General features: G+C 44.9%; 3 protein-coding genes across 3 annotated transcripts; all 3 read right to left on the reverse strand.

The window, feature by feature from the left end:
- Nucleotides 1-5,232: 5,232 nt before the first annotated feature.
- Nucleotides 5,233-18,445, reverse strand: LOC135828632 (protein sidekick-2-like). Its single transcript, XM_065341051.1, has 11 exons — nt 18,203-18,445; nt 17,588-17,878; nt 16,336-16,632; nt 14,931-15,212; nt 14,186-14,491; nt 13,504-13,803; nt 12,177-12,470; nt 10,819-11,154; nt 10,018-10,223; nt 9,497-9,659; nt 5,233-7,675 (listed from the first exon to the last, which is right to left on the reverse strand). The coding sequence occupies exons 2-11, from the start codon at nt 17,847-17,849 to the stop codon at nt 6,561-6,563; spliced, it is 3,561 nt and encodes a 1,186-aa protein (XP_065197123.1). The 5' UTR covers nt 17,850-17,878; nt 18,203-18,445; the 3' UTR covers nt 5,233-6,560.
- Nucleotides 18,446-32,846: 14,401 nt separating this feature from the next.
- LOC135828633 (receptor-type tyrosine-protein phosphatase delta-like) lies at nt 32,847-59,255 on the reverse strand. Its single transcript, XM_065341052.1, has 11 exons — nt 58,969-59,255; nt 58,270-58,560; nt 56,791-57,087; nt 54,537-54,827; nt 52,831-53,127; nt 51,648-51,935; nt 40,283-40,576; nt 38,198-38,533; nt 36,333-36,541; nt 35,284-35,455; nt 32,847-34,503 (listed from the first exon to the last, which is right to left on the reverse strand). The coding sequence occupies exons 1-11, from the start codon at nt 59,012-59,014 to the stop codon at nt 33,872-33,874; spliced, it is 3,153 nt and encodes a 1,050-aa protein (XP_065197124.1). The 5' UTR covers nt 59,015-59,255; the 3' UTR covers nt 32,847-33,871.
- A 1,829-nt stretch (nt 59,256-61,084) lies between these two features.
- On the reverse strand, nt 61,085-66,596 carry LOC135828082 (uncharacterized). Its single transcript, XM_065340515.1, has 6 exons — nt 66,321-66,596; nt 65,622-65,706; nt 64,361-64,612; nt 63,358-63,642; nt 62,401-62,712; nt 61,085-61,386 (listed from the first exon to the last, which is right to left on the reverse strand). Exons 1-6 carry the CDS (start codon nt 66,594-66,596, stop codon nt 61,085-61,087), a joined length of 1,512 nt encoding a protein of 503 aa, XP_065196587.1.
- Between the last annotated feature and the right edge of the window lie 5,493 nt (nt 66,597-72,089).

Consider the following 72,089-nt stretch of genomic DNA (forward strand, 5'->3'; position numbering starts at 1 on the left):
ACAATGTAGGGCAACATTCTAAATTGCATTTCATTAATCGTTCGAGTACAGATAACAGGAGGATGTATGTACCTAGTGTGCTGACAGTGCTCAACATCATGGCGGAGGCAGAGCGTACTAACGTTATAGAACAACAAGGACAATCAAGTACACATAACAATACTAATATTAGCGCATTTATATATTATCCACGGCACTCTGCCTTACGGACTTACAAGTGAGTTCACCAAGTCTCCCGGATTTGCTTGTCCCTCCCCGCGACTGACTCCCCCAACGTCCTCTCTGCTGCTTGCACACCTCCCCATGACGTGACACACGTTCTCTGTGTACTTGTCTGCAGCACCGGTAAACTATCACGACTATCACGACTGTCTTTCAGAAATAAGATGCTAGTACATGTGCATTCAACTGACAAGATAGAGCCTGAGAAAGAAGTACCCCATCTGCACTTTCACCACTTGAGTAAGTTTGGCAACATACGTAGATCTACGCACTGCAAGCACCGAACGACTGTTGCTATTTTGAGCGTGAGGTCCGCCGTAGTGGCAAATGAAATCCGATCCCGTGAGTGAAGTATCCTCCAAGCTGCATGGCCCAAGCACTACAAGTACTGGGCTGCGCAGTGATCACGCTTTTGTGTTCACGAGGTTTTGCCATGGGCTCGGATTTCATTTGGTGCCCCTATTAATCGTAAACTACGCTGCACGCTGGTTCCATCCAGGTGGTTTTCAAGTGGAGCAAACAGGTGGTTTAGATTCTCACGCCCAGGTCAGATCCAGGCTGCAGTAGGCTGGTTCAGGCTAGAGTAGGCTGGAGTAGTCTCTAGCAGGCCAGCTTGAGCAGGCTGGGGCAGTTGTTTCCCACGTGCACGGACTGTGTTGAACAACCGCGAGCGCTTCCGCCCGCCGTGTGGTGGGATGGCGATTTCCGGACACGATTGACACAATAATAATTATATGCTGGACCTAACAAGCATCTGATTCCCTCGAAATAATGCACCTGGCGCTGGCAGGTCGAATTCCATCCCGAGGTCAGATTTGATCTAGCGAAGACATTCTTCTGTGCTGGTTTGCTACTAGGCCTCGACCAAAATAAATATGCTTGCGCATATTTCCGCATATTTTGGGTGACAGTTCATATATGGCATATTGAGCAACAAACAGAATATTGGAATGAAGCCAGCATATAATTCAAAAATTCTGAAGAAAATGAGGACAAAACATTCATATTATGGACAAAATATGTTCAGAAATGCCTTTTATGGATGAATTTGGATTGGTTGAGGCGTTTGCTACATTTCCCCATGGATGAACACTATCGCTACGGTTGCTGGGGACACACACAAGCCATACTATTCCGCACGTGCTTTGATTTGAACCATAAGCATGATAGCCGTGAAGCCAATGAATATTCCAAGGTTGTAATTTTACTGAAATGACCTACACTTTCTGCTCATGTCGAGCATATTTTGGCATGTTTTGGCATATCTTTTTGCATATCTCGCTAAGCCTTTGGCATATTACGGACGTTTCCCCTGATATGCGACGAGCATAATATGCTCTTTTTTAGCATATTTGGTCGAGGCCTATTTGCTACCTTTACGATGTTTAATAGTAGACTAGCACAAAGTAATTGTCCTCGCAGAAACAGCAGCTTGGTTGAAACAGCACAAGGGAATACATGTACATGTACATGTACATGTACATGTAATGCACGGTCTTCATAAAGGCCCCCGCACCATGTTCTGAAGATTGTTGTTTCTGTTCGCACTGCTATTTGCAGCCTCTGCCTGGTTGTCCTGGAACGGATCAGGGTTCGTTTGACGCTCTGTCCACTGTCAGCCCACGGAACAAACGCTGATCTTCATTTTTGTATCTCCTCAACAGGAGAGGAAGACAAGTCATGCTATCCCGCCTCTGATTGTCATACAGAACGTGCCTGACAACACTATCCAAGAATTTATTTTGTTTACAATATTCTCATCTTGCTCTCCCATGGTACGTGCTGCATGTGCGCCTTGATCCCGAGAGCCTGGATGGGGGCCATGGACTTCACCTCACCTGCACAGCTCATCTAGCACACATACACCATCACCTTCTTTCCACTACAATGTACATGCACGTACGATGGTTTCCAAGTTATTTCTTTTTGTCCCACACTAAAATTTATTAGACTCGGATGGAGAGCCAAGGATGAATTTATAAGAAGAAAAGAGAACCAAAGATGTGCTGTTGGTGGTCCTCTTTTCTTCTTACTTCAAGTATAAACTATAATATAATAAGTACTGGCGGAGCAGTGTTCATGACTTTGGTTCCTTCTTTTTAATTTTTACTTCGAAGTAAAATTAAAAAGATTGCCACCCTTGGCTCTTCATCTCGGTCTTGTCTACAAGGTACGTCCTGTTCTTTTGTCACATGTGCATGTACATGTATCTGCCGAATATTTACATACATAATGGACAGAGCTAGAGAACAGCAGCGGAAGCATGCATAGCACGGCTGTGCATGTTGTACGCGTATCTGTGTTATTATTATTATTATTATTATTATTATTACATGTAAACAGTTTCCTCTGAGACAAAAATGCGATAATACTCATAAAAAGGACACACTTCAGGCTCATTACAAACATCTTGAAAGTTTTCGTCTTCACAAGTATACTTTCAAGCCTTCTCGTCAGGTGAAATACAGGCAAGGGAAAAGGAACAGGAACAGTGGATTAAATACAATAAGAAGGTGGTAAAACAGCGCAAAAAAGAAGATAGCTAAAGTAAACAGCGAAAATTGCAATACTGACAAAAAGGTGCAAGTGCGAAAAAACTCAATAAGCATGACATGTAGTGCGACAACAAGAGACAACCACTGGACATACATGTAACTAACGAGGTTTTGACGACCTACCTAACAGCCTAAATGTGAATTTAATTTGCTTCTGCTTGCAAAGGTTGGGTTTCTTTGTGTGGATGTATACGGCTTCCAAAACATTCAGCTCGAAAAACAATTATCTGAATACACAGCACGACAATCAGGATGCTCAAACAAATGACTAGCAATGGACGACTCATACGTATCAGAACTAACATCAGAACAATCAGCAAGTGCGGTGGACACATCCGATATCACATGGCTAGTCGAGTGGACCCTAGCCGTTGCCTCTGTCTGTGCTTTAGTCGCTGCCATCGCCGTCGTTGCCGATCTTGTCATTCTTCTGGTTGATGCGGTTCCTGTCACTGCCACGCCAGTAGGTGTCTTGTCCGGTTGTTTTTCTGGTGGTCTAGTTAATTGTGAGGTGACGTTGCTTGGTGTTGATGCCGCTGCGTTAGACCATCTTGTACCAGGATGATTCTTTGCTGGACGTCCCCTCCGTGGTCGAGTGGATCGTGCGTGTTGTGGAATATTTCACCTGACGAGAAGGCTTGAAAGTATACTTGTGAAGACAAAACTTTCTAGATGTTTGTAATGAGCCTGAAGTGTGTCCTTTTTATGAGTATTATTACATGTATCTCGTTTTGCTACGTTAAATTTAAAGGTACATGACTGTATACCATATAGTGCAATTCAGCTTGTGCACTCACCTGCCTGGCAAGACCCGTTTGATCTTCGCCACATTGTCCTCGAAGCAAAAATGCCCTAGTCTACTAGTTGCAAACTTTCCGAGATGTTGATGTGCAAAGCGAAGTTCAGCCTGGTCATTTTAGTGTGTACTGCTGGGTTTGTGACTACGCAACATCTGCACTGAGTTTACACACAGGCTAAGCAATAGTGAGAAAAATAACTTTCTCTCTTGCACTGACGTCCCCGAACACTCATGAGACCGGCAATGTCAATAACTGCTATTAGTTTGGTATACTTATGGATATTGGAGGTGAGGATAATTCCAGCTAAGAGGGCCGCGATGTTCTTTTCAAGATTGTGACGCTGTCAGCGCTGCAATCGGTTACAAACTGATGGGATTGCATGTCACTGAAATTGCGAGCGTGTACGCAGTGTCAGCGCTGCAATCGGTTGCAAACTGATGGGATTGCATGTCACTGCAATAGCGAGCGTGTAGCGGGCACCAGGCAGTGGAGTGGCTTACATGTGGTGCATACCTTTGCACGGTCTACATGACCGGAATATGTGAGAAGGTAATGGAGAGACAGTTACCGAATAAAATCGACACGACAGATCAAAAGACAAGGTGATACGTGTATCGGTAATTGAAGTATGCACTGCACATGTACGTGCTGGATATTGATGACTGCTGAAGGTATTCGTGGAGACCTATGCTATGGTATAGCTCAGTGAAGTCCCAGCTTACAGTTGACAAGTTGGCACACTAAGTCAGTTCCTATTTTTGTCTGTATTTGCTTTTTTTTTGTTTGTTTTTAGAATCTTCCTAACTCAGTTCCTAGTACATCAGGGTACTGGTAGGTGTGTGCACACGAGTGCATGTCCAGGGCGTCACTTTGGGTCAGATTGCACGCAGCGCAGCGGAACTGCAGATACAGCGTCAATAGAGAGGTTGGAAAGTGTGGGCTCAGTGTGTTCCTCTTGCGACTAGCTTTCCAGGAAGCCCAAAATCGTAATAATCGGCAAAACATGGGGACGAAAGTAGTTATGACTCGGAGAATTGTGGAATTTGCACACATTGTTCAGTACATAAAGGGTTTTACAACCCTTATCCGACTGGCCAGTCAAAAATCGACGACTATCCGTCGATGACTTTACCAAGCTGTAACTACCTTATTCGTGATCGCATCTGCACCATTTTGGTCTCAAAAGAAGCTAGAAAGACCCACCATTCATTTGCAAAAAACCGGAGCGTATTAGAATGTTCCAAAGAGAAGTTATGAGTCTCGAGCAAAATCCTTTTTGTGTTATCTACAGGGCAGCCAGTCACATGATGCAGCCCTACAGCGACATCCCTAGCCATGGTAATGGTGAATTGCCCATGGGCTGCTGCTGCTGCTGGAATACTAGCATCATCGCTGCGCCCATGGCTATGGCGCCCAGTCTGAACACACCTTTCATCGCAACCCGACAGGTATGGTTATTCTAAGTTGTCATCATAGCCTTCTGCTTTTGTCGTTGTCGCAAATCGTGCTTCCAGCACGGAAACAGGCTGGCTCAATTGCGCAGAGCACTAGTGAGTACTTTTGTTGCTAAATTGGATAAAAAGCTATAGAGAGAGAACTTCATCTGCCCACGCCACCATGCCATGGTAAATGTCTGCCTGACATGCACTACATCGTATCCAGATGAAGCTGCCATGCTTAGGCAAACTCGCGCAACAGCAGCAGCAAGACGAAGGCAGTTGAGCTATCCTATTACTTGTATGTAATTCACTCATTCATCTATTGATGTGCACATCCATACAGGGAAATGGGGAACAATAGCAAAATATGAATACAGTTGGACAGCAGTGGATTTGCAAAATATCACGTTAGTTATTATGAGCGTACTCATCTGTACTGGTGATGCCGAATGCAGCCCTTCCATAGCAGGAGAACGCTACGGAGGAGAGAAGAAACGTGAAGAGGGAGAGGCGTTGAGACCAAACACCCAACACACAGAAAGCAGCTAGGGATATAAAGAGATGGATAGAGACATGAAAAACCAGAAGAAGAAACCAGGCAATGATCCATTCTTGTGCGACTGTTAATAAAGCCTGTTATTATGTTAAACATTACTGGGCTGATCAAGAAGCATAACCAAGATGATTGTTTTGGATTTCACTTTGAAGTAAACAACGCGAATAGGAAACAATGCAATGAGCGGGCATTCGCGAGGAAACAGAGGAGAAAAAGTATAGCAAGAGCCAGCAAGCTTTGTGCACTTGCATTCCATATTGATTAGAACATTATAGCAATTGGAAAAATGAACAGGGATGAATACCATGGGTAACTATGCATGCAGGCAAAGGAAACGCAGAGCACAAGGAAGGGAAGGGTGTCGTGAAGATGACATCCCACATCAAATTGGAAGTGGTGAGTAAAGTTTCGATAGCAATGTAACCCCTCGTTTGTGCTCAAGAATGCATGAGAAATAAGGAAGAAACGCGATTGAGTGAATTTTGGATCGTCGATACGATGGGGAGCAAATAGGCCAAATCAGAACGCTCCTTTTTTATGATAAGAAAAATGCACAATATTGGTGCCAACGAGCAAAGTCCAAATGGTCACCAGTTATCTCTGTGAATATTAACCTGCGCTCTTGCAAATGCGGTGTTCCTATCTTTATTATTACATTGTCAGTAAAAACTAGTTGGCCAACCAAGGAACATTTCCAGGTCCATTTTGACCGAAGCAGTGCAAAACAGTGTTATTGAAGTGAAAAAGAACAAAAACAGAAAACAATTACAAGTGTGCCGGTCAATGCAGTAGCTTGCTAACGCTTGCTAGCGCTTGTGGCTCGATGTGGATGTTGAGATTTGTAATGGAACTACTGCAAACAGACTGCCAGAACAAGAGAGAGAGAGAGAGAGAGACAGAGAGAGACAGAGAGAGAGAGAGAGAGAGACAGAGAGAGAGAGAGACAGAGAGAGAGAGAGAGAGAGAGAGAGATGCTTTCTTCCTGAACTTAGGCACCCAGGTCGCGACCAAGACCATCGCAAGGTGTTTTCTCATACACATCATCGTCTTCAGCGGTGTCATGAACTCCTTGTGTGAAAGTGAAGCTTTGACGGTGACGTGACGGGATCCTTGCAATGTTGACATAATGTGATGCGCTCATGTTCATCACCTGTGGGTTATCGTACGGGTCATCTTCAATTCCGTTGTCTTGAATCACATCATCTTGACCAGTCTCACAAGCTCCTTCTGTCGCCGTGGCTGCCTGGGTTCGCCGCGACTGGTGTCCCGGAACATTGATATAGAGTGGCGCACGTTTCTTCGTCACATCTGCCGTTTGGTTTCTTTTGCTCTCGGCTATCTCCTCGGAAGCTTCATCTTTCGCAACTTCACCACGTCCTTCTGTTGCTGTGGCATCCTGTGCGTTGTTAAATGTGATCTCTGACACGTCGATATATGATGGAGATCGTTCCCCTGTCACATCTGTGGCTCCATCTGCTTCAGTTCCGGCTTGCGTGTCATACACTCCATCACCTTCAGAAGCTTCCCAGATGTCTGTGACAATAACCGGGTTGAGCAGGCTAGAGGGGGGTCCAAACACATCGATATAGGCAGGCTCAATCCTTTTCTTCACCTCGCCCATATCCTGCACGTGGTTGGTAGGACCTTCCATCAAGACTAGGTAGGCAGGCTCGCTCTTTTCCACCACCTCCGCCACACCGCTGGGTTGGGTTGAAGGACCATCAAACGCGTCTAAGTAAAGTGGAATACTCTTTGCCATGGGCTCAGCCCTATCCCGGGGTAAGGTTGAGGGATTTTCAGTCACCTCTATATAAGCTGGCACACTCTTCTTAGAACCCTCGACTCTCACTTCACCATATCGTTTGTCCTCGGTTTGTAATGTCTCTTCCTCCTCTGCTGGTGCGCTTTTGTCAATGATCGCCGTTGCGCTCTGTTTCTTCATGAAGATGAATGAAGTTCCCGGTGAAGCCCAGCCACCGCCCTCAGTTTCGGACTTGGCTTTGTTGCGGTATTTTCGTGCAAAAATGATGATGAAAGAGAGCAGTATAAGAGATGCTAGGATTCCCAAAACCAAGCCTGTGGTGTGGCTAGTTCCTTGTTCACCTGAAACAGCGCAAGGAGCAGAGGAAAAGAGCAGATATTGTTAGAGTAAGATTGTAAATGTTGGAAGTGACTGCTCCATACGCAAGGTAAGCATGCAGTGGAGTCCCTGCCCTCCCCCTCTCCTGCACAAATGGAAATTTCTCATCTTTCATATGTCCAGTACAATGGCATGGTCCCCATACACCACGGATAATTTCTAAAATAATATAATAATATTATATTGCTCGGGTGTCGAGCAATATTTTTAAACATTGCTCGGCTGTCGCATTCAAGATGGCACGGGTGGGTGTCCAAAATGGGTTGATCCATTTTAGTAGCTGCCGCTTTCAGGTCCCACCGTATATTAGTGTATGTTTTGAAAGATAAGTCACATTATCTGCTGCCTGCCTTGAACTGCATTCTGATGATTTTAGAAAGGAAAAAGCTATATGGATACGCAGGGGCAATGTCGGAAGGTATCTAGTTTGGTACGGTCAGTCACTTGAGGTTCAGTTTCCTCGTGGGGGGAGGGATGGCTGAGCGGAAAATTTTGGAAATTTAGAGTCCAGATCAGCGTATTTTATTGATTCACGGGGTAAATTTTTAAAGTCAATTTCGCCGCCGATTTTTCGTGGACTGCACTGCAGCCAAGTACACATCGTCATAACTCTCTCGCATCTTCTTCTAAAACTCATAGGCTTTGTTCGGTGAGTTCCGCTTCAAATTTTCATTTTCGATGATGGCCCATCATCAGGATGAAAGCCAAACGTCAAAAGCATGGCCATCATAATGCAGTTGACAGCATGGCCATCATAATGCAGTTGACAGCATGCTGAAGACAATGGAATCGAGTATAGCCCCCGTCTCCTGATGATTGATTTTCAGCATGAAACTCGTGAGTAGAGACATTTAGTCACATTTTGTTCCACTGGATTTTCATTTGTACTACATGTAAGCTCTGCACGCCGTGTATTTAACACTGTTACTGGTAGTCAAGCCCAAGGTTTTCCTGTGAATCAAACGTTATAAGATGCATCCTATTACACATAGTTCAGTGCCTCGAGAAAAGAAAGAAACAAAGCAGATAAGCCGCTACAGTAGCAAGTAGCGACGTAGTCTTTTAGTAGTATCTATGTATTTTTCACATCTCTATTTCAATTTCTCTAATAACGATTGTAAATTTAACTTGGATAGTTGCTTCACAACTAGTTTCCATGTGATTTCTTCTAATTAAATAAAGATTCAAACTTTTGAAGGACGCTTCACGCAGCTTCATTACACTTGAAATTGTTTGCAGGCAACCTGCCTACACTCAAGAGAGCACTGCATGTCACACAAATCCATTAGAGGTATCGTTTCAACTTTTCGGTCTTCATGACCATAATGACCACCATCAGGAATGAAGTGGACACGGAAAAACAGCAGTATAAAAGAAGGAAGCAAAGCGCGGAACCTAGTGACAGCGCGCGTAGAGAAGTGCAAAGCACGTCGTGGCGAGTGCATTGCTACATGTACATGACAGCACAAGCACAAACGATTAAATAAAGATTGTGCCAAGTATTGTAGTATCAAGAATATTTCAACAAAATGCACTTTAATTCTTTGTTGCCATCTTTCATAGGTCCGTCAAATAGTAGTAATAGGTTTTTCATTTGACCCGACGAGGCCACACGACTTTCGTGGAGTGTGGCTGGTGAACTGTTCGTGCTGTTGTCTGCAAGCGTCGTGTGGTCTCGTCGGGTCAAATCGAAAACCTATTACTAAAATCCACTTTGACAATATGGTAGATTGTACTCTTTTAACAAACACTGGCGCTTTCCTACACAAGGACACTGTACTCACTTTGAGGCTGGAGGTACATAGTGGTCATGTTGCTGAAGTCAAGGGTGTTCGGACTCGTCAAGACGTTGCCACTGAAATCCACCCTTGCAACCACGTCAAATGCGTAGTGCTTTCCAGCAGGGAGGTTTCCAATGCGCCCTGTTAACTCTTCGCCTCCTACGTCCTAAAGGAGCATGCGATTAAAGAAAAAAAGGAAAGTGAAACAAGCGTTAGTCCATGTACTCATCGAATGTTGGATCACAAAGTTTGATCATTTTGACCATCATTTCAAAATTCAATCACCCGCCAAAAGTTTTGCTCCATTGTGTTTCAGCCTTTTCCTGACCAGGGTTGGCATAAACTCCGTGGTAAAATATAGTAAAGGTTGAAGCCCGCCTACATGCCAACACACACAAACACACACATACACACACACACACACACGCACACGCACACACACATAATTATTTTCAGTACACAACACAGCACACTCAATCTCGTTCACATCTAAAGACGCAAACAATAATTATGTTAGTCCTTACCTGACTGATATTCAGCAGGGTAGCATTCAACTCAACACTGCGGTGACGACGATGCTGCTGCTGTTGCTCTTCCACATAATCTCCCTCATAGAATGCAAACATTCTATAGCTGCTTGGATTGCCTCCTGTTAAGCTGTGTTTCCAAGTCAGCTCGGCTGTGCTGTGATCAAGGAATCTGGTTTCGATCTGCCTTGGCTGGCCAGGATCTACAAGAAGAGAACAGAGCCATATTGGACTGTGTTGTGGATATGTGAAGAAGAGGTTGGTGCGATTTCGGTGATACTCGGGGAAATGTGTGTTTCTCCCTAAGCGGGAGCTCGCGCTTTTCTTACCGACTTGAATTCTCACCGTTGTGGATATGATTAGCGAAAACAGCCATAATGAGTCCAAAGCACTCCTGTTTACTAGTATGTATAGAGTAGAGCATGTTCTCTCCACCTTTCACTTGGCACTCATAAAAGCTTCCCAAAAGGATTGTCCGCAGCGCATGCGTCCGATTTCGTGGATAGTCACACATAACTCACACGTTTAGCTAAGAAATTAAAAGAAAGGACCAAAGCGTTGCATGTTATCTGTAGTTTGTGTCCAACACTAACAGGTATAAGTAAGATGTTGTGTAGTGAGAAGGTGCTACAGCTAGCACAATACACTGACTGATGTGATACTGACATTCAACCACCTGATGATAAGCTATGAGTGTGGTTTTGAGAGAGTTAATGTAGCAGCGACTGTGCTGTGCTGATGAGTCCACTAAAGACGAAAGGCAGTTCTGTACGCAGATTGAGTGTAACAGCCACTTACACAGTGCAGCTCCTTGTGAGAAGACTGGCTCACTTGCTGGACCCAAACCGATTCTGGTGCTTGCAACTAGAACAAACGCACAGGGTGTCCGTTCTACTATTGCATGAATCAATGCATTGCTCTCCTTCCCAGAGACGGTTGCTGTTTTGTAACCTGTCAGATCGCTCATGGAAGTATTCAGCTGCGCCTCCTCTGTTGAGTTAAGTTCACTGTAGAAAATCGTATAGTCAGTAATGATTCCCCTGCTCTCTGTCAGCGGCGTCCAGGAGACAATGGCAGTCACACTGGTAGTGTTTGTCTCGAACTCAACGCTGACGTTTGTAACAGCATCGGGAGCTGCAAAATTAGACAAAACAATATGAACCGCACATAAAACAATAATATTATGTTATTATCAATGTGGTGTCAGACGTTGTGTATTCCTTCACATGAACCTTCCATAATAATTATATATTTTTGTCTCAAGGACATTGAAAATGATTTCAAACACCCTTCTGTCTTGTCGCCCTGGCTTGGGTAAATTGTTGGAAATGGACCATTGCCACACCCATATGGTTTTGTGTAGAAATACGGAGTCAATGTCTGTCCCTACATAGAAGCACGTATTATCCAAAGGTGTGGGAGTTCTTAAAAAAGCGTATTTCGCACGTCAACGGTCCCCCAGGTACCGGTGTGTAGCATACATGACTTGCGAATAGGCGGTACTGTTCAGGGCTGACCATATTCGTTTCTAAATTTTATTAACAAATATTGCGGCGCAATCCAGTGCAGTGCTGTCTCAAGACTATTGGTAGGGGTGAAACACATTCAATGGGATCATGGAGTATCACTGTGCGTAAAATGCATCAAGTCCGTGCTTGGTATTTGACGGCCAAAGTCGCAACTTCTAAGTGCTTGGTATGCAGCTGTAATGGCATACATGCAGTGTGGGTCCTAATTCGTCCTAGTTCGCATTATGGTAAAAAGCGCCTGCCTCCTCAACACTGTACTCTTTTGGAACTACAGTGCGGCTCAATGAAAACGGATCGTGCGAATTGATGACCTTTTGGGTGTTCAGTGCAGCGACAGAAGTGTGAACACTGGTCTGTGTACTGGTGCAGGGCGCAAATTAGACTCTAACAAATCGGATTTTGTTAAACTGTATTGTTTAATAGTCTAGTCAGACAGTTTTCGTTGAGACAAGAAAATTTTATGAAATCAACCCAGTAAAAAGGCCAGTTTTGCATTCAATACACACAGTTAGAGACAGAGCTGAAATAAAGTCCTGAATTGAGGGTGAAAGAGAGAGAGAGAGAGTTTGTGAGAGAGTACCATTGCAATTTTCTTAGTTTGAAATGTAGAATAGTTTTGCTGCTTACTGAATTCATCTGTTCGTTGTTGCACTGGATTGCTGAACGGCCCAGGTGCAGCCTGGTTAACAGCCCGCACAGACATACCGTACACTGTGTTGATGTTAAGGTTGGGTATGATGCGCGTTGTGGCACTAGGAGCCACGTTGTAAACTCGTGTGTAGTCTTCTGGGCCAGAAATCCTGACATCATAGCGTACTAAGACACCGTTGAGTTCGTGGTCTTGAAGCACTTTCCAGGTCAGTCGTAGAGCAGTGCTATTCACATACGTGGAGCTGATCCCTGTAGGTCCAATGCTTGGGGCTGCAGGTGACATGGGAATATGAAAAGTATGAAGTAAGGAATTCTGGTGGCCACACCCATTCTCGTAGCGCTGCACATCCGAAAAAGCTCCGTTTTTCTGTTGATATGAATTCGAATAGATGTGAACATTGGGAATAGGGAAGTGGGCAGCCAGAAAAGCACCAACCTCACCAAGACTCAAACTTGGTCCCAGGCTTAAGTCCTGGTGGGGTTTGGATTTTTCAGTTTTCAGGCGGTTCACTTCCCTGACTGTTCACATGGAATTTGAAGTTCTCCCAGTCCTTTACATTTCTTACACTGTTGCAGTTAGACAAATCCTTCAATTAAGATTTTCTTCTCAGGTATACTATTCAAAGCTATTATAGATGAGAGAGATCCTGCCAATTCCCAGAACAATGTGAGCCGAGCCATTCCCCACTCCGTTATCCCCATGTAGGACCAGCTGCCTGCCTCTATCATTCCCCACCCATTTCACCCAAAGAACATCCAAAAGTTCAAGACAGCAGCTTATCACCATCTCCTCAGAACGAACTGGCACTGGGCCACTCATAGCATACGCGAGTAAGAGGGTACAGTGTCCTACCCTGCTTGGGCATAATCTCTCCTCACAGACAGTCTCCTCTTGAATTTAAAAGTCTAACAGCGTACTCAACTCATTCTTTTGCTCACTGAGTAATACAATCTTTTCATTTTCTTTCTTCTGTTTTCTTTTTCAACTTAATCCTCCCTACCCGATTTCCCTTTGGTGCGTCCATGGAGCTATGAAGCCGAGACCTCTGGTCGGCTGAGCTTAATGGGCCCGGCCACCACACTCCATTATTCACCCCAGTGTCTGGAGATATGTGGCATTTGTGGAGAAAAAAAGATAGACTTCGCACGGTATCACAGTAGATAAGGGTCGGCCTTGCACAATATGTGTTTCGTGTGGGATGCAGAAAAGAACTGCTAAAGGAATAGCATTACAGGCAAGTCATCTGCCGGCCTCTATGTCAGCTTACAAGAACCCAAGGTCCATATCCATGTATGTTCTTACCGGCTTGCTTCGTCCTGAATGACGCAGCATTAGACCAGCGACCTTGACCAACCGTAGTTTCAGCAGCAATGACAACCTCATAGTTCGTGTATGGCTTCAACCGTCTAATGTCTCCACTGAGAGCAGGGGCAACGACAGCGAGGCTCAATGATCCACGGATAGGAGAGATAGCTGTGATATTCCCTTGGTAGGTTAGGATTTTTCCATTCTGGTCCAGTAGGGGGATGGCGTTCCATTGTAGTTTAGCAGATGTGTCCGTGATGTCCGTGACAGTGAGTCCTGCAGGAGCCTGACTTGGCACTAGAAAGGAAACAAACAAGCCTAATAAGAACAAGTCAGAAAGCATGTACGGTGCCAGGAGCAATTTGACACCTTCGGTGAAAGGTCTGTTTGGCTTTTCTAGGTTAATGCTTGGCTATATTGAAGAGAAACTGATCCTTTATTGTATGACCCTGTAGACCTGCTGTGCATCTAGCACTGGACCATACGAGACAGCCATGTTGATTCCAATTACACCCCTACTCCTACCCTACCCGTATCTACATGTGTCGGTCATATGATATCGGCCATGTTGGTTCCACTTTACACCTGCCATGATCACGTTCTACACATCTTTCGCCACACAGCAGAGATGTACTCACGCACTTTAACCAGCACACAGACCACTATGCAACGTGCTTACCTGCCTGTAGAGTTTTATGATCTTTGATGGTCGCAGTGCCAGCTTCTCCTCTACCATTCAGCACCCAGCCGCTCACTGTGTAGAGAACAAACTCTTCGAGGTTGTAAATCTCAATTGTGTCAGTATCTGTGCAGTTTGGCACATTCGCTGGCAACTGAGAAGGCAGTATCACCTGATTGTCCCCAGTTGCCTTGGCAGCAGCCTTGACACAGTATCGCATAACATTCCAGTCTGGCGAATTGGACACGATGTCCGCCTTCATACTGGTTGGCGTTGAGGTCAGTGTGATTGTCGGCGCATCAGGTACTAGACCGCATTGCGAGACATACACATACACATACATGTACACATACATATACAAACTCGGATCATCCATTCGTGCTATGATCCAAGCTTGCAGCCTATATCAATCATATCTTCTGAAAATTGTAGTCAAGTTGCTGTCTGATGATCGGTTAAAACCGTGAAACTCAGAGTTACAGCAGAAACGCCTTTTGGTTCCTCTCAAGTGTGTGTACCTACACATAAATGTACACCAAAGGGATTTCTTTCCAGCGGTTTCACCTATTTTTAAGAGGTACGTTTCACTGCAAGAATTCCTTTTACACCTCCTTCCCGTTACCCCTAACCAAAATACCTCAAAACTGTTATCTTGGCTTGCACATGTGTTACGATCTAGTATGTTGCGACATCGGCGGTCATGGTTTTGCATAATTCTGCCGGGAAAATCAGTTGATATACTCACCAGCTTCAATTGTTTTATCACCTGCTCCACGTTTCGGTGGTCTTTCTTCACATTGATATCCAATAGCTGACACGCTGATCGTATAGTATTTGTTAGGTTGAAGGCCATCCAATCTGAGCGAGAGCTGATCACTTCCAACGCGTTGTTCTTGGCTGTTGTACTGGACTAGATATTGTGTGATTGGACCGTTGCGACCAAATAAGGGTACTTCATCCCATACTACAGTGAGTGATGTTCTGTTGACATCCGTGATGTTCACAGATGCGGGTGGCTCCGATGGGGCTGGTTGAGGCAAGAAATATTTACATAAAGCATGATACAAACAAGGCATACAAGGGCTAGTAAGTTGCTATGAATATTAACAGCTGTAATTGGCTGTCAAAACTTAGCTTCTCAGTTATGTTCAGTTTGTCACTTTAGGGAGTACAGCTTTCCATTACATGTTGTCGTTGTTGTGCTGTTATTTATAGTCGTTCAACCAAACAGGCAATGGTGCTTTCTCACAAGGAGCCGACTTAGAAGAGGAGAGGGGCAGAAAGAGAATGGGGAGGGGAGAAAAAAACAGGCATGGAAGGGAGATAGAATGGAGAGGATAATGTAGTATAGATTAAGTAGCAGGAGGAAGATCCAGATCTTTGGCACAGTACAAAAAGCGGTTTAGGCAACTGGGAGAATAATCAGGTCTTGCGAGCGCAATGCATCACGCAATCGCTTCTTCTCTCCAATGGATCGAAATTCGGCCGAGAGACTGTTCCAAAATACGCTTCCCACAAACTGGATGGACATGCCACTGGAAAATTGCTGACTCCTTTACGTTTCACAAACGCCTTAGGATTGCGAACCGGAACCCACCTTTTTCCATCTCTTCACCCCTATCTGCATTGTACAAAGAGCCCCAAAGCATCACTTGAGGGCTCAAAATGAAAATACTTCGAATTATAGCAATGAGGTGGAGGAATGGTGGTGAAAGCAATCCCTACGAGATGACATTAAATACACGCCGTGCCCTTGCAACGCTCCCTAAACTGAAATGTTCTGGTAAAGAGCCATTCCATTCTCTTATTCGCCGAGGGAGGGGGGGGGGGGAATGATCTGTATAACAGACTCCCTCGATTTAGGCTAAGGCCGGTATAAAATCCAGAAGTACAAATAAAAAATACAGTGCCTTGCATATTACAATCCATCAAGCTTTCTTATCCCTTCCCTCAAACACACACACACACACATGCGCGCATGCAGGCACGCACACACGCACGAACACTAGTGAGGCATGCTTTTTTAATGTTTACTTTGCTTGCGCGAATTTTCTCTTCCCGCACTTTACCCTGTCTCCATGTTGCACTTAACGCCCGGCCAGTGTGAAAACACTGGTTCATATTCATAAGGTATTTAACGTTCAACTCACCTGCAGGTTTAGTTGTGAGGTTGAACGGTGTTGAATGTGAGCTGTTATCCATAGCAGTGTTGAAAGCAAACCCGATTAGAGTGTACGTGGAGTCCTCATCCAGGTTGTCGAGTACGATGGATGTGACGTTGCTGCAGGTTATTGTAGGTGCTGTTGGCAAGTGAGTACCGGATACTGTCGTACGGTTCCACATGCAGCAGTATTGGTCAATTGTAAAATGGCCACTGAGTGTCTCAAATATTACAATTATTGTTGTTGCAGTTGATAGGTGATATCTGATGCTTGGAGGTGGTGGCACTGTGAAGAAAAGAATTGCGGACATGGTCATCTTCTCCAGTGCTTTGGAGGGTTGTGTATGATTCAACTTTGTAAACAGCCCCCTCCCCCCTCCTTTTCCATCCCAGCCCCAACCGAGCACCGCTCTGAATACTTTGAAGTACATGCAGGGGTATACCTATTTTTTACTACTTATACTCAAAGTATGCACCGTCGAATCAGTGGATTTCAAGATGTATGACATTATATCTCCCTCTCCCTCTCTCTCGCTCAATCTCGCTCTGTCTCTCTGTCTCTGCCTCTGTCTCTCCCTCTCTCTCCCTCTATCTCCCTCTATCTCCCTCCCTCTCCCCCCCCCCCCTCTCTCTCTCTCTCTCTCTCTCTCTCTCTCTCTCTCTCTCTCTCTCTCTCTCTCTCTCTCTCTCTCTCTCTCTCTCTCTCTCTCTCTCTCTCTCTCTCTCTCTCTCTCTCTCTCTCTCTCTCTCTCTCTCTCTCTCTCTCTCTCTCTCTCTCTCTCTCTCTCTCTCTCTCTCTCTCTCTCTCTCTCTCTCTCTCTCTCTCTCTCTCTCTCTCTCTCTCTCTCTCTTCATACTCTGCATCTGACTGGCATACGTGAGAGTGGCAATTCCGCCACACTTGCATGCAGGGATGCCGATATGTTCTTCTTCAAGTTCACACCAATTTGACTCCTGATGAGTGGCACAAGAAAACGTTTGAATCCTCTCGGAACTATTGCCTTGTGACTGCGGATGAATACATTCATACTAATGTCTTTTCATTTTCTCATTGCAATGCCTGCACCTATTAGATATCAGAGAATTTAGCAAGATTTTATACATAATTACCGGAGTATAGCCCCAGTCTGCTGATGATTGCGTTTCCATGAAACTCGTGAGTAGAGACATTTTAAAATCACTGTTTGTTCCGCCGGATTCTCATTTGTACACATAGTTATAACGTTACTACTCAACCTTACCATCCTGGATTGTGGAGACTTGCAAGTTACTTTCGTAGCTGCTGAGGCCTCCCGTTGACTCGGCCGTCACTGATACGGTATATGTTGTGCCAAATGTTAACCCGCCGACAGAGATGTGGGTGTTATTTGTCTTGGTTGAAGTAACGATACAGCCCTTCGGAAGAAAGAGATCGATGTGATACGCAACCAGTCCGCCCTTCAGCTTGTATGGGTCCACAGCAGTCCAGCTGAGGTTTATTGATATTGCTGTTGGGGTCAACATGGTGACGTTGCCTGGTGCAGCGATTGGAGCTGCGCATGGGAGGTGAACACAATCAAATTGCATATCAGTTTAGCGAGTATTGGCTTATGACTTACTTTCTTCTGTTTGGACCACCGCAACCAGGACCAAGGGATGCTATTTCCAGTGAAATGATCCTGAACACGGCGACCACCTGGTATCAGAGGCAACATTTTGAAGGTCCCTTGAGCGGTCGTCTTAGACAGGTTACACTGTACACGTGTTTACCCTGTTGGTTGACAGCATGTAACAAGGTGGAGGACCACCGTGTTCGGAAACAGCTACCCAACAGCATGTTTCAACAAAACAAGGTTTATCTAACACCAAGAATTTACCTGTAGCATTGGTCCTGATCGTCACTGCAGCCGTGGACTGTGAGCGTATGTTGCTTGTTTTGACGTATGCGAACACTGAGTAGACAGTGTACGGGCTGAGGCCAGGTATAGTCACGATTGAACTATTGCCACAGTGTACTCCTATATTGCTGGAGTTCACGCAGAATTCCGTTGTTATTGGCTCATAGGCAGTAAAAATCGCAGTAATTGATGTTGATGAGCTAGAATATTCCACTTTCGGTGTCAGGGCTGCAGACAGAAGTGGTCAAGCCAAAAGCGAAATCGGACACACCCAGACACAACAAGTCAACACTGTTCGCAGACTCTTTCAAATTAGTATTAGACTCTGAATTGGAGACTTGTTGTTGTTGTTGTTGTTGTTGTTGTTGTTGTTGTTGTTGTTGTTGTTGTTGTTGTTGTTGTTGTTACTTTATTTTACTTTACCAGAATTACAGGCAGTAGAATGCCTTCTCACTAGACTCGGGTATGATCATGTGCCAATGGTGGATGATGCAAAGTCATATTGATATTATTTTGGCAGAACTTACGCAGACATGGTGGTATGCTAGGTGCTGTCCAGCTACCACCGGCTTGGCATGTGATTGGAGTTGTTCCAGAAGGATTGACGGCATATCCGGTAGAACAGCTTATTCTCTTGGTGCTGCCCTCGGTTGTAGCACCAGCCGCTGGATATTTGCCTCCAGTTGGATTTGTGGGCACTCTACAGTCTCCTAGCAATGCAGATGATAATTTTTGCAATGGAAAAATCAGAAAGATTGTGAGCAGCCTTTGTCGTTTGACTTGTTCATGAATTAGTCCAATCCCCACACAACATGCTGTCTTGGGTAGCCCTTTCTCAAAGGTGCCATACTGTTTCGCAACCTTGCCAAAACAAGTGCAAGTTGCTGCAATCGCACCCATATTTCCAGAAAAAGCTCAAAAGTTGCTGGCATCGCTACATGCAATGATGCCCAAAATCACCAAAACAGAGCCAGAATAGCAGAAGTGCATCGACAGCCAACTTTCTACTCATTCGTGCTGTAAACCATAACTTTACACGGTGCAAATAGCCGGTTACATGTATCCTCCAGTATTTCATTGCCCGCAAAAAGGAATGCACATAACAAAACTACCGTTGAACTGTACTAGCCAGTAATGTTTTTCTGAAACGAAATGAGCCTGAAGGCAGGCGAGAAATGGACAACTAAGCATTTGTCCGACATGTAGTTGGCGACTTGACCACATTTGAACCATACCATGAGGCTAAGGTTGCGGAAAGGTTGCGAAGTAGTTCGCGGAAATGAAGAAAGTTGCGAAAGTTGCGATTTCTTCCCAAACAACCAGAAGTTGCGAAAAATATGGCGAGCATCTTTGGGAAAGGCCTAGTCTCGGGCCGATCACTTTCACCGCACTACCAACACGTCTGCGAGTTATGGTATATTTATATTGGCACTAACGTCCTCGGAAACAGAAATGGTATAACACTACAAAGAGAGAACAAAGGTCAAGTACTTCAACAGCGTTATTTTGAAAAACATTATCTGACAATATACTTTCAATCCTTCTCTTCAGGTGATATACAGGCAAGGGCAGGGACACAAGACCGATGGGTTAAGTACAGCAAGAAAAGAAGGCGGGAGGAAAGAGGCCTGGAAAGCATACTCGTGAAATTTTCAAAATGTTGTTGAAGTCCAGAACCTGAAGTGTGCCATGGTGCCCTGGGGCTTTGTGAACTCGGACAGCAGAGCTGCACAGATGGTAACATCGAACGAAAGGAGATTGATGGTAACATCGAACAAAAGAAGATTGACAAAGAGTGAGAGAAACATGTTGTAGCTGCATAGCCAAATGGAAAGCTATATTTTTTGACATCTTAACCCTTTATTGGCTGGCCTATACATTGATCGAACACCGATGTTCGATGGGGTAGGTATTTTGAAATTATCGTAATTTGGTCAAATCTCGGTCTTTCGGAGAGATCGAAATATGTAGGTCGAAGAGAAAAAAGGCGCTAGTACGTCCTCGGTGCGCACTCCAACAGCCTTCCAACTTGGAAGGTTCTAAGTTATAATATTATGATAACATACTGCTGTTGGAGTGCGCATGAAAGACGTTCTAGAGCTCATAGTCAGTTAGTTGTAGAACGTCGGTACCGTTGGTCAGTGTCGTACAGTGTTATCGCATGAGCTGATTGTTTAGTGACTGATGGTGTTTGTGGACATTATAGCATAACTTGTACTTCCTTGGTCCTTTTCTACACTATAAACTCTCATTTAAATCAAGAATATCTTACGTAGGCATGGAGGCACACCAGGCACTGTCCAAGTACCACTGGCTTGGCATGTGATAGTTTGTGTTGTTGCAGAAGGATTGACGGCATAGTCAAGAGAACAAGTTATTGTCTTGGTACTGCCGACGGTTGTAGAACCAGCCATTGGATATGTACCTCCAGTTGCATTCGGGGGTGTCTTACAGTCTCCTAACAATACAGTTAAAAAAGCAATGGAATATTCTACTTGCAAGTAAATTGTTTTGAATGACAAAGTCCATTGAGTGTTATGTTTTGCATTCTCACTTGGATTCTATACTGTTCAGTAGCAATGAATGATTTCAAGCATTTTGACATACTGCACATATGATTATGGTATTGCTGGGGCTGCATGAGTCAGCTTTGGATGAGAAGGGTACATGTATGTGTGGAAAAAATTAAGGAAAAGGCGACCTGCCTGCTGAGGACCCTTGCTATTCCTCTGTTTTACCGAGGTCATCATTACTGTTACTCGAGCTGATAGAAACATAATATTTGCAATACAAGAACTGGAAACCAATGATTGTATTTTTAAAAGATGTTTTCAATTCGAAATTCATGCATGGTGACCTAGGTCAAACGAAAGAATAGCGAGGCCCCTGAGCTGGCAGCACTCTCTCTCTCTCTCTTTGCAAATGTGTAGTGGGCACCAAAACACGAATTTTAACCCTTTGTGCACGGACTGTACAACTTTGATGCCCTGGGATCGAAACCATTAGCCAAATGGAAAGCTTTAACTTTTTGACATCTTAAAAGGTGCTAGTATGTCCTCGGTGCGCACTCCAACAGCCTTCCAACTTGGAATGTTCTAAGTTATATGATAACATACTGCTGTTGGGGTGCGCATGCAAGACGTGCCAGAGCTCATAGTCAGTTAGTCGTAGAACGTCAGTACCGTTGGTCAGTGTCGTCCAGTGTTATCGCATGGGCTGATTGTTTAGTGACTGGTGGTGTTAGTGGACATTATAGCATAACTTGTACTTCCTTGGTCCTTTTCTCTACTATCAACTCTTTTTTAAATCAAGAATATCTTACGTAGGCATGGAGGCACACCAGGCACTGTCCAAGTACCACCGGCTTGGCATGTGATAGTTTGTGTTGTTGCAGAAGGGTTGACGGCATAGTCAGGAGAACAAGTTATTGTCTTCATACTGCCGACAGTTGTAGGACCAGTTATTGGATATGTTCCTCCAGTTGGATTGATGGGTGTCTTACAGTCTCCTAACAAAACAGTTCAAAAAGCAATGGAATATTTTAATTGTTTTGATTGACAAAGTACATGGAGTGTTACGTTTTTCATTCTCACTAGGATTCTATACTGTTCACTAGCAATGAATGATTTCAAGCATTTTGACATACTGCACACAAAAAATTAAGGAAAAGGAGACCTGGCAGCTGAGGACCCTTGCTATTCCTCTTTTTTACCCAGGTCATCATTACTGTTACTCGAGCTGATAGAAACATATTTGCAATAAAAGTACTGGAAAACATTAATTGTATTTAATTATCGAAAGGATTGGGAGAACTTCAAATTCAAAGGATCATTTGGGGAAGTGAAGTGCCTGAAAAGCGAAAAAATCGCCAGACCCACCAGGATGTCATGTCAGGATGTCGCTTGTCATGAGCAATGCTCTAACCAGTGGTTAGAGCATTGCTCATGACAAGCGGGGTCCCGGGTTCGAGTCCTGGTGGGTCTGGCGATTTTTTTCTCTTTTCAGGCAGTTCACTTCCCCAAATGATCCTTTGTATTTAATTATGATGTTTTTACCAGTTAGAAATACATGCGTGGTGACCTAGGTAAAATGAAAGCATAGCGAGGCCCCTGAGCTGGCAGCACTACAATGAAGATGGTACTGAGTAAATTGGACGGTACCTGTCACCAAAACCTTCTCTGTGTTATCTTGTAGTCTTTCGACTACTTATTGATAAAATTGATTTGAACGCTATAGCACGCTGGGAAACACCATTGGCCAGGGCAGCTCATCAGAGGGATTTTGATATTTACCACCGGCCAAAGGTGTACTTCGAAGTATGTGAGTAATGAGCAACTTGCTTTACTTACTGCGTTCATATCTTTTTGTCTCCACGAACAGTAAGTGTTCCTGGCATTCTGCGAATTTGGCCAATCTGCAGAATGCGCTGCGCTCCAGATTGAATAAAAACCGTTCCCGTAATTTTACCTAGTATTGACCTGAACCGGCTTGGCGATCGAACTGCATAAGGAATTCGATTCTTCAGTATTATGACTCGAGACTGCACACTGTGCTCCAGATGTTCTGCAAAGTCAACTAAAGGCTGGAGGAGAGAGGAGTGATCTGCATCATAGACGGTGCAGTGCATAGATATCGTGCTATTTCGTATGATTGAGTTGCATGTTGACTGTAAATAAATGACTATGATGTACTCACTAGTTGAGGGAATGAGAAAGGGAAAAAGTCTGAAGAGAACAATATCTGTCACCACCAGGACTCGAATCAGGGACCTTCGCTTGAGGCCAGCGATGTTGTAGCCATTGAGCTCGCCATGTGTTAACACGAAATCCAGCGATTTCGAAACACTTAGAAACTGAAGACACTGCGACACTGACTAATCTAGCTGGCTGATTCCGCTACATGAGGCTTCTGTCACGCTGTAAAACGAGCGCCGACCGCTGCATGAGGCTTCTGTCACTCTGTAAAACGAGCGCCGAGCATCATCCCTTATAGGTGAACTTGTTTTAATTGGGCGCATCGTATTTGGTGTCCGCTTCAATGTTTGGGCTGCAGGATCGGTATTATAGAGACCTATTAGTACATTGAGAATCACTACAGCAAAGAATAACTTACGCAGACATGGTGGCGTGTTAAGTGTTGTCCAGTTACCATCGGCTTGGCATGTGATATTTGGAGTTGATCCAGGAGGATTCACAACAAATCCAGCAGCACAGCTTATTGTCGCAGTACTGCTGTTGGTTGTAGGATCAGTCTGATATGTCCCTCCATTCGGATTTGTCGGTGCCTCGCAGTCTCCTAACAATCCAGTAGAGCAGTTCAATTGATTTAGCACTACAGATTGTTGTAACACCACCAATGTGCAATTTCTATAATTATGGTATAAGAGACGGTACGTATGCAAACGGTCTAGGTTCTAACCCCATGATTCGTGAATGGTGCTTTAATTAACTGCGCACAAGCACTAGTGCTGGCTGGGTTTACCATTATAATAAAATGATCTTCTCTGAAAGCAACTGCAAACATGGGCAAACTCAGGGACGTTTTCAGGACTGAGGAGGCCTCTAGCAATTCATCCAAGTATATAGACGACAGGACAGGGTCAGGTGGTAACACCGTTTTCTAAAAAAGACAGTGCAATGCTGAACCGCCTTCGATATACATACACTACAGTGCAATACAGTACACATGTACATGTATCTGCATTGGCCATTAGCCGATACAATGAACAAATTTGAGCAGTAGAATTCAAACGTAATAATTATAATAATGTAATAACACCTATAGTGAATAAGACCACACAACCCCGACTATAGCCCCAGTCTCCTGATGATTGCTTCTCAGCATGAAACTCGTGAGTAGAGACATTTAATCACTTTTTTGTTCCACCGGATTTTCGTGTGTAATAATGTAATACATGTTGGCTTCCTGGCTGTTGTCCAATTTCCATTGGATACACATGTAAAATGTGGACGTAAACAGAGTAGATTTTGTGCGTAGCCAACAGAGCAGTTTTCTGCTACCTGTGCTGACCAATGGATCAGTCAATACCTGTGGTGCTATCTGAAGTTATTTGAGGTTATGTCTACAGCATAGGGTAGGTATTTGAGGTTATATTAAGGTTGTGGAGTTATGGATACCTGAATGCTAGTAATAAATTTCTTTAGTTTAGTCGGGATTTCGCAACCGACACGTTAGGTGTTCTTGCAGGGTGTCGAAACTGAGCATCTACCATACCACCACGTTAATCCATGAGAGGAAGTGCCCTACACAGGAACCGGTTTGGAGCTCTGCCTAGTCGAGAATGATCAGATACGGACAGAAAAAGTGACCATGGCGAGAATTTCCTGATTGCCTGGAGTGCTCAACACCACGAGGATGGAGCAAAGGTGCGACCTATGCCTAGTAGAAAAGATGAAGATCATCCGCGTTGACGCAGTCACGCTCCTAAACAAAAAAATCAGAATAAGTATCAATATGTCTTCACCAGAATAAGTTATAGCTCTCGCGCTATACTGGTGTGACTTAGTTACATGCCTGCCGTCACCAGTACCAGCCTCCCGCCTGGAGATAAGTTTGTAGCCAGATGATGTACAGATGATCAGTTGTCTGAGGATTGCATTAGCTTTGCTATGTGCATGAAACGCAGCGTTACAACAATGCCTAGCAGGTTTTATTGTCTTATTCGTTGGGAATAGACTGCACACATAGCCAGTGCCTTGAGAAGAGACTTGTTTAGTTTTGGGAACGATGTGTACGACAACTGGGGAGTTGTGAAACAATGCATTATCTGTCATGTGTCGCTTTGGGTAGTTCGAAGCTACAATGCCATGCAGCCACTGGTGGATTGAGTCTTGGACAGGCCCTCCCAGCAGGAATCGAGGCTACAAATTTAATCAAACATCCAACTCTCAATATACCATACCTTCGCTTAGTGATGCCACACAGCTGAGGACCAGTATGATTCGGATGCAATGTAAGCGCATGGCAGACGTGTTCCAAACAATCTTGCCTCTTTCACCTTCCATGACAATCTACGTCGATAGGCGTACATAGTAGATCACAGAACAGCAAGAGGAACTCATGGCCATGTCCGGAACAGAAGAGAGAAATGATTGATTACCATTCGTATACTACACCATAGCTCAGTGGTTAGAGCATCGCTAGCTACAAGCGAGGATCCCTGGTTCGAGTTCTGGTGGTGACAGTCAATTTTTTCTTCAGACTTTTCCCGTTTGCGTGTTTCCCTCCAGCCAGTGAATATTCATATACTTCGAAGTAATAAAATATTATGGCTCAGGACAGCGAACTGTTCCGACCATGTTAAGTCTTGTCAGCGGAGTTCACAGTGCGTGGCCGAACAGATCGAAAAGTATTATGAAGCAGACGGTCTAGAATGTCCGGACGGTACCAGCACCTACCATGATCTCACCTGATTCATTCAAAAGTACGTTGTTTCTTCCCTCTATCTGGGAATCCACAACAAGAATATCTCAGCCAGCATAACCTACAAGAAAATATGAATGATCTTCCTCATCGACGGTTCTCGATAATGCGTGTATATTTTACTGCTGGAGAAGTGGGATAATTGTCGCCTTTTAAGCGAAAAACGCTGCACCTTTCTCGTGTACATCCGCAAGGATACAGACTCTTTTTGATTGGCAATGAGCCCACTAATAGCGTTCTTTCACCAAAGTTGGGCTTACCGTTTGTCAATCGTGATGTTACCGCTGCTAGCGTGTTTGTCCCGCGTCCTTACACTCTAGCGTTGAACACCTCACGACCTAGCCAAACACTTCTCGCTGCCTGTTGTACAAGTAGTAATGTTGCTAGTAGCTTTATCTACGGCCATGAACCGTAGAAAGACGCATGCTATGAAGCAACAATTCTGAATTGGCAAACGTCGTCTTTTCCTCGAAACCAACGACCTTCACATACGAAGTCTGTGTACTTCCAATGACAGCCGTATAGATGGCTCTCAAAGGTACGGTGTTCTACCGAGAGACTGGCAAGACACTTCACCTACGCGTACACGAACATCTTTTTCACGGCTTCCCGCCTGGTTCACGCTTCATTCTGGTAGCTCGCACTTTTAAAACACGTTCGTCCATCGCGATCCTGTTTCAAGGATTTGGACTGTACAATAAGCACACGCAGGGGCAACACTAGCTTTTGTTCCCACACAGACATGCATACCGGATCAAAAGGGCAGAGTTGTGCAGCTGACAGGAATTGTAAAAGTCCTGATTGAAGACGGTCTGTGGGTCGATGTGGTTGAGTCTCTGCGAACATAGTATTATACGTGTGAAGGTGAGCATGGATGCATGTGCGTTCGTGCTTGGATTTGTGCACGCACATGCGTGTACGTAAAAATACATGTACGATTTTGTGAGTAGATAATGGGAATGGTAAGGGAGGATGCATGTGGTGATCCTGCACCCTTCTGCTGGCATTGATTAGTATGTGGTCATGTACACTGGTCTGTTTATGTGCGTTCCTCTTGAAATCCGCCCGAGTACTGTACCTGTAGAGTCTACATGTACATGTATTGTGTTGTCCGTGTGTCCGTGTGTCCGTGTGTCCGTGTGTCCGTGTGTCCGTGTGTCCGTGTGTCCGTGTGGTGATGTAAGGGGAATACATGTAGCTCGGATATCATTAGTAACCACGATTATCAGACGCGGATGAACAGCTGCTGCCGTCCTTAGTAGCAAGGAGTACACATCCTTTATTGCTGAAACCACAAATAATTGCGATACAGATTGTAAACCATTCGAGGTAAAAGAGAAAGCCATTAATAAAAAATTAATAAAAAAGAAGAAAGGTTATTGTACCATGTAGCAAGGAGTAGCAGTTCTGACCGCACGAATAATGACATTGTTGAGTGTGATGCGGACTAGGAAACGAATATACATTGTACAGTGCTGGCAACTGAAATCCGACCCTCTGAGCGGTGCGCTCACATCGCAAAGACCCGGCATGGGATTGTAACACTACGAAATAAAGGCGGCTAGAAAGTGAGCGCACCGCCCAGGGGTCGGATTTTAGTTGCCGCCGGTTTGCATTGTACATACTTGAAGTACACTCAGCACTGTGGCTACGAACTTTAGTTAGAAACTTACGCAAGAGATACACAAAAGGAAGCAACATAGAGCTGTTTCGTTGTTACTCATTACTACGCTCTGCCCTTTCCGGGTATTTGAGCACTATTGCAGGTTAAAACGCACTGCCTCTGTAATTGTAAAAAGAGAAGAAACACATGAGAACGAGTTATGCAGCAACTATCCACGACTGTAACAAGATGATAAACGGTCAGAAAGTGCGATAATATGGCACAAAACTGACAGGCTACTGGGACATTCAGCTCTTTTTACATTTATTACTGGCTCAGTATCCGAGTTTAAATTTGCCTCTGTAATTAGAAACCTATAATGCAGTAAAACGCTATTATACCAACACACCCCATACACACGCTCATGCACACACACACACACACACACACACACACACACACACGCACACACACACACACACACACACACACACACACACACACACACACACTACTATACTACTATCAATCAGCTACCCCTTGGGGACACACACACACACACACACACACTTACACAAACATACATTAGAGACACGGTTCTGCCAATTTCACTGCTTTTCGAGCAGAATCGTCCACCTTTTCGAGCACTATCCGCCAATGCCTACCAGGGACCGTCCCTTGAGGCCATCCATGCTCTGAGGCTCTGACCACTGAGAGTATGGTTTGAAGCTTCGTCACACGAAGGCGATGGTCATAAAGCACAGTTTAGGCTCAGTGCGTCGAACGTGAATTATTTTATTCTTATGTCGTGCATCTACATTATATTGTCAAGGACCAGATGCTATATCCTGCAAGGCAGGGCAAGAGTATAATTCTCGATACACAGCATGACTACAGTATTGTGAAGTCGAAATCGGAACAATAGGATACTGATGCCAATCTACCTGTAGCATAGTTGAATCCGATTTCTCTTCAACCTAGGGCAGAACATCAGATTATTAGAGACATAATTATTATTTATGTGCTCCGGTACATCTGCAGTCATGATCAATGACATCCGATCGTGTGAGTCAAGATCAGTGATGTTTGCGCCCGGAACCAGATCACACCTCAGGGTTCGCAAGTCTATGGTTACAAAGCTCTTGCGCGTGTACTTGCAATAGATCACACGGACTGAGGCTGCGTTTACACGACAACGATTGAAAACGATTTGCGTTTACACGACAACGAAGTAGGACCTAAACGGAACGAAATCGTTGCGTTTACTACTATCGTTTACACGACAACGCCCGAAAACGATACCTAAACGGAACGAAATGGAAACGCACTTCAAAGTGTTTTGAAACGTTTTCAAAACGTTTTCAAAACGTTTTCGTTCTCGTGTAAACGGTGAAAACATTGAAAACGATTGTAAACGGAGCGCGGTCATGGCAACCATATATTTCGCGGGAAATACCTGACCTTTGCGACCACCAGCGCGTACCAACTCCAACTAACGTGTTACTTCCCGCCCTTGCGCCAAGCCAGCACGTACTAACTCCAGCCTGCTCGCCCGTTTTCCGTTTTCGTGTGAACGGTTCAAAAGGATTTGCCGTTCTCGTGTAAACGGTTTGAAAACGATTCGAGGCCAGCCCGTTTTCGTTCCGTTTCGTTCCGTTTCGTTTCGTTTCGTCTCCGTATAAACGCAGCCTGAACTAAGGAGATGTGCGATCCTGGTTCAGGTCGTCGTCCAAGGCGCGATTAGCTTGAGTTGGCCTCGGGTGCGAGTTGCCTCGCATGGTCATGGGGTAAATAGAGTGCACGGTTCGTATAGACCCTACCTCACACCTTACCCCCAGCGGATAAGGGCTTGTCGGCCAAGAGCGTCTACACCAGTACCACTCACCAAGCAGAAACAACCTTTTCTGCTACATTCTACAACTACTTGTACGACACTCGACATACAGCTACACAAGTCTACAGTGGCAGTCCAACGCGTCCATCTCATCTGAGACTGCTAGCGAGGCGCAACATCAAAGCTTGGTGCCAAATCCATTCCTTCGGAGAAACTACAGTTTTGCACTGTAGAAGGCAGAGCAGACGACTAACTTCCTAGTTCATTTGAAGGGTAGTTGTGTGGCGAGCGTTTTTCTTCGTTCGGTGCTGGCTGGAAAGTATGACCGGTAGTTAGTAGTCTCAGTAACGACTTTCACCAGTTGTATGTAGTGTAGACTACATCGCTGGGCGACGGCACGTTGATCTACAATTATACTAGTAGTGTAGTACAAAGAAATTATTATTTGAGCCCCAGATTCAGAAGCCATGAGCAGTGCAGATGCTTTGAGAAGAAATGGATCATACCGGTAAGCATTGATGAAAATAAAGTGAGGATATCTCGCACCACTTGTAAAAGTTATGTGCTTGTCTAAGCTTGTTGTACTGCACTTGCTGGGCCCACAGAGCAAGCCCAGATAGATTCTGCTCCTGTCGCCTCGATATGTTGTCACGAAATGTTTCTGCGAAATCTTAGATATCTTGCTGAGCCTAGCACTGGAAACCCGATATTTTGCTCTATTTTGCTCCGGAAACACGGGTTATGACATATCCACTCCCCATACAACGGTTCATAAAGATCGCATGTTCGGTTTCTCAACACGGGGTTTCACACACATGTCCCTGGGTTCTTCCAAAATCATGTCGATCGACAGTGAATCCCAGTGATATTCCGCTGACCTGATCCGTTCTGTCGTGCACCATATCATCAAGAGTATAATTATAACCCCCCAGAGTGTGCAACACCTGATCCAACTCTGCACAGGGTCTTGGTCGAGCGTAATCGGATCTTCTGATGTCATGCTTACACTCCAGACCAGCGCAAGGCCGGTCTCGAGGTAGGGCACCATTGTTTTTGATCCTAGAATACCCGCGACTCCCCGGGTTCCCCTCAGATGTGTACGGTATTATGACGCAAAGATCCGAATCCGCTCGACCAAGACCCTATGCAGAGCTGGATCAGGCGTTGCACACTCTGGGGGGTTATGTACTCTTGAGATCATGCTGAACGGGAAAAAACAAGGAAATCTTCGTATCACACAGGTATCGATTTTATCCAAAATCTTGATACTTTGCTCCGAATTTGCAGGCCATTTTCACTTTGTCAATTCTGCTAAAGATCTGCCGGTAGAATCTGTCTAGGGCTACGACAGATTACCCACGTACTGAAAAGTGCCATGCAGAGCTAGTTGACAGCGGCCCAATGGGTCATTAGGCAAAGTTGAGAAAAAAGAAATAATCTTCAATTTCGATCCCGAGTTTCGCGTTCACATACCATCATCAGAGGCATCCGGCTACCTGGAGTGACTGCGAAACTCGAAGTTGTACCGCACTAATGCACCCTATATTTTCTATGTACAGTACTATTTCTCTGTGCTGCGCTGATGAGTCCACAAGGGACGGAATAGTTCTGTCCGCAGATTGAGTACAATATAACATTTACAAGTATATTATGGATTCGAATAGAGAGCCAAGGATAAATTCATAGAAAAGTAAAAAGGACCAAGGAAGTACAAGTTATGCTAAATGTCCACTAACACCACCAGTCACTTAACAATCAGCCCATGTGATAACACTGTACGACACTGACCAACGGTACTGACGTTCTACAACCAACTGGCTACCAGCTCTAGCACATCTTGGATGTGCACTCCAACAGCCTTCCAACTTGGTTCCTGTTATCGCATGAGCTGATTGTTTAGTGACTGATGGTGTTAGTGGAGATAATCCAGGACATTATAGCGTAACTTTTAGTTCCTTGATCCTTTTTTTCTTTTCTACAAGTATAATAATACTTGTAAATGTACAGCCGTGCTGCGACCCACAGTTAATTGGGAACTCGTGGCCTGGCACGAGGGTAACATGGATGCAGCTAATGGGATTTCGGTCTTTGACCACTTGGTGGTGGGTCTGATCTACTCACCTCCCACCGTTTAGGCGCTGCATCTGCGCCTTTGATCCTAGAGGGTGGTGGCGTTCCCACGGCGGATGCGGAAAACTCGGCTTCCAGCCGAGTCTCACGCGAACCGTGGAATTTATTTTATTTTAAATGTACATTAGAGTCTGTTGTGGCCAGTACTTCCAAACTGTAAACACAAGGCACATCTCAACGAAAGACAAATCTTCATTCAGGCCTCATGTCTGGTCTCCCGAATTTTCAATCCAGACCTAACCTTGTCTATAAGAATACGTTAATGTGCGATCTGTAGACCCAATACTCTACTTAGGAGACATGTTTCCTCCCTTGGGTGCGAGCAATGGAAAGGCTTACATTCATATGTGTCGGTCTGATTGCACCGTTTGTGCAGAGAGCTAGTGGTGTGGCTCCCAGTTACAACATCCTGTCCCTAATTCATATTCTTTCGACTGCAACAGAAGTCTATTATACCACTTGTTTCTCAGTGTGGCTGTATCGGAAGTGAACAACTTCTACATTGTACTTTAACAGCCTTGTTTGGGACTCAATCCAGCCAATCCTAGATAAAGATGGCACTTTTGCCCTGCCGCAATGCTATCATCAAGACTGGTTGGTGTGCATGTCTGCTTCATGGGTGGTGGGTAGACCTGCTACAGAGAGCATTGATGCTACCTGTGAACATTTATGGATTCTATGTTTATGGTACTATTAAATTTTGATATTGCTCGCTCCATGTCGCACTGCCCAAGTAAGTAAGTGTGAGAATGGTCCAAAGCACATGAATATCGTTGCCGGCTCTCCTAACTTAAAACTGGGCTCTGTGTCGCTCAAGACTTTATGTGTGGACCCTGCTTTGTTGCCAGGGCAACTATTAACATGGTCACCCCTTCTCTTCGGTGCAATCATTAGAGCAGTCAAGGCAAGTCTCCACTTCACTCATGTTACCGATGTCTGCTGCTGTTTCTACAGCTGCTGCACTTCTTGCCATTGACACTAAAGCATGGACATGCTGCATATCCTTTCAGGTAGGAATTGTGTCATAAGGATTGTTGAATTCTTTATTCTCACGATGGCACCATTGCCAATAAGAGATATGTTTATGAGAAGGTGAGATGCTGTGGGTGGGGCTGTGGGTTATGCAGTTGGAAAGTGATTTACATCACTTTGAATTTTACAAGTATGGGAGAGGGTGCACTGCAGGAGCAGATCGAGTTAATCAGCAGTGAACAGATTTCTTGTCTGAAAGCAGGTCGGGAGGAGACATCACGAATGCTAGCAGGGAGGGCATTGTAGTATTCTAGGGACTTGTACTGTGGGGAGTCTTTACAGTGGTCGGTTCTGGTGGGTGGGAGGTGCCAAGTGCGTGCGTGTCGAAGGCTATACTGGGCCGTAACCCTAAGTTGAGTGGGGTGTTGAGCATGCGTATGTGTTGTGGGGCATATCGGGATTTTATGGAGTGTGCAAGAAGGGTAAGCTTCACTTTGCGGCAAGAAAACATTGTCGTCCATTTGAGCCGATGGAGCAGTGTTGAATGATTCAGAGGAGTGTAGAGGGGGAGACGGAGGCAGATTCTGGCCGCCTTGCGCTGGATTCGCTCAAGATGGTCAAGGGCTGCCATTGAGAGTGGGGTGACAGCAATGCATGCATATTCAATGATAGGCAGGATATTATGTTTTGTAAATGAGAGGGAGAGAGTGATTTAGTGTGTAGAGTTGATTTGAGCCAAAAGAGAATATTGAAAGATTTTACGGCTTGATGTTTGTAAGATTGTGTTGTAATGCGTTAGACTGGAAATTTGTTGTCACAAGATATGACCAATACCTATGATTAGTTGGACATACATGCTCATATCGTTACTGATATGAATTACACAGAAGAGAAGCTAGTATCAAACCTAGATTTCCTCTTCGGAAAAGACCACCGTGTATGCATAGAAAACAACAATGATAGGCCAGCATTCGTAAAGATCATGAACATGGCAAGTTATGGGAACGTATGGTAGCTTTTTTCCTGAGTTTCAGCCGAGGACAGGAAGGTATTGCTACCGGAAAAAAGTATATCGTGGGCAATGGCATAGGCCAACATGTATAGTGACCAAGAAAATGCAGAGCACAAAGAAAAAAATGGTACCAGGCCACATTGAAGATGGAGAGTAAGTTTGATAAAAACGGGGATTGCTCGTCTTTGGATATTTCTTGTAAGAGAAGGGAAGGCAATTATCATGGAGCAATATTTGTACAAGTAAACATCATATAATTGCCAAGGAAACGGATCAAACATAACTGGTTCACAACACATGTAAATGGGTACTGAATGGCAAGCTAATGCAAGTGGTCAGGTCTTGAAGGTTAGCAGAGCGCACAGGTACATGCATAGACTCTGTTCCTGTACTTAACTCTTCCTGATCGCAGCCTCACGGTAACGGGTACATTGACTCACCAGTCGGTGGTTGGTCGCTATGTGGCCGAAGCCGTGCGCGAGCAGAATTAGTATGCTTGCCAATTGCTTCTCCCTCTGCTTAACTGACATTTCAAAATGCGTATATCCCCGGCATGGGGTACTGTCTTAGTAAAGACTATCAGGGCAATGGAAATAAGTGCAAACGATTATTGAATAATACAAGGAACTAACTACATCACAATGAACTGTGTCCTCACATGACAGAATCTGCCACGGTATCATGATCCTCTCCTGCAGTATTGATAGATCGGCGTTGGCTTGAAGAGGTTGCTGTATTGATAGATCGGCGTTGGCTTGAAGGGGTTGCTGAAACATTGATATACAGTGGTGTCATCTTTTCCATTAGCTCTGTCACTTCATTACTTTCATCACCGGGCATCTCCTCGTGCATGCCATCATCTTCAGCAACTTCGCAGGCTCCTTTCTTCTCCATGACTGTCCCGCTGTGGCTTGGTGGGATGTCCGACACGTCAGCATAAAGTGGCTCTCTCGTTTCCACCATGCCCGTCGTTTCATATCTTGCGTCGCCAGTCTGGCTTGGATCTTCGTAGCACGAGGCTTTCCATTCACGGTATGCTTCGGTGTTGACGAGTATCTTGTCATCATCTGCCTCCTGCTCACATTTATCAATGAGTGCTGTCTCACTTTGTTCATTCATAAGGAATGTTGGGGTTGTTGGCGGAGGCGACTCGTGGCCCTTGGTTTTGCGCTTCACTTTCCCGGTGCGTTTTCGTATACAGATGAGCAGGATGCTCAACAGGATCACCACAATGAAGGCGATCATGAAATCTGCGCCAGTAGTAACTCCATGTCCTGGCTCTTCATCTGAAGAAAGAGCGAAGATAAGCAAGAGACCCACCACCAAAAACTTAATGAATTCAGGGGAGGTGGAAGGTATTTTAGCGTGGTATGGTCAGGCATCTGAAGTAGAATTTACTCCTGTTGGGGGGGGGGGGGAGGGGTAAGACGAACATTTTGGCAATTTAGAGCCCAAATCAGTGTATTTATTGCGTCACGGAGTACCTCGAGCAAAAAGTGGTACGGTCAATACTGTAGTGCCCGTAGCGTGTCCGACGCCCTTGCGAGTCATGGAGCCAATTTAGGATACACCCTCAAATTGAACTACTGGTATCAAGTTTCTGCAGCTAACTCACTTGTTCTACCTCTACCAATAGACTGAGGACTGGTGTTGTGAGTAATACTGCAACCTATGGCTGTCCTTGCTTACCTCAAGTAAAGCCTGCTTCGAGTTTTGGTGGTGACGGTCAATTTTTCGTCAGACTCCCCACCCTTTTCAATACTCTCAACCGATGAATAACGATCTGCTTGTGTGTGCATTTAAAAGCCACTCCATTTGTAGGATCCACTACTTTACTGGCAATGGGAGGATTTTTGTTCTATATTTGGGGGGGGGGGCAGCACATCTTGTATGGGCCAAACTCAGCAAATCGTTTTGCGATGTACACGAGAAATTTCAAAACTAAAAGAGTTATAAAAGAGCGATCAGTGACGGCTGTACTGTATACATGGTGAGAAAGGTCAAGTCTCAAGGGTGCGTGTCTACCGTGCATTGTGCAATCATATCCAGCTTTCTGTAGAACTCACCGTCAGGCTCTAGGGATATAGTGGTTACATTGCGGAAGTCACTTAGGTCAACATTACCAGGACTCATCCTGATCCCACCACTGTAGCGAATAAACGCTATCACCTCAAAGGCGTACGGCTGTCCAGCGGTGAGATTGTGGATTCGTCCTGTGGACACATCACTTCCCACATCCTATACGCAAACAGCAGGTCACCGGGAGAGAAGGTAACAAAGAAAAAAAGAGGACACGTTTTTTTCTAAAAAAAAAAACACTTTTTATTTTTAAACATGGAAAGGAAAAGGAAATATGGATACGAGTTAAGAGTAACTCTCCATCACTGTAATCAGATATTATTATACAGTCAGAAAGTGCAACAACTAGGCACAAAACTGACAGAGTACTGAGACATTCGACGTCCTGACACCTAGCTTCAACACATCTCCGTAGCGCTAACCGACAGCCTTCCAACTTGGAAGGTTCAAGGTTATGGAAAGACCAAAACACAGCACAAATAGTAACAGAAAGTTGGGTAACCAATGCTGGGTCTTCATAGCTGGCTAGGAGGCACATGTCGAACAGAGTGTCTGCAAAACAAGATGCATGTACAGTACTTGTCACAATTCATACTCCAGGAAAATCTGTAAGCCTGACCACCGTAGAAATTTCATGACAGGCAACTCAGCATAGTCTTAGCATAGTCTTAGCATAGTCTTAGCGATAGTCTACACTATACACTATATAGCTGATTTGCTGGTCTTGAATGACTTTAAAGTTCTCAGAAGGAAATTGAATGGAAATGTTGGTACTGTGCTTGGCAATCATGCGCTACACAGATACAATCATGTACACATTGTATACACATTATGACCTTTATCAACTCACAGGCACACACACACACACACACACGCACACACACACACACACACACACACACACACACACACACACACACACACACACACACACACGCGCGCGCACGGGCACACACGCACACGCACATTCACATACACATACACACACACACCTAATTCTCTGCAGAGAGGCATCCACTCAAGATTCATCCCATACCTCACTAATATTCAGCACAGTCTTCTCCGGCACATTTCGACGTCTTCTTCTCCTACTCTTCTGCTGCAACTGCTCATCCACAACTTCTTCGTAGAATGCAAACATCCTGAAGCCGCTTGGCTCTCCACCTGTTGAACTGGGCTTCCACGTCAGTTCTGCTGTATGCTGATCAACGAATTTGGCATCGATTAACTCCGGCTGTCCAGGATCTTAGAAAAAAGATGAAGCACAATGGTTGGACCCGCTTTTCTAAACATCTTTGTATAATTATAAGGATCCAGAGTGCTAATGAAGCTCTCGTACGGATTGGGAAGGGGGGGGATGCAGGGGCGTAGCCAGGAGAATGATCAAGTGGGGTGCCACGACTTTCCCCGCACACAATACATGCACCTTAAATGGTTTGATCCGCGATACAGTGGGGGGGGGGGGGGGGGGGAAGCAAAATCAGACCCGCATTTGACGCTGAAAATCAATCAGTGAATGGCAAACCCCCGACCAGGTAGTCGTAATGTTTGCTACTGCCTGCTTCCAACTTCTCTTCCTCGTGCTTTATAGTGCAGTACGGCATGCTTGATCAAACGTACCCCATATTTCCCACAAAAACCGCAAACTCCACTTCAACGTTACTTTCACTGTTCTGCTGCTGTACCAACACTTGAAACACGTGAAAGAATCTTCTTTGCTTTTCCACAACCTCCAATTCGAACACTCAACCGTCAGCCTACATGTCCATTATACAAAACATTGCGCGAGCAAACTGCTATGCCCGATGTGAGTTTTCCATGGACTGTGTTGCTACTTCTACCATGGCGTACAGTATTTGTAAGATTCTGCTTCTATCTTAAACAAACATGCGGAATTCGACACAAATCACGTGCTGTGTCTGCTGAGGTCTGACGTAAAGCTGCAGAACGGCAGGTATGAAGCGGAGTTGCCCTTGACTAGAAATTTCATTGGAAAAAGGCCAATCGTCAGACAACATAGTCAACTGCAGCAGTACACTACCTATTACTTCCTGGTCTGAACAACAAAGTTTGCTACAGTGTGCGATGTGCAGAGTTATAGATGTGATCAGCGGTCCGCGTATTACGGTCCCTCACGAACCAGGTGCAGACCACGATCGACATTTTTGAGGGGGTGCTTTGGCACCCAAAGCACCCCCCCCCCCCCGCCCCCTGCCTATGCCCCTGGGGTGCAATGTTTCACGTATTTTCGAAAATCTGCAGCTGGACCTACATGTACTGTGATACTTCAATCGATGTACATGTATCGTGCTGTCAGATCTTGGTGGTGGGTATTTTGAGACATGATTGTTGTTTCATGCACTTCAAATGTGTGGACCACAAGTCAATAAAGAATGACCGCCACAGAATAGCTTATAGGCGATTCGGACTATGGCCAAAATCATGTCTGAGCTCGAATTTCCGTGGAGATGCAGTCGTACTTCAAATGATACTGCACAATCTCTGATCAAACACGTCTTTGGCATAAAAACGTGGTCACAGTTGGCCATCGTCTGAATCGCCTATAAGTGGGGCAGCATCGCTGGCCATACCCCATAAGAAGACCTTGAGTCTTTGGGGACTGCCCTATTAAAATATGAATAAATAATAATAAGCGAGGGTCCCTGGTTCGAGTCCTGGTGGTGCAAGTCAAAAAATTTCACAGACATTTCCCGTTTGCATCTTTCTCTCAAACTAATGAACACAATAAAGAACTCGCAAGTTACATTTTCTCCCCTTGTTTTTATGCAGAGACATTTACTTATAACAGCCGAGTAGCATAGTTTGAAGTGACATATGCAGCGTGTGCAGATCGGATGGAGTAGAGGCAATATTGACAAAGTGGGTAAAATAGTTACTTACACAGCGCAGTTCCTTGTGAAAAGACAGGTTTGCTTGCTGGGCCTGCACCGATTCTTGTGCTTGCAACTAGAAGAAATCCGTAGCGTTTCTTTTCTACCAGTGAGTGAATCAAAGCGTTGCTTTGGTTACCGGAGACTGTGATGTTATTATAGTGTGATCGTTTTGTGAGGTTTGCATTCGCCTGGTCTTCCTGTGTCGAGTCCAATTGAGCATAGAGGATTGTGTAGCTAGTGATTATACCCCGAGTGTCTCTCAGTGGTGTCCAGGAGATGTTGGCCGCAATGCTGGTGGTGTTTGCTTCGAACACAACGCTCACATTTGTGACAGCAGCAGGAGCTGCGAACAAGGATAGAAAAACACCGGCTTCAACACGCCATAGTAAACCGAATTGGATGCCATCTGCCTAACATACATAGCTGCTGATGATTTCAATACCATCACAGTATGCAAGGAGCAGTGCAAGTGCTATAGTACAGATGACATAGTCTGCATAATGAGAACCTGATTTACGTACCGTATATCCCCGATTATAAGTCGCACTCAATTATAAGTCGCACCTCCATTTTCATTTTTTAGCCATATTGATTAGATATATTGACTTCATTAGTAAGTCATGCTTGATTGTAAGTCGCACCCCTTTTTTACCCTTGAAAGTTAGTGTACGAAGGTGCGACTTATATTCGGGGAAATACGGTACACATCCACAAGTTCTCAATGACAAGAAACTTGTACTGTCAGTGTACAGGCAATGGCATATCTGTCAGTGATCTTGGAATGGTCTTAAACTCTGATTGAGGATGGTGAGGGCCTTGTTTCTAGTCCAGGTTGAGAAGGCTCTTTTAATTAAACTGTGCAGCTAGCGACAATACAGACATTAGTAGCTTGTGACTATATACAGTACAAAGAGAAATTTGGTTGATGGAGCGTTAGGCAAACAACCAACTTGTCGACAACTACGGTTAGACCAAGAGAGGAGAGTTGTACTCTTTGTGAGACATTGTTCCTCACCCTGCAGTTAGGCGTTGCACGTCCCATTGTATTGCTAGGGGTGGTTGTAGCGTCAGAACCACTTTGAGGACCAAATGAGAATTCGCATAATATTTCGCGTAGTGCTTTTCGTACTCTTCCGTGTATATACTTTATTATTATATTGTGGTTTATTGCTAGATTTCATTATTGAGACGTATTTCCTTGACGAATGTCTCTAGAAAACTTGTTAGGAAGCTTTAATATCCATCTTTTATTTTTGTTCATTACTACGTCCAATGTCGGCTTCGCTGATTCTGCTGATTGCCGCAATAAAGTTATTGTCTCCTCGCCGCTTATTCATAATAATTATTATGGTATGCTAAGTACTTCCAGGCACACCCGTGTGCAGTATGAAGTCAGAAACAGTGGTGATTGCTGCATTTCTTTGAAACTTCAACACACATAAATCACATCAATACACTGACGCTGGTAGCGGCTGGGGAAAGGTGCTTCTGTTGGTGCTGTCCCAGTGGAAAAGGTTGATAATTGATTATGGTTGTGTCTGGGTAGTTGTGAATTGTAGTACATGTAGTGTGTGTAGTGTGAAGTCCGAAACAATGGTGATTGATGCATTTCTTACAGACTTCGGCACACGTGAATCACATCACATCACAAACTCACAGTACGTCTGTCGGTGCCGTCCCACGTGAAAGCATGATGATTGATCTGGTTGAGTATGGGTAGTTGTGAATTTGTACTAGTGTGTGCAGTGTGGCATGGCTAGCCATGTGTTTAGAGGGTTTTTGTTCCAGCAAGCGTGTGGATAGAGAAAAAGAGAGAGTACAAGAATATTTTTTTCTCGGCCGTATTGGTATTATAGTAAAGAAAAGAGGACCAAGAAACTACAAGTTACGCTTTATTGTCCACTAACACCACCAGTTACCACCAGTTCCGAGTCCATTATTATTATTATTTTATTATTATTTTTATTCTATTATGTCATAACTCGTAGCTTACAGGTAATTTCTCTTTACACATTACCATTGGCTCAACACCCGAGTTTTATTTTCTGTACTATATCAAATGTGAAATATGCATTGAGTATGAGTGACTTACTCGATTCATCTGTACGTTGTTGTACTTGGCTGCCAAATGGACCAGGTGCAGCCTCTGTCACAGCCCTCACAGACATGTTGTACACAGTGTAGATCTCAAGCTGGGTGATAGTCAGACTGGTCTCGTTGCTTGTCACATTGAATACCTGTGTGTAGTTTGCAGGGCTGACAATCATGATGTCATAGCGTACCAACACACCGTTTAGATCTTGCTGTGCGAGCTGTCGCCAGGCCAGCTGCAGAGATGTGCTGCTCAAGTAGAATGAGTTGGTCACGGTTGTTCCAATGCTTGGTGCTGTTCATATCAGAGACATCAAGAAGAAAATGAATCTGCAGCCCAATAATACCCAACTCTTCGCAAGGTGACTTGAAAATCTGAACTATTGTACTGTTGTGTCAGTCCACTGTTACGTTCGGCCTCACACGCCAGTATGACCACGTCTCCATGTGGTCTATGCGGTTTCAGATATGTTTCCAGGTGCGCATTCCGTTTTGAACTTTGAAAAATGGTGACTACAGAAAATGTTAAAAAAACCACTACAGTCAACTTGGCTAATAATGACTGGCATTGACTGCGGATATAACGACAGTTCTGGAATACCGGCAGAATATCCATGCGCAGAGGGAAAGTCCCATCAAACTGTAAACATATAATGAGACTGGGTATAAGGATACATCGCGAATAAGGACACTTTTCTGATGCCCCGCCGTGTGTCGTTATTCGCAAAGTTGATTGTATACGAAAATGCATGGGCTCCAAATTTTTAGAGAACACCGATGGTCTTCCATCGCCTGAAGAGTGGTGAATATAAGTCGCAACAATGCCATTCAGGTGATTGCAAGTGCCATAACAAGCGAGCAGTCTTCCAGTCAGTTTGTATTAATACAACCTCTCCAGCTTAGGTTCACTGAGTTCATTACTTTGGAGTCAAAAGTCAAATCACTGTAACCGTGCATTTGTTAGAATGATATTGGCTCACTGCTGTCTAAATTAACCAAGGCTAATGTATGGGCAGTTGGCATCTGACAGAGATGTCTGGCAGTCGCACTGTGCATCTACTGCTTACACAGCTGCATAATGCCTTTTATTCCCGTAGCTATGCAGAAGACGTTACTTCAGTAACGTCTGGCGCTAGCCAGGGTCCACACAGCTTTAATTTGGTGTTTGTTTGTTTGTGTCACGCCTGGCGCTATCCCGTATCTGTCCCGTACAGTACCGTACCATCAAACACAGCTAGCTGGCCACATGCAGCTGGCCGCAATATTCAAATAGGGCTTTCAAACGCAAGATCATAACGTGAAGCAACTTGGAAGAATGAGTATGAATGCGAAGTGTATGAGGGAATGCATGTAGGGCGATAGTGCGGGTTCGAATCCCAGGTTATGCCTGAAAAAAAGGAGAATTGAAAAATTTATAAAATCCCTATCCTTGTTTTGCCTATGTCATCAATGCGGTAGACAGTGTCGTATTACCTCGACCGTACTTGTCCCGTACCTGTCCCGTACCGTACCGGACCATCAAAGACGGCTGGCCACAATGCATATTCAAATAGGGCTTTCAAATGAAAGATCATAACGTGAAGCAACTTGGAAGAATTAGTATGTATGTATGCGAAGTGTATCGGGGGATGCATGCAGGGCGATATTGCGGGTTTGAATCCCAGGTTATGTCTTAAAAAAAGTAGAAATTTATAAGAATTTATAACATCCCTATGCTTTTTTTGGTCTAGGTCATCAAGGCAAAAAACGTAGCGTAGGGCCCTGAGCTCCCAAGCTCTCTCGTTATTATTATTTTTAAATTTTAGCAATAGGGAGGTTTCGCTCTACGTAATTACATATGAAAATCCGTATGTCGTACGCGCCGGGGAGCGAGGGCAACTTTCATACGTAAATCTCTCTACGGATTTCCGTAGGAAAGCTCTTTCCTACGTTGGGTCCTCCGTAGGACTTTTTGAAATATTTTTTCGCATTTTCCGCATTTGTCCATGGCAACATTCAAGCCGCGCGAAACACAAGGTTCACACACCGTACACCACGTGCAAAATATAATGGAAAACGCGGTTTCGGTTCACGGTGCATGCGGTGGGCGCATGCAGCCAACGCGTCTCCAAAGCAACAACGCATGTTTAGCAGTTGTGGAGAAATCACGTAGAACGAAACCCAACAGCTCTGATTTTTACGTATGAAAATTCCGTGCAGTTCATACGTTATTTTCATACCTAATTCCGTAGAGCGAAACCTCCCTAATGAAGCGAAGTGTATGAGGGAATGCATGTAGGGCGACAGTGCGGGTTCGAATCCCAGGTTATGCCTGAAAAAAGGAGAATTGAAAAATTTATAACATCCCTATCCTTTTTTTGCCTATGTCATCAATGCGGTAGACGGTGTCGTATTACCTCGACCGTACCTGTCCCGTACCTGTCCCGTACCGTACCGGACCATCAAAGACGGCTGGCCACAATGCATATTCAAATAGGGCTTTCAAATGAAAGATCATAACGTGAAGCAACTTGGAAGAATTAGTATGTATGTATGCGAAGTGTATCGGGGGATGCATGCAGGGCGATAGTGCGGGTTCAAATCCCAGGTTATGTCTTAAAAAAAGTAGAAATTTATAAGAATTTATAACATCCCTATGCTTTTTTTGGTCTAGGTCATCAAAGCAAAAAACGTAGCGTAGGGCCCTGAGCTTCCAAGCTCTCTCGTTATTATTATTTTTAAATTTTAGCAATGAAAAATATCAAATGTGCACTCATAACCATGTGTAAACAATTAAAATGAAACAATTCCAGAACGTTTTCGTGTGACTATCATCAGTGGAACATCGTCACATAGTAAGAATCACTAAAACAACCAGTTATATAGCTAGAGTAATATGAAAAGAAGCGTGAGAATGCAGCACAGCTAGCGGTTATGCGTAGCGCGTGTAGTGTGAACCTTTGCAGTGTATCTGAGAATGGTAATAATAATAATAATAATAATAATAATCTCAGTGGTTAGAGCATCGCTGGCTACAAGCGAGGGTCCCTGGTTCGAGTCCTGGTGGTGACGGTCAATTTTTTCTTCAGACTTTTCCCGTTTGTCTCTTTCCCTCAAAACCAGTTAATATTTTATGACTTGGGGCTCCCCGCGTGCTAGTTTGTACGTGAAGTGTGTGGGTTACAGTGAGGGCTGCGTCCCACCCGCCTGTGTGGATTCACAGGAAGTGTGAGTTACGAAGTCTGAAGAAAACGTTGAACGGTCTCTGCTTGGATGACGACTACACCATAGCTCAGTGGTTAGAGCATCGCTGGCTACAAGCGAGGGTCCCTGGTTCGAGTCCTGGTGGTGACGGTCAATTTTTTCTTCAGACTTTTCCCGTTTGTCTCTTTCCCTCAAAACCAGTTAATATTTTATGACTTGGGGCTCCCCGCGTGCTAGTTTGTACGTGAAGTGTGTGGGTTACAGTGAGGGCTGCGTCCCACCCGCCTGTGTGGATTCACAGGAAGTGTGAGTTACGAAGTCTGAAGAAAACGTTGAACGGTCTCTGCTTGGATGACGACTACACCATAGCTCAGTGGTTAGAGCATCGCTGGCTACAAGCGAGGGTCCCTGGTTCGAGTCCTGGTGGTGACGGTCAATTTTTTCTTCAGACTTTTCCCGTTTGTCTCTTTCCCTCAAAACCAGTTAATAATAATAATAATAATAATAATAATGCTCTAACCACTGAGCTATGGGACCAGGCTGAACCTAGAAGGCGCTGACAAGTTTTTCACTCCAAAGGCAGCTCACAACACGTGCCACACATACTGATGGCACTTGGGTCGTTTTCCCTCCCCCAGGGGACCAACCACGGTCAGTTTCTGGAAACTACCAGAGGTGAAAGAAAGTGATTAAATTTGGAAAGGATTGGGAGAACTTCATATTCAAAGGATCAGTCGGGGAAGTGAACTGCCTGAAAAGAGAAAAAAACGCCAGACCCAACGCCAGATCCTTTGAATATGAAGTTCTCCCAATCCTTTCCAAATTTAATCACTTTCTTTCACCTCTGGTAGTTTCCAGAAACTGACCGTGGTTGGTCCCCTGGGGGAGGGAAAAAGACCCAAGTGCCATCAGTATGTGTGGCACGTGTTGTGAGCTGCCTTTGGAGTGAAAAACTTGTCAGCGCCTTCTAGGTTCAGCCTGGTCCCATAGCTCAGTGGTTAGAGCATTGCTCATGACAAGCAGGGTCCCAGGTTCGAGTCCTGGTGGGTCTGGCGTTTTTTTCTCTTTTCAGGCAGTTCACTTCCCCGACTGATCCTTTGAATATGAAGTTCTCCCAATCCTTTCCAAATAATAATAATAATAATAATTTTAATATTGCAATAAGTATGACGAGCTGAAGCGACATGTGGACTACTTTATTAACAATGTAAGCGATGGAGACGATGCAAGAAACAGCCTAAAAGGGTAAGGAAAAATACATGTAAGAAGAAAAAGGGCAATGGAAAAAAGATGATTCGAACAAGTTTTCGTACAACACTCTTCAGGAATCACCGTTGTACTAAAGAACAAAAGGAGAACAAAGGAAATAATATAGCAATCAAGGTAGGGTGACACGTAACAATGACAGCACTGGAATATCGAGGTGCGATTTCTCACAAAAGTGTGCAGAAAACAAGGGTATACAAGTAAGAACTAAGCGTGACAAGTGTGTATCAGCAACAAAAACAAAAAAGTGAGAACGAATGATAAAAATAACAATAAACAAGAAGGTGACAAAACACATTTAGGCACAAGAGGCAACAACGTTGCCACACTACACAACAGAACACTATTTGAACAATTTTAGGGTAATAACACTATCTTTCTGGACACACAAATTCGGCTTATGAATGCGCTGACAAACAGCTTCCAAAACTTGTAACTGCAAAAGATAACCATGACGAGCACGGCACAAAACAGAAAAACAGGAATCAGAATAAGTACGACAACAGTCAGTACTAGAAACCAAATGATTGTATACTGAAGACTTGTTATTACGAGACGGACGCACACAATCTCGACTCACGCGCACACCCTCACACTCACTCTCACTCTCACTCAGCTCACCTTCTCCCTCACTGTCCGAATCAGAACCTGCTCCGTCATCCACCGCGGTTTGACTCTCCTCCTCACTTGCATCGTCCTGCGTCTCACCTTCACCACCCACGCCAACCGTGAATGCCGTTGCCTTCACGTCAGTCGTCGTCCTTTCCGATTGTTTCCTTTGTATTTTTACCGTGAATTCATAGGTCCGGTTGTAATCTGCTGTAGATCTCCGTGGTCTGTCATTTGCTGCTTTGTTTTGTGGATTAGTTGTTGTTGTTGTTGGATGTGAACCTGGTGTTGTTGTTGGATGTGAAGCTGGTGTTGTTGTTGCAGCCATGGTTGTTGGTCTTTCTGTTGAATCCAGCTCTGGTTCCGGTGGGACAAATCGACCGCCGCGGGTGCTCCCCACCAACACAGACCTCGAAGGAGGATGGTCAGGGGGAGGCAGAGGTGCTGTCACCACTCGAGGCACAGCCCCATGCAAAGCACCCAGAGGCACAGACTTAGGCACACCCGAGGGCTGCACCAATTAAAATTATTGTCTCCTCGTCGAATTTTTAAATAATAATAATAATAATAGTTACAGTTCGCATGTCATTCATGGAAGGATCCATGGGCTTAACGCATCTGTCAACGAAATCCAGGCAGAAGAGCCGACAAAAGGCATCTCAATATTGTTAGAACGTATTGCAGTAAGAACAACTACGCAAGCGCAGCACAATTTTCCACAAGCATCAGCCATTTTTCTTGTCTGGAGCCAGTTCAAAACAGTCAGAAATATCAATATTGGCGTGCTTTAGATCATTTTTAATATTGTAAATCCATCTGAGATCTGAGAATGGTAGCAGTAGATGAATGTGGCAGCTGTGAGTGCGTGTGGACAAAACTGGTGAGTGCTACAACATTTTCTTTTTGCTTGCATAGAACAGGGTCACGTGTGCGAATATATACATTTTCCAACACCTGCAACTGCTTAAAGAAACGTGCGGAACAAATAACACTAAACCAGGAATCGTCAAACAACTTACGACAATCCGGACTGGAAACCAAATGCTTGTAGATAGCAGACTTGCTCTTGTCGATGTTGAACTCCTCCTCGTCAGTATCACTCTCATCCTCCACTTCCCGTTCCCGCTCACCCTTGCTTTCCTCCTGAACATCCTGTTTATCCCCATCATCATCCTCCATCTCCATCTCCTCATGCCATCGCTTCTTTCTCCTTGACGTGTTCACTGCTGCGCCCGTACTTTCACCTGCCGCTACTGGTTCAGCCTTCTCGATTTTTCTCAGTCGTGTCTCCGCTAGTCTCTGGCTTCTCCTCAGATTCGTTTTCCTCCATTTTCGTTTCGTTCTCCTGGTGATCTTTCCGAAACTACTAACGAACAATGTGCCCCGTAAGGAACTGACAATCGGCCCGGCTCCTTGTCGTGTCTTCCTGTGCCTGCCTTGGAAAGGCGCGGAGTCGACAAAGGTCAGTCGTATTGTCAAGTCTATTGTCCAGAAGACGTACTATGCAGTGAATGTAGTAACTGTCTTCACAACGATACGTTCGTTCACGGTGTTGAAGGACGTCCTGCCGACCCATCATTTGAGTCACCTCATTTATCATTAATGCCTACAGTGCGGTAGTCGGTATGTTGGCAGGACGCTTCAACACTTGTCCGAACGTATCAAACAACATGTCCCATTGTCCTTGTTTTCAAAAGCAGCCAGGGCAAGCAGGCCAAAGCGTGGGAGGCCACGTAAACACCCGTTGCCTACTACTACGCCTGTCATTATTACAACACAACCAGGAACGGATATAACACCGGAATCAACAGAAGCACAACACATGAATCTGGTGTCACTCTTGACGACCACACCACGGCATGGGAGACCGCCGGACGATCGTTCGTTAACAAACCAGACTGCGGTAACGGAAAGATCACCAGGAGAACGAAACGAAAATGGAGGAAAACGAATCTGAGGAGAAGCCAGAGACTAGCGGAGACACGACTGAGAAAAATCGAGAAGGCGGAACCAGTAGCGGCAGGTGAAAGTACGGGCGCAGCAGTGAACACGTCAAGGAGAAAGAAGCGATGGCATGAGGAGATGGAGATGGAGGATGATGATGGGGATGAACAGGATGGTCAGGAGGAAAGCAAGGGTGAGCGGGAATGGGAAGTGGAGGATGAGAGTGATACTAACGCCAGATCCTTTGAATATGAAGTTCTCCCAATCCTTTCCAAATTTAATCACTTTCTTTCACCTCTGGTAGTTTCCAGAAACTGACCGTGGTTGGTCCCCTGGGGGAGGGAAAAAGACCCAAGTGCCATCAGTATGTGTGGCACGTGTTGTGAGCTGCCTTTGGAGTGAAAAACTTGTCAGCGCCTTCTAGGTTCAGCCTGGTCCCATAGCTCAGTGGTTAGAGCATTGCTCATGACAAGCAGGGTCCCAGGTTCGAGTCCTGGTGGGTCTGGCGTTTTTTTCTCTTTTCAGGCAGTTCACTTCCCCGACTGATCCTTTGAATATGAAGTTCTCCCAATCCTTTCCAAATAATAATAATAATAATAATTTTAATATTGCAATAAGTAGGACGAGCTGAAGCGACATGTGGACTACTTTATTAACAATGTAAGCGATGGAGACGATGCAAGAAACAGCCTAAAAGGGTAAGGAAAAATACATGTAAGAAGAAAAAGGGCAATGGAAAAAAGATGATTCGAACAAGTTTTCGTACAACACTCTTCAGGAATCACCGTTGTACTAAAGAACAAAAGGAGAACAAAGGAAATAATATAGCAATCAAGGTAGGGTGACACGTAACAATGACAGCACTGGAATATCGAGGTGCGATTTCTCACAAAAGTGTGCAGAAAACAAGGGTATACAAGTAAGAACTAAGCGTGACAAGTGTGTATCAGCAACAAAAACAAAAAAGTGAGAACGAATGATAAAAATAACAATAAACAAGAAGGTGACAAAACACATTTAGGCACAAGAGGCAACAACGTTGCCACACTACACAACAGAACACTATTTGAACAATTTTAGGGTAATAACACTATCTTTCTGGACACACAAATTCGGCTTATGAATGCGCTGACAAACAGCTTCCAAAACTTGTAACTGCAAAAGATAACCATGACGAGCACGGCACAAAACAGAAAAACAGGAATCAGAATAAGTACGACAACAGTCAGTACTAGAAACCAAATGATTGTATACTGAAGACTTGTTATTACGAGACGGACGCACACAATCTCGACTCACGCGCACACCCTCACACTCACTCTCACTCTCACTCAGCTCACCTTCTCCCTCACTGTCCGAATCAGAACCTGCTCCGTCATCCACCGCGGTTTGACTCTCCTCCTCACTTGCATCGTCCTGCGTCTCACCTTCACCACCCACGCCAACCGTGAATGCCGTTGCCTTCACGTCAGTCGTCGTCCTTTCCGATTGTTTCCTTTGTATTTTTACCGTGAATTCATAGGTCCGGTTGTAATCTGCTGTAGATCTCCGTGGTCTGTCATTTGCTGCTTTGTTTTGTGGATTAGTTGTTGTTGTTGTTGGATGTGAACCTGGTGTTGTTGTTGGATGTGAAGCTGGTGTTGTTGTTGCAGCCATGGTTGTTGGTCTTTCTGTTGAATCCAGCTCTGGTTCCGGTGGGACAAATCGACCGCCGCGGGTGCTCCCCACCAACACAGACCTCGAAGGAGGATGGTCAGGGGGAGGCAGAGGTGCTGTCACCACTCGAGGCACAGCCCCATGCAAAGCACCCAGAGGCACAGACTTAGGCACACCCGAGGGCTGCACCAATTAAAATTATTGTCTCCTCGTCGAATTTTTAAATAATAATAATAATAATAATAGTTACAGTTCGCATGTCATTCATGGAAGGATCCATGGGCTTAACGCATCTGTCAACGAAATCCAGGCAGAAGAGCCGACAAAAGGCATCTCAATATTGTTAGAACGTATTGCAGTAAGAACAACTACGCAAGCGCAGCACAATTTTCCACAAGCATCAGCCATTTTTCTTGTCTGGAGCCAGTTCAAAACAGTCAGAAATATCAATATTGGCGTGCTTTAGATCATTTTTAATATTGTAAATCCATCTGAGATCTGAGAATGGTAGCAGTAGATGAATGTGGCAGCTGTGAGTGCGTGTGGACAAAACTGGTGAGTGCTACAACATTTTCTTTTTGCTTGCATAGAACAGGGTCACGTGTGCGAATATATACATTTTCCAACACCTGCAACTGCTTAAAGAAACGTGCGGAACAAATAACACTAAACCAGGAATCGTCAAACAACTTACGACAATCCGGACTGGAAACCAAATGCTTGTAGATAGCAGACTTGCTCTTGTCGATGTTGAACTCCTCCTCGTCAGTATCACTCTCATCCTCCACTTCCCGTTCCCGCTCACCCTTGCTTTCCTCCTGAACATCCTGTTTATCCCCATCATCATCCTCCATCTCCATCTCCTCATGCCATCGCTTCTTTCTCCTTGACGTGTTCACTGCTGCGCCCGTACTTTCACCTGCCGCTACTGGTTCAGCCTTCTCGATTTTTCTCAGTCGTGTCTCCGCTAGTCTCTGGCTTCTCCTCAGATTCGTTTTCCTCCATTTTCGTTTCGTTCTCCTGGTGATCTTTCCGAAACTACTAACGAACAATGTGCCCCGTAAGGAACTGACAATCGGCCCGGCTCCTTGTCGTGTCTTCCTGTGCCTGCCTTGGAAAGGCGCGGAGTCGACAAAGGTCAGTCGTATTGTCAAGTCTATTGTCCAGAAGACGTACTATGCAGTGAATGTAGTAACTGTCTTCACAACGATACGTTCGTTCACGGTGTTGAAGGACGTCCTGCCGACCCATCATTTGAGTCACCTCATTTATCATTAATGCCTACAGTGCGGTAGTCGGTATGTTGGCAGGACGCTTCAACACTTGTCCGAACGTATCAAACAACATGTCCCATTGTCCTTGTTTTCAAAAGCAGCCAGGGCAAGCAGGCCAAAGCGTGGGAGGCCACGTAAACACCCGTTGCCTACTACTACGCCTGTCATTATTACAACACAACCAGGAACGGATATAACACCGGAATCAACAGAAGCGCAACACATGAATCTGGTGTCACTCTTGACGACCACACCACGGCATGGGAGACCGCCGGACGATCGTTCGTTAACAAACCAGACTGCGGTAACGGAAAGATCACCAGGAGAACGAAACGAAAATGGAGGAAAACGAATCTGAGGAGAAGCCAGAGACTAGCGGAGACACGACTGAGAAAAATCGAGAAGGCGGAACCAGTAGCGGCAGGTGAAAGTACGGGCGCAGCAGTGAACACGTCAAGGAGAAAGAAGCGATGGCATGAGGAGATGGAGATGGAGGATGATGATGGGGATGAACAGGATGGTCAGGAGGAAAGCAAGGGTGAGCGGGAATGGGAAGTGGAGGATGAGAGTGATACTGACGAGGAGGAGTTCTACATCGACAAGAGCAAGTCTGCTATCTACAAGCATTTGGTGTCCAGTCTGGATTGTCGTAAGTTGTTTGACGATTCCTGGTTTAGTGTTATTTGTTCCGCACGTTTCTTTAAGCAGTTGCAGGTGTTGGAAGTTGTATATATTCGCACACGTGACCCTGTTCTATGCAAGCAAAAAGAAAATGTTGTAGCACTCACACTTTTTAAATAATAAGCTCTCACCAGTTTTGTCCACACGCACTCATAGCTGCCACATTCATCTACTGCTACCATTCTCAGATACACTGCAAAGGTTCACACTACACGCGCTACGCATAACCGCTAGCTTTGCTGCATTCTCACGCTTCTTTTCATATTACTCTAGCTATATAACTGGTTGTTTTAGTGATTCTTACTATGTGACGATGCTCCACTGATGATAGTCACACGAAAACGTTCTGGAATTGTTTCATTTTAATTGTTTATACATAGTTATGAGTGCACATTTGATATTTTTCATTGCTATTTTACGACTGTTGTCTCCACGTCGGTTATTTAAATATTTTTAAATTTTACTATTATTATTTTTTTCGGCAACGCAGATGATGATGATGATGATGATGATGATGATGATGATGAATGTATGTATGGGCAGCTCACAAACCCCATCTTTGAAACCAGAATGTGTGGAGTGTAGTGAACCTCATTGGGTTTCGACATTTTTGACGTCCTCGTCCTTGGAAATGGTTGGACACTTTTAAAGATATGAATGGAATTTCACTGTGTGCAGCAAAGAGATGAATGTTGTGAATGGTTTTTGGAGGTGCGTTGACGGAATAATTTACCAGCTTACACCAGTACATACCATCTTGGATCGTGGAGACTTGCCGGATTATGTAATGGCTGACACCCCCAGTGGACTCAGCTGCCACAGATATCAGGTAGGTTGTGTCAAACGTCAAGCCAGAGATCAAAACCTGGGTTTCGTTTGTTGTGAGTGCATCAACGAACCTGCCGTTCTCAAGTTCACATTTGCAATGGTAGGCAAGCAGTCGTCCATTCAGCTTGTATGGATCAACAGCTGTCCAGCTTAGGTGTATGGACGTTGCAGTTCTGGAGTTCAACGCGAAATTGCCGGGTGCAATGCTTGGAACTGTTGATCACAATTGTACAGAATCAGTTTGAGAAGATGGCCGACAGAAGCATACATCTGTGTAGGGTATTCGTACATAAACCTATTGAATTCCGCACACGCTAAAATGATGATAAGATATTTCGAAGTATTTTTTGTTTTATAAGAGACTTTTGAAGAAAACTCGGAAATTGTGACCGACTCGGCCATTTGAAGAAAAGTGTCCATCTCTCCGCACTTCGCTCTTGGCCCACATTCACCAAACCATAGCGAGGAAGTTCGTTCTTGGATAGATATTCCATATCCTCCAGACAGCTGTTTCTCTCATTGAGAGCTCATCAGTGGAGGTAGGTAACGAATGAATAGCAGATGAAGGTAACTAGTTGCCTGGAGGATATGGAACATCTATTCAAGAATGAAACTGCACTGTGTGGAAAACCCTTAGAAGATGACCATTCTGTGATCAACTACAAGTATAGAATTGTCTATACGTCCTTAACGTTTGAACATGTTCAGCGGATCTCTGGGATGTAAAGACGGAATTATCTGAATTTTCCCGGTAAAGGCCTATCTTCCTCCTGAAGAGATGTCCTGCCCAAACATTTGGTTACTATTTTTTGATGTCATCGGTGTAGCCCAGAGACTGTTATTACGAAATTGTGTTCAAACGGTGCTGCGGATATATGGATATAATGGCTGGTACCAGTGAAGTCTCCGTGCCCTGAGAACTAAGGAAAAATTCTTTAAAAAAAAAGCATTCTTCAGTGTAAACGTTTCTAATCGTCCGCAAACTCCAGTGCAGCCACTTTAACATTTATGAAACTTCACTTCTCATTCTTCAATGTAACACATGCATCTGCGCAATCCACACCAGTATAATTACGGGAAAAAACGAGGGAGTACTGTATGTGCATACCTGATGGTTTGGTTTTCAAGCCTGTTCTTGTAGATATGGAACCAAGGTTATTTTCAGTCGTATTGGCAAATGCGTCCAGATTGTACGTGGCATCTTCTTCAGTAGCGTTCAGTGTGAGGGATGTTGTTGCACTGCATGTGGTGATGTTTGCTGCTCCTGATCCGGGGATTCCCGACACATCCAACCTTGTGAAAACACAGCAATACCTGTCGATGTGAAACAGTCCGGTCAGTTTCGTGAAGCTGACCGATATAGACGTTGCAGTTGTGGAAACCGTGATTACCGGAGCTGGCGGTGCTGTGTCCCAGGATAAAAAAAACAGTGAAATCTCTATCTGCAACTCACTGTCACATGGGATAGATGAGCATCACCAGGGTTCTAGCCAGGGAAAAATTAATTAGAAGGGGTTTTAAAGGGGAGGGGGTGGGAATAGGGGAAACGAACAGGTCACCCATTGTTCCATGGTCCACTATTGCCGTGTCACAAAAACTGCAACAGATCATCCCGAACGATCGATGTGTGACAGCATTTTCGTTGTTAAATCGAGCAATGAGTAGGGCAGTACGCTGTCAGAGTAGGGGGCACCAGAGTGTTGGGGAGGGGGCAACAGAGTAGAGGGGGGGGGAGGGGACACCACCAGAGTAGGGGGCACCATCAGAGTAGGAGGGGGAAGGGGGGCTATCAAAGAAATTCAATGCTTTTCAATGGCCAGGTCACGGCACAGTTTCAAGTGGTAGTCATGAATCATAGCTAAGTGTCATGCAGTGAGCAATGAAAGAAGTTCAAAACGTTGGTATTATTTTGATTGGTGATTGCTGAGTAGGACAGCAATGCAACATGCTTGAAAACTAGTGCTCAATAATCTATTGCTTGGAATTCGGTTGCTGGACAGTAAATCCAGTGCAAGATTGGAAATGCTTATCCTTCTGCTTACAAGTATAAACATTCAGAAAGTGCAAAACAAACTTTGTGAGAAGCTAATTGGTAATGTAGTCAACTGGTCTGTGATAACGTCATGCACCAGCATACCATTAGATATTGGCGTCCGGTTTTGAACAATTCGTTTCCGCGAACCTTTCCATTCCTTTCTCTTGGATATTCCTGACCCATACAAGTTGGATGGTGTGTTTCTTTGCTTCTTCGAATTGTAGTTTGACCGCATTGTCATTAGTAACTGGTCTTGTCATTGTCCAGTAACAGTGGGCATTCCTTGTTGCCGTGGGACTTTGCTTGTGCGTATTTTCGCTGCACTCAAGTTTTGCACACTGGAGATGTGTGTCACTAGGTGTCAGCTTTTTGAATGTCTCAGTAGCTTGTCGGTGTTGTGTCCTGTTATCGCAGTTTTCGACTGCTTATTATCTTCTTACTGTCGTCGGGAGTTGCTTCACAAGTCATAACTCGCACCCAAATGTTCTCTTTTATTATGCATTAGAAGCATTGGTTATTTTTCATCATCTCCAGAGATGTCCATTAACTGTCATTAACTGTCATTAACTGTCATTAACTGTCATTAAAGACTTGACATGAAGGTTTTAAAAACTGTCAACAGAGGCAGATTGTTTGAGCTACATTCAACAAAGTCGACTGATGAAGGCTTGGCGATACGCATGTACAGTAATCGATGTGTTACGATTATGAAAACCATCAGCAATCGCGTGACACTGAAGCTAACACAGGGCTATGTAACCGGCAGCGGCTGCACCTACCATTCTGTGTCGTGGAGATCCTCCAGTAAGCTTTGCTACTGCTGAGACCTCCGGTTGATTCCGCTGCCACTGATATATCGTATTCTGTAGCGAATGTAAGTCCTGTTAGTACTTCCTGTAAGTTGATGGTACTGACTGACGTCACACGGCTTCCATTCTGATAATTGCATACAACATAGTATCCAAGCAGTCTTCCATTAAGTTTGTATGGATCTACAGCAGTCCAACCGAGGCCTAATGATGTTGCTGTTCGGGAGAATAACGTGAGGTGTCCAGGTGCAGCACTGGGAGCTTTACGTGGTACACAAGGACACACACATACACATAATTATACACATATACACACACATAATACACACATAATACACATACACACACATACATTAAAGACATGTGCACAGACACCCCGATCCCCACATACACACAAAGCACACATATCACCCCCATTTCATTATCCTCAATCTGCGGACAGAAATGTTTCGCCCTTTGTGGATTCATCAGCGCAGGACAGAGAAATTGAGGCTGAAACCGGGTGGCAATGATAGTATTTGCATGGATTTTTTTATGCAAGATCAAAACAGGCCCGAGTGTACCTTGCCAGGATGGTCAATAGGCATTGGCGGATAATGCTCGAAAGGTGGCAGATCCCTGCTCGAAAAGCAGTGAAATTGACAGAACCATAAAACCCTTATGGCGGGCAATTCCTCGAATTATGCTCCATTTCTTTATCCACATACCAAGTATGCGTGAAACTTTCCAGAAAAAGTACCGAATTCTGGAATTTGTCTGCCGGCATTATCCGCATATGCCTAGTGGTCAAAGTACAATGTCAGTGAGCTCTGCGCCAAGCAAGCAGCAAAGGCACTTCCCGCATGAGAGTGCTCAACTGCTACAAGAGCAGGAGCAAAACTACTGAATCTACACCACAGGACTGCTTCGTCCTTCGTTTACTCATCAGCGATTCAATGTGCATGTACATACTGTGTCCACTACACGCACAGCACTACAGGCACAGCACTGCACGCACAGCACTGCACGTACAGCACTGCACGTACAGCACTACACGTACAGCACTACACGTACAGCACTACACGTACAGCACTGGACGTACAGCACTGCACGTACAGCACTGCACGTACAGCACTGCACGTACAGCACTGCACGCACAGCACTACACGTACAGTACTGCACGTACAGCACTACACGTACAGCACTGCACGTACAGCACTGCACGTACAGCACTGGACGTACAGCACTGCACGTACAGCACTGCACGTACAGCACTGCACGCACAGCACTGGACGTACAGCACTGGACGTACAGCACTGCACGTACAGCACTACACGTACAGCACTACACGTACAGCACTGGACGTACAGCACTGCACGTACAGCACTGCACGTACAGCACTGCACGCACAGCACTGGATGTACAGCACTGGACGTACAGCACTACACGTACAGCACTGCACGCACAGCACTGGACGTACAGCACCGGACGTACAGCACTGGACGTACAGCACTGGACGTACAGCACTGCACATACAGCACTGCACGCACAGCACTGCACGTACAGCACTGCACATACAGCACTGCACGTACAGCACTGGACGTACAGCACTGGACGCACAGCACCGGACGTACAGCACTGCACGTAGGCTGAAGACCTTAGACAACTGTCTACATTGTACTTCAAGTGTATAATATAATCATATTCATAAGGTTGAGTGAGGTGAAATGGGAAAGGTAAGAAGAAAGAATTTGATTGTCACCACCGAGATGCGAAAAGGGAACCTCGCTGATAGCCAGGGATGATGTTTCACCAAGCTATGGCACAGTCGTGATGTATCACCAAGCTATGGCATAGTCATGATGACATCACCAAGCTATGGCACAGTCATGATGACATCACCAAGCTATGGCACAGTCATGATGACATCACCAAGCTATGGCATAGTCATGATGTATCACCAAGCTATGGCACAGTCGTATGACCAAGCTATGGCACAGTCGTCATTCAAGCGGCTGCCGTTCAACATTTTCTTCAGACTTCGAAACTCACCCCTCCTGGGAATCAACACAAGCTGCTATCCTCTTTATCACCCACACACTTCACGTACAGACTAACACTCTGGGAGCGCCATTAGTACGGTACATGTACATGAGATATTCATACGAAGGTTGAGAATATTCAGATGTTCGTTCTCATGAGAGCTTGTATTTGAATCAACATAATTATAATTGGATCTCCATACCAGCCGGTTTGGTTGTCACGCCCTGCTTTGCAGACACGGGTCCAATGCCATTTTCCGTATTATTAGCATATGCTTCGAGATTGTACGTAGCATCTTCCTCAACATTATGCAGAATGAGAGACACGTTTTGACTGCATTTTGTGATGGCTCCTTTCTGTGATCCAGGGATTCCTGACACGTCCATTCTACTGAAGCTACAGCAGTACTTGGAGATGAAGAAGCGGCCAGTCAGTTTGGTGAAGGTGACTGATATCGCTGTTGTTGACGATACGACGATGAATGTCGGGGCTGTAGGTACTGTATGAAAAGACAAAATTTAATGGTCTATTACAAATAGAGTGGGTTTTTGTAGTCCAAAGAACAACTGAACTTTAGTTCGTGCATTCTATTTTTGCAACTGGAAGTCATGCATCATCTCAGAAGTATTCTCATTGCTTCCTGTGATTTCACTAAGGAGATGCACATGTTCACTATACACGAACAATGATCAACACATCGAGCCAACAGTACATAACCCCCAGCCTTAACCCCCAGGGTGGAGGGGTAATCCCCAGGGGTGGGGTATGTACCCTTGGTAAAAGCCTGCAGCCTGCGTGAAGCTGCGAGGAGGTACGTTAAAATACAAGTGGCATTAAAATAGAACCAGCCATCACTTGGATTCAATGAAAAATTGACGGTCTCCACAATCTTTCAGTCTAGAAGATATCTCATGCAGCAATGTAGAAAGAAATTTCTGTGACTGGGTTAGTTGCAGGAGCAAGTGGAGGCATTGCTGCACCGCTGAGAAATTAGTACAATTGTATTGCACATTCAGTACTACATTTGAGTACTACGTTTGAGCACTACTGAATGAGAACTGAATTGAAACATATGAAGACATAATAAAAAAGGACTCTGTCACAGGGAAGCATATTACCACACGAAGAGCAAGGCCACTTGTGAAAAGGATAAGGCATTTCGTACCATTATTTCGCAAATCAGTCTGATCCCCGCCTCCCTGTTATCGTGTGTACTCCTTGGCGCAGTTAGTATCGGCGCTGCAGCATTCAACCTGTGTGCATTTCATCATAATTTTACCGCCAACACGCTGAATATTTTGAGATCGTTGTGCTTCGTCACATTATCACCATGTACTGATTTGAGAGGCAATGTTACGAAAGGCCTCATCAACACAGCAGCAGTATCCTAGAACTTTGTGTAATTGTCGAGGATACATACGTCTTGAATCGCTCCTCTGGTTTCCATGTGTGTGGTAGGACTGCTCAACACTATTAAATTTTTACTACTGGCTATGCAGTGTCTAAAACGATAGAGGTAGTAATCATTGGTTCTAGTTGTTCGAAATTCACTTGAAGAGAATGTGTGAAGATTGGTTCAAGTAAAAATTTCTTTAGCCCTTGCATGTTGATGATGGTGGGGAAGAGTCTGAGATTTGTTCACTGTCTTGCAATGAATAGGAACTATGGGTATTCATATTACCATCCTGGCTGGTGGTGACTTGCAAGTACTTTGCCAGACTGCTGTTACCACCCGTTGACTCAGCAGCTACTGACATGTTGTACACTGTGGCAAAGATGAGCCCAGTGAGTGTTGCTGATGTGCTTTTAGTGCCGACTATGGCCACAATACTGCCATTCAGATTCAAGGCTTTTACAATGTACTGGACTAGCCTTCCATTCAGTTTGTACGGGTCCACAGGGCTCCAGCTGAGGCCCACTGATATTGTGCTGCTGTTGTCCAATGTGAAGCTGCAAGGTGCTGCACTTGGAGCTGTTGATGGTAGACACACACACCGAAGACATGTGCAGAGAGTAGGCAAACCGCTGTCATGAACAGTATAAAACTGAGCAGAGTGCATAGCATGCACGGCGTGGTGGGTGCGGATCAATGCGACCAAACACCAGACCATGCTCTGCCCGCACGCACCCAGAACAAATACATGTAGAACAAAACAAATTGCATGCCTGCATACACAACCAACAATTTACCTGTTCTGCATCGTGAATGCAGATATTAGTGTAAGCAGTCGGCGACTACTCCAACTACATGTTAAAGGAGACCATGCCGCCAGTTTTAATTAAGCAGTAAAAAAATAGTAGAGCCAGGTAAAAAAAGAGAGAGTAAAAGCACGTGCAACTCTAACTAGCTTTCGGGTTGTAATCACTAGAAATTGCTCACCTGCTCTGTTGGTTGTAACATTATTTTCAGCATATGCAGATCCCATGTCATCTGCCGTATTGTAGGCAAAAACTAGGAGGTTGTACGTAGCATCTTCTTCCGCTCCATCCAGTTTTATGTTTGTTGTTGTGTTGCAGATGGTGCTGGTTGGTTCTTCTGAACCAGGAATGCCGGACACGCTAGTTCGAGCGAATCTACAGCAGTACCTTGAAATATGGAATTTTCCAGTTAGCTTGGAGAACTCGACAGCGATCCACGTCGTTGAAGTCAAAACTGTGATTGCCGGAGTTGGTGGGGCTGCACGGGTTGATTTGATGACCAAAAAGATCATTTAAAATTAAGTACACCTGGGCTTTTGTTCACCCAAAATACACTAGTTGTATGAATTTGTCAAATGTCATAGCATTACAGTAAAACCTGTATAAGACGACCGCTCAAGGGACCTTCAAAGTCTGGTCTCTGTTTCCAGGTGGTCTCCTTATCCAGGGTCATTTGACTAGAAATAGTATCCCTTGGTCCTGGTTTCAGTGGTCTTCTGGGACAGGTGGTCGCCTTATCCGAGTGGTCGCCTTGACAGGTTTCAGTGGTCTTCTGGGACAGGTGATCACCTTATCCGAGTGGTCGCCTTGACAGGCTTCAGTGGTCTTCTGGGACAGGTGGTAACCTTATCCGAGTGGTCGCCTTGACAGGTTTCAGTGGTCTTCTGGGACAGGTGGTCGCCTTATCCGAGTGGTCGCCTTGACAGGTTTCACTGTATATGCATACTGTAAGTCGACAAATTTTTGGCTCATTCAAATTTCGGCCTCCCAGGGCTAAAACACATTTCGGCCGCATGAAATGTTCGGCCTGTAGGGCAGCGGCCTGTATACACTGTCACACTGAACCTTGCAAAAATATTTCGGCTGCAACAAATTTTCGTCCAAACACTGACCAGGCCGAAAATAGCCGAAAATAAATGTGCGCCGAATATTTGTTGACTTACAGCAGTGAGTTGGTTTCAGAACACGTGATTGACACAAAGGGAAGTGAGTGTAATTCGCTGCCTTGGTATCCTTATCGATAACAAGCTCTCATTTGTTCCACACGTAGATCACCTCACCAGCAAGGTGTCACGCAAGATAGGCGCGTTGCGACGCACCTTCCGCCAAATGGCAGCATTTGCCCGTCGCCAGTACCTGCTTAGTGTGATTCATCCCGACTTTGAGTATTGTTTCCCTGTTTACGCATCCCACCTATCAGCACAGTCCAGGGAGAGATTGTTTACCTTGTTCCGTAGAGCTGTACGAGTTACCTGCGGTGCTTCATATTATGATGCTGTACCACCCCTTCTTGCTTCTCTTCAAATAAAACACCTTGAATATCGATACATTTATCAATTTCTTACGTTTACGTTTATTTGTCATATTGTTCAGCCTGCATCATGCTTACGCAGTCTTTTCCCTTTGCCCACCTCTAAGCGGTCAACTCGTGGAACTACAACAAACAATTTGTCAATTTGCTTGTATAAATCCATGGTAGGGTACAATTCCTTTTCCTCCAGAGCATCCCTTATGTGGAATGCCCTCCCTGCTCACTTGAAAGGAAGTGAGGACATTAGATCATTTTCTACAGAACTTTTGCACGCTCTAAATGACGACAAATTGACTATATCCCTATACCCCCTCCTTTTTGAAAATGTATTTCACCAATAAAATAAGGCTTGGAATTTTTAAACATGAATATCGACGGACTTGCCCCTTCTGTTCATGCTTTGCCCTGCTCTAGTAATGGTTCATGAATCCGCCCAGTCCACATTCCTTCTCCGTTTTTCTTTCCTTTCAGTTGCATCTTCCTCTCTGCTATGTTTTATATTCTCTTTTCGTTCGTCCCTCTTGATATTTGTACTTTGTACTGTTGAGGCAACGAACTGAAATAATAAAAACCAACCAACCAACCAACCAAAGGTATCAGTATTTCCTCTCGAAAAGAAACATTTTTGCTATCGTATACAAATTTGGCGTCTTCAATCCTTCCTTGCATTCTTGAGTAGCTAGGATCAAATATTATTACAAATGTGAAATTTACACGGGTTTGCAGACCTACGACGTGAGTTGGTGCTCTGAAGTATCAAACAGCCTTAAAACGTACCCTCCTGGCTTGTTAAGACTTGCAAGTAGCTGCCGGAAGCACGGAGACCCCCAGTGGACTCAGCTGTCACTGAAACATCGTACTTTGTTGCAAATGTAAGCTCTCCGATTGAAACTTGTGTATTGTTGGTTTTCACAGAGGTCACGGCCATCCCATTCAAATAATGGCACGACACATGGTACGCAACCAGTCTTCCATTCAGTTTGAATGGGTCGACAGCAGTCCAGCTGAAGGTTACTGTTGTTGCGGTTGTGGAGTCCAAGGTGAGATCACTAGGTACCACACTTGGAGCTGCACAAATTCGGATGGTCAAGAAACAGGGAAATATCAGCGAGGTACTTCGAAAGACACAGCCATGATTGTACATTCATCAAATTTCTAGTCGGAGACTAGATAGTGAGCTTAGTATTGATAGCAACACAACCAATGCACCAACAACGGACACCGATATGTTTTGATAGAAACATTTTTCTCCGTAATCCATCTGGTGATGTTTAGACCTGGGGTGTACCAAGCTAGTGCTGCTCGTCAGGCAAAGCCTCTTGAGGCTATTCCAGCTCTCAACTTAGGGGAGGAGGATGAATTCCGCGCAACACTGTGTACATATTTAGCAGGGGAAAGATTCTCTATTGCAGGTTTGATGAATCGATGGTTCCTGGGACTTCTGGTATGCTCTGGACGGCCGTCATGAGTCAGTCAAGTGTCAAGGCAAGTCTATGGAAAAAGCAGAAACTCCAATGTTGCGAGGAAGGATGTACGTATATACGTGCAGGAATGGGTAATTGAGTCACTATCCGAAAAGTCCCCAGTCTCTTCCAGCATGAAAATGCATATGATCAGATATTGACACCAAAGGCAGCCCAACGGGCAATAGCAGCTGCCAATGACAACTCAATCAAATATTTAATTCCCTAACATAGAACAGCAGTGGAATCGTGTGTTGCTCCCTACGTGGGAGCTTGCGCTCTTCCTGCCAACTTGAATTCTCACTTGACTGACTCACCACTCACGAGAGGATTCAAGTCGCCAGGAATAGTGCAAGCTCCCACGTAGGGAGCAACCTCTTCTTCACATAGAACAGCAGTACATTTGTAAAATTAAAGTGAATTGGCCGGACTAACGTCTCCCTTGTGCGAAGCAATGGTCCATGATGATACGGGGGATACTTTCAGTACTTCGAGTACATTGTATGTGCATCGGTTACATGTACATAGCTTGACAGTTTTGAATTTTCTATTCTTTGATCATGGTGGTATTTTCGCCCGTACAAGATGCTTGGCTAATAATATTCTTCGTTACATGTACCTGCTGGTGGCGTGTTGAAACCTGCCATTCTTGCTGTATGTCCATCAGTGTTATCGAGCGTGTTCCTTGCAATACAGTAGTGTAATGGTGGCCCGTAGGCTGCGTCTTCTTCCACTGGTGACAAGACAACGGGACTGGTCTCACTGCAGACCCTTTCCGTAGCCAGATTGGACATTGGTATGCCAGACACCGACCGCCTGGTGAAGTAACAGCAGAATTTGGACAAGTGATAGTTCCCCGGCACACTTCTCAGGTTTATTGTCACCGTTGTTGCCAATATCTTCATGGAAGTGATGTTGGGTGCCAGGGCACCTGCACCGCCGCCAAAACACAATAACAATACAGAGTTGGACAGGTAATGCAATTCAACAATACCGGTATCTAAGCCTCCGCTTCAGTTAGAATGTATTTTGTATTCTTTCTAACAGTATCCAGGACGACGGTTGTCTGTAGTAACACACTTGGGCCCAATGAGGTTAGGTCCAGTGCCTTGCGGCATAACTGCAGGATTTCGGTTTCAAATCCAGCAATTTCCAAAAAGGCAAAACACGTTATCTTTTTTGGTGCACATCGTGAGTTATCGTGAGTTATGCAAAAAAATCAACATAATGTCGTGCCATTTGCTGTACTTCATGATAATCCAGGTATGCGTCAGGCAAACTGTTCTAACATTTCCTGTGGCTATTGTTTTTATTTAAAAGTTTTCAGGATTGTGGCATTTTCGTGGCTACTTTGCGCTGACCAGTGCAACAACTGCTGCATGTTATGTCGTATGGATATTACATAATTACATTAATTTTTTACAGCTCGCCTAAGCGTTCCCGACAGGTTCTTATGTCCCCTACCCTCTGCCTCACATCAAATGTGAGCCCGGGTTCGTTAGTATTTTCTGGTGTTAGCAACCGCCATGAGTTTCCGGGTGAACTGAGACGAAAAGTTATTCGGGTAAATACTTACGGTCTTGCGTGGTTCTTGCGTATCTGCTAATATTGGGTCCTCTTCCACCGGATGATACTGCAGCCACGGAGAATGTGTAGTTAGTATCAAACTTTAGCCCATTTACAGTTGTTGAACTGACCAATGAGGGAACACTTATAGTGTAAACCCTGGCTGCTCCCACCTCCTCATAGAATATGTCATACCTCAATGCTTCGCCATTGAAGTCCTTCACTTGTACCCAAACCAAGTCAACGCTGGTCACTTTGCTGTAGATCGTCAGACCTGCTGGAGCTGATGTCGGAGCTGCATTATTGTCACCAAGACCGTCCATCAACAGGGTGAAAACATATGAAAACAACAACGAGCCAATCCTTAGGTGCATATTGAACAACAAGACTGTATGATGACAACATGTGAATACAGCAAAGGCTTTCAACTTGGTGTGAATAATGCGAGGTGTAGAGTAGGAAGTGAGTCAGTATAGATGATAATTATAATCATGTGTAAGCGGTAAGGTGTATGAGGGTGTTGGAAGACGTATCATCATGACTTCTTTAGCATAAACACAGTCACTATAGCGCCATGCTGTCATATCTATGCTGGCGCAGCATTCAGCGAGAAGCATTAGCCCAAATGGAGGCAGTATTAACGGTGCTTCTATTGCATTTTTCCCCATGCCAGTGATGCCACGCTGTGTACAGGCTGCACGGTTGTCGTGTAAACGAAACGTCATGCAACAATGCACGTTGGCTTTCGCTCACGAATGACTGTGTTAGCAAATCCTCCGTAAATTTCCAATGATATTAAAAAATTTGTATTCCAGCAAGACATGGTTGGCGCAAGAAAACCCTGAACCACCGAGTTTCGGCATAGTCTCGCGTGGCTCTTGATTACTCAAATAGGTGTGCGTGTAGCAGTCACTCATATCACGCATGACGCACGCACCTTGAATGAAGTGCTTTCGCCTTTCGGCCCATGTGCGATATGTCGCGGTGATGCACATTTTGCAAGAATTTCTCACCTGAAGCATTCGTCCTCAATGTCACTTCAGCAGTAGATTGTGAGCGCAAGCTGCTCGTTTCTGTGTGTGCGGACACCGAGTAGACGGTGTAGGGGTTAAGTCCAGTTATGGTCACGGTTGAATTAGGACTGCAAAGCAGTTGGTTCGAACTCGCATTTCCACGAACACAGTACCGTGATGCAGTTGCAAGAAAATGCACAGCGATTGATGTGGAGGAGAGCACGTACTTCACTCTCAGTGCCATCACCGGAGCTAGAGGAATGAAGTATTATAAATAAACACACAAACGTATAGTTCAGGAGGCAAGTCAGATATTTTTGAAGTATAATGTCAGTGCGCCGTGTTGGCTACAGTACACGCATCAGATGGTTGTAGGGTACAGATGAACTTGACAATCATTCCCAGACGGACGGATTTCACCGCGACCACGACCGCCATCACTATCACCAGCACCCTCGCGCGCGTACATTTTTGCTCAAACACACATTGCATGCAGCAAAGTTGCTCATTTCGTTACTGCCGGCATAAGGCAACTTTCAAAACATTTTCCAAAAGCATTTCGATCATTTCGAGTCGAACATGAAACTTTGTAACTGTAAAATTACACGTCCCCTGAAGCCCTTGGTATATGCATGCACACAAAAACAAAACAAAACATCATCGCCTAATTTATTCATATAAAAGAGGAAGAACCAACATGTTACTACGAGGTTTGACCAACAGTCCCCAAAGGAAACGAAATATTAGTATGCAGTCAGGTAGTAGTGTAACAATAAAGGCACCAAATTGACAAGGAGTACTGAGACACTTCAACGACCTGACACCTAGCTCCAACACATCTACGAAGTGCAAACCAACAGCCTTCCAACTTGGAACGCTCAGGTGCGGAAAGGTCCAACGAGGGGAAGCGAGTTTTAGCTAGTTTCGACCGAATATGGGGAATAATAATTATGCTGGCATAATTCCAGCCGCCAAAAGTTCACTCTTTTTCTACTAGTAATAAGTAGAGAGTTTGCGCTTCACGTTTTTCCAATTTCGAACCTGAGACAAAACCTGCGTTGAATCGCTCTTGCCTCCGTACCCGTGAGTTGGCCCTCTGTCGCGTTGAAATCTCACGTAGCAACGTGAGGAGCGCCATTTTGGCCGTGAGATCTCACGTTCAAAATTGAAACAAACGTGAAGCGTGAACCCTCTAGTGTGCTAGCACCCGCCGCCGGTGCCTAGCAGTGTGTGCACAGCACTATAAGCGGACTTCTCTTACTCGTGCAGCAGTCTGCACTAAGCTTGATGTCGTCCAGCGCAATATAGCCAATGGACGATGAGCCCACTGTTCCAGTGAACGTGATCTGAATGTGTTAGAAAACAGAAGATGGGAGCACAGAGGAAGAAGACAGGAACCTACACACCTGGCAGCTGTTTGAAAGGGGACAGAAGTACAGAATTACGTGAAATTATGTAGATACGATCCACAAGACATGCTTCTAAAAGGATTTTAGCTATGGAACGACCAAGGGAATGACAGTGAGCTCCTTTCACTCTCTGCCTCTTCTATTTCTATCACTTCTTTGTCGCTCGTGTACAAGGAAAACGTGTTCCATATCGTCCATAGTGGGTGACCAGCTCTGCAGGTTGTGCATTTAGCACCAATGCAGTAGCAGAAATGGTGAACGCCTGTATGTGAATACCAGTACATGTATGTAGTGTAATTACAGCACAGGTTGCTATGACAATGTGTAACATAGCTAATTCGCTATCATCGCTTCAGTGATGGGCAGTAGTATGAGTAACGTTATGAGGCGATTGGCGCTGTCTAAGTTCAGTGCAAACTAATTCAGTGGTCACCACTGACGCTGTCAACCCATTGGTATACAATAAAGCTGCTTGCTTCAGGCGTCATTCAGAATATTATTTTGAACACGATCATGTGTATAATGTACTGAAATGCAGCCAAAGAACTTACTCCGAAATCCGTTTGGTCATTGATTGGGACAAAAATTTGCTGCCAGAAATTTCCTAGAAATCCTGTTGCAGTCCAAATTAAGGTGGAGGTACCCCTCAATGTCACTTCCAGAGTTCCTGCACTGTCCAAATACATATTGTACCAGAAGCTGAGAGCACAGCCTGGGCCCCGTAGGCCTGGCACTTTCGCCAGCGAAATCACTGCCGTGTCGCCTTGTCTTCGGCCGGCCGCATCCATGTAGATGTAACGTCCTGACGGTGGCACATCAGCACACATAATACAACACACATAATACAACACGCATAATAGATCGGCACACATAATACAACACACATAATACATCGGCACACATAATACAACACACTCACACATAATACAACACACTCACACATAATACAACATACTCACACATAATACAACACACTCACGCAAATCTGGCGTCACAGGTCATCAGTGCACCGTATTAATATTAATAACTTGATAATGGAATTTGATCATAGGAGATAGGACAGAAGCGGAACGGATAATTATGCCCACATAATTACACACGGAAAGTTGGGTGTGGTCCTCGAAAGAGTGCTCAATGCACCGGGGTGCATTTTTTTTGTACCCACGTAATTATATTATTACGCGTGCTGTGGTATTATTATTATTATTACAAAAATGTATTATCTACGCATGCATCTACGCAAGAGTCACCACCAGCCAATTAGGACATGTGTCAAAGTATTGAACGTTTTCGTTCCCTTCTTGTCAAAATACTACAGGGAATGATGGAAATAAGCTAAAAGACTACAACTATAAGGAAAAGAAGTTCAGAAATATATCACTCCAATTACTCCAATTATGTGTAGAAGTGACACGAACAAATAGATGTCAAGAATCAAGAAACTACCATGCAAATCCATTAGGTGACAAAAACGTAGTTAATGTATGTATATGCGAGTTACGTGCATATCGCCATAATTATGTGCATATTTCTTTTCCTCTCTGTCCGCTCTGTCTGTGTTCTGACACATGCGAATACGTGCACCGTTGACGTAAACGCGGGCGTGTATGATAGTAATAACAGATGTAACGTAACATGTACACACGGCACAGAGCACCAAGCATCGTTCGTTGCAACTAATAGTTTCTTGCGGCTTGCCCATAGGCAATCACCAGACAACTAACGAACGATGCTTGGTGCTCTGTGCCGTGTGTAAGATAGCTCTATTCGAACCGTTCGGAACGAATATTGAGCACTCTACCGACCCGGAGGACTCTCATTTGTAGATGTACATGTACATGTATGTCTGCCCATTGGCACTACATGAACATGCTAGGAAGGATCTTCGTTTACAAGTATATGCAGTGACCTCATGTGTGTAGCATGCAAGTATTTGTTCGTGCCGCAAGGATGGCTGGCGGAAAGAAATCACGTCTGCACTGTTCAAGAACAGGTCCACTGCGGTTGGAACAACATTACTTAGCCACCTTCATAGGGAAGCGCATCGCTTCAAGCCCAAAGCGCTGTATCAGCGCTCCTGCCTGCCAAAACAGAAATGGCACAAAAGGGGCGTATTTATGGCATGACACGCCTATTTGTTTGTGTGTGGGGGCCCAGGCTTTGGATTTCCTTTGCTAGCACGCACTACCTATCTCACCAGCTCCGGTCCCTGTTGTTTGGTCCACTTTTGGGGTATTGTTTCCGCTGGCAGTTGCACCACTGGCCAGAGTCCAGTTAAAGCTGTCAGATGTGGACTGATCAAGTCTTGTCATCGGATTTCTTGTCTCAAAGTCGATCTGAGAGTCGCAGGCTGAAGCAGGGCAAAGCATACATACACGTGACTTAGACTTAGAGCCATGTGTTGACACTCACACTCTCAATAGACGTCAAGCAGAAACATCCTGTAACTCTCTCCTGTGTGTGTGTGTGCGTGCGTGTGCGCGCGTGCGCGTGTGCGTGCGTTTGTACGTGTGTGTATGTGGGTTCAATAGCCAATTTCCTAGATCCCTTTTGAGTCTCTCTCTCCCCTCTCCCGGGGAGACCCACCTGACCTGGTTTGGCAGTGAGCAACAAGTACAAGTATGTGTGTGTATGTGTGTGTGTGTGTGTGTGTGTGTCCCATATGGTGCAGTGGTATGTGCAGCGATTTCCAATCGATAGGTTGCGGGTTCGATTCCCGACGATTATGGTCACACACGTCTTTCTTCTCTTTCTCAGACTCTTCCTGACTTTTCTTTCATTCTCCTGGGTGGTTACCAACAGCCAGTGCATGCCGGAGTATGTGGTGTGATGTGTGTGCGAGAAAAATAAATAAAAAAGACTAGAAAGTAGGGATTCACAGGCCAGAAAACACCACTTCATAGCTGTGTGGTGTAGACCAGGCTGAATAGTGGCGGTCAATTCTTCAGCCTTGCAAGCTGTTGAATGGTGCAATCCCAGCACAAGTTGCTTTGGCTTCTGCTGTAGCATCGCTATCATCGCCTCCGGCGATGGGCCAATGGTGTGTGTCTGTGTCTGTGTCTGTGTGTTTGCCCGGGGTAGGGGTAACTACAGTAACTGTCTGTTGGATCCCTGGACGGATACCCTGATGCCGTCAATCCTTTTTCTTCACCTTGTCCTCACCCACGTACTGAGGTGTGGTAAGCCCATAAGTGGGATCATTTTCAATTCCACTCAGAGTTTGGAGATTTCAGGGGGTATCGGCTATAGGACGGTTCTTTCCAAGATTCCTTTAGAGTCTCTCTTCCCTATCCCAAGGGGAGACCAAGGTGACCAGTTATGGCAGTCAGCAAGTACAAGTGTATGTGTGTGTATGTGTGTGTATGTGTGTGTGTATTTGTGTGTGTAGGTGTGTATTTGTGTGTGTGTGTTCACCCTCTGGTGCTTGAGACCTGACTAGCTATCGGTATGACCCTTCTTGTCGGATACACATCTAGGTAGCCATGATTAGATTCCTTTACCAAGACTATGAAACCTATTGTTCATGTGCTTGTAGGGAGATGCATCACTGATGGTGATGCCTTGGACCTTATCTTACCAGTTGTAATGCGTGATCTGGCTGGTTTTATGATAGTGATTGTGCCAGCCAGAATACCTGCAACAACATTCACAGCTGTTGGAGCTGAGTGATGCGATGCCCAGCCTTGCCCACTGATCGGGACTAGGAGACAACTGGTGGTGGCAGTGACGATGAGAGTTCCCAGGATGGCGGATACCGACCCAGCTAACGGGTGCGATGTTCTACCTCGTAAGCCTCTCCTTGCGTGAAACATACTGATGAGAAACAATGGGACGAGTGAGCACAGTTCAGTGAAGATGCTCTTTCCTCCGTTCTTGTCCAACTGCAGTGATGGGCATACAGGAACGGGCAGGCAAAAGTCCACTCAAATTTAAAGAATTATTTGGGCACACATTCTCTTTCCCTCGGCATTGCAAACTTACACATTGGTACACTGAATCAGTTTCAATGACCTTTTGGCAAATTGCCATCGTCAGTTTGCAATTATGGTGTGCAAGTCTGCAAAGAAGCAGTTATACCGTACTCGCGCGACTAGGGTAGTGCCCTTGGGGCACTATTTTTTTCAATGCCCATCACAGATGGGGCACTATTCAAGAGAGGGCACTATTCAAGAGAAGGCACTATTCAAGAGAGGGCACTGTTTTTTAAATGTTCGTGCGTTAACATCATCCCGCATAAAAACAAAGAAGGCAAAGAAAGACAGAGTCTAAGTTTGCTGTAAACAATCACGACTCAACAGAAAGGGCAACAAGAACTGCGATTTTGATCCTGAGAGTGAAACCACCAGTTCTATGACATGGACAAGAACATTACCAAAAGAATACCAAACTTGCACATTCGCTTGGTTACAAGCCCGGGGGGGGGGCTTTATCAAGAGAGGGCTTTATTTTTCACTGGTTATTAGAGACTGGGGCACTATTCAAGAGAGGGCTCTAATCGTGCGAGTATGGTATGCCGATATTCGCTGCCACTCAAATGATACAGTTAACACATTCTGAAAGCTAAAATGCAGCGACTATGAAAGAAATATTCTGGTTTGTGTTGAGGACACTTCCTGGTGACTTAAAATAGACTGGGGTTTGCGTAAAAAGCGCACAATGCTGCTGTAGTTGCCTCTATGACTTTGCAAGTCTGGATTGAAAGGCTCAGCGTTTTGCTCGTATGTTCCGGATGGCATTCCTGACTTAGCGGAAGTCACGTCGGCTGGAAAAGTGACCTGAAGTGTGAGTGTGGGCCAACCTCTCTGTGAACCACAGTGCTGGTCAGTGAGTACTGATCATGCGAGGCAATGTCACACGTCACGCCGCCATGAAGCCACAGACCTGTAAACACTACGCAGTGCACTGGTGCAGGGCGATCATGGAAGACAAAAAGAGAATGAGGCAACGTTGGAGAGTAGCATCAACAGGAATGCTGCCAGTGAGGAAGTACAGTTGAACATCGATTATCCGACCACCTCTGGGCAGACAACTGTCAGGCGGTGTTCAGATAAGGCAAATGTTCCGGATAAGAAAAAAACTGTCACTCACACACTTTCAGTGGTTATTACTAGCCGCACGACCTTTTCATTTTTACTTTCCAAATTTTTCGTATTTTTTGAATGGCTCACTACATGCACAGTGCGTACTCTACGGCACGTGCGCCCAAAAAAACTGTTACGGATAATCGAATGGTCGGATAGTCGATGTGCGGATAATCGATGTTCAACTGTACATGTACATGTACTTCAAGTCACTGCAAAACGTTAAACCAGGATATATTCTTTTCACCGTTCCGAGGCACCAGCTAAAACCAGGCCGGCACAGTGGGTTGGTCAAAGATTGAGATACGAGAAGTACCCGCTTCAAGTCCTGCCGGGGAGAGGTGTTTCCAGCTGTGCTGCTTGTGGCCAGGCACAGGGGTTACGTGGATGTGGCTAGTGGGGTTTCTCTGCACTTGTGCCAGTGAGTGTGAGACTTATCCCCTCTCACCCACCATTAGGCGATGCATCTGCCTCTGGGCTAACAGGGTGTTAACGGCCGTCGTGAGTTCCCTTCCGGGAGCGGACACGATAATTTTATTTTTACTTTAACTTTAAAAACACCCACCAGCGAACACGACATTTCCACTGGCGTTTGACAGCCATGGATGCCGTTTGACACTATTCCTACATTGCATTTCCTGGCAGACTCAAGGGGTTGCCTAATAGTGCACCCAGCCTGGGAATGCCTATCCATGTCATTGAAATGTACTGTAGTTAGGAACTTAGGATGCGTATGGGTTATTGCACGTGAAGGAACACCGACGTCGGGTTGGGAGAGAATTTCGGGAAGCGCATAGCCATGGAAATGAGATACATGTAGTGAAGTGTGCTGATACCCTGCTATCCATGTTGACAATACCCAGGGCCAAAGTCAGGGTTGCAAACACAAAGAGCGGGCCTACTTCACGTGCATTTGATAGTGTTGACTGTGACGTGGAGGCCCTTTGTCACATGATGTACCTGAGCCGTATAACGTCAAGCATTCTCCCCTGGGCGGGAACGCAACGAAATTTACGAAATGCCACTTAAATCAGGCTTTCATGCCTCAATAGGCTCACCCTCCTCTCTCTAAAGTGTATCTTCATTTGGAAACAGTCAACCTAGTCTCCCTCACTGCCAAGCGTTGCACAAGTTGCCGATCATTGCTTTCAACTGAGGTACCCAGAGCACCTCGTTGAAAATTCTGATAGGTTATTATCTTCATTCCGCCTCGTACCAATCACTGGAGCTATCCATTAA

The sequence above is a fragment of the Sycon ciliatum genome, chromosome 12 (genome assembly GCF_964019385.1).
Source record: "Sycon ciliatum chromosome 12, ocSycCili1.1, whole genome shotgun sequence".
Taxonomy (NCBI): Eukaryota; Metazoa; Porifera; class Calcarea; order Leucosolenida; family Sycettidae; genus Sycon; species Sycon ciliatum.

Bases quoted from the DNA above. Each gene is read 5' to 3' on its own strand.
- LOC135828633 (XM_065341052.1), bottom strand. From the start codon at position 59,014: ATGGGATCTGCATATGCTGAAAATAATGTTACAACCAACAGAGCAG. The intron at 58,561-58,968 runs GTGAGCAATTTC...TACCATCAACAG, and splicing joins TGTTACAACCAACAGAGCAG to CTCCAAGTGCAGCACCTTGC. The intron at 51,936-52,830 runs GTATGCACATAC...TGTGATCAACAG, and splicing joins CTTGAAAACCAAACCATCAG to TTCCAAGCATTGCACCCGGC.
- LOC135828082 (XM_065340515.1), bottom strand. From the start codon at position 66,596: ATGTGTGCTGATGTGCCACCGTCAGGACGTTACATCTACATGGATGCG. The intron at 64,613-65,621 runs GTAAGAGAAGTC...TCATTCCTCTAG, and splicing joins TAGTGCAGACTGCTGCACGA to CTCCGGTGATGGCACTGAGA. The intron at 61,387-62,400 runs GTACATGTAACG...GAATTTGTGCAG, and splicing joins TTTCAACACGCCACCAGCAG to CTCCAAGTGTGGTACCTAGT.
- LOC135828632 (XM_065341051.1), bottom strand. From the start codon at position 17,849: ATGTTGACCCCAACAGCAATATCAATAAACCTCAGCTGGACTGCTGTG. The intron at 15,213-16,335 runs GTGAGTTGAACG...TGCCTCAACCAG, and splicing joins CCTCACAACTAAACCTGCAG to CCCCATCGGAGCCACCCGCA. The intron at 12,471-13,503 runs GTAAGAACATAC...TGTCACCTGCAG, and splicing joins ATTCAGGACGAAGCAAGCCG to CCCCAAGCATTGGACCTACA.